This window comes from Gossypium arboreum, chromosome 6 (genome assembly GCF_025698485.1).
Source record: "Gossypium arboreum isolate Shixiya-1 chromosome 6, ASM2569848v2, whole genome shotgun sequence".
In the NCBI taxonomy this organism is placed as follows: domain Eukaryota; kingdom Viridiplantae; phylum Streptophyta; class Magnoliopsida; order Malvales; family Malvaceae; genus Gossypium; species Gossypium arboreum.
Genome location: NC_069075.1, coordinates 67,305,851 through 67,377,939, shown reverse-complemented (window position 1 = coordinate 67,377,939; position 72,089 = coordinate 67,305,851). Strand labels below are relative to the sequence as shown.

At 34.0% G+C, this 72,089-nt stretch overlaps 1 protein-coding gene across 4 annotated transcripts; it reads left to right on the top strand.

The window, feature by feature from the left end:
• Window positions 1–12,190: 12,190 nt before the first annotated feature.
• LOC108483919 (pre-mRNA-splicing factor SPF27 homolog) lies at window positions 12,191–19,785 on the top strand. 4 transcript variants are annotated; one of them, XM_053029994.1, is made up of 7 exons: window positions 12,191–12,598; window positions 12,686–12,864; window positions 13,218–13,301; window positions 16,764–16,833; window positions 16,927–17,060; window positions 17,143–17,201; window positions 17,344–17,628. In XM_053029994.1, exons 1-6 carry the CDS (start codon window positions 12,359–12,361, stop codon window positions 17,195–17,197), a joined length of 762 nt encoding a protein of 253 aa, XP_052885954.1. In that variant the 5' UTR covers window positions 12,191–12,358; the 3' UTR covers window positions 17,198–17,201; window positions 17,344–17,628. The 4 variants fall into 4 exon arrangements, with proteins under 4 accessions (XP_052885954.1, XP_017642950.1, XP_017642951.1 ...); XM_017787461.2 differs by having other exon boundaries at window positions 16,761–16,833; XM_017787462.2 differs by lacking the exon at window positions 17,344–17,628 and adding an exon at window positions 19,375–19,785 and having other exon boundaries at window positions 12,192–12,598.
• Window positions 19,786–72,089: the final 52,304 nt, after the last annotated feature.

Here is a 72,089-nt window from a genome sequence, read left to right as displayed (position 1 = left end):
ATATAAAGGGAACATTGTAAGCAAAGGAATTTCATATTATGAGATATTTGAATTTTTGTGAGACAAAGTCAGAATGAGTTTGGAATCCCCTATTCTGACTTGGGAAAATCACTAGAAATTGTAAAAAAATAATTATGAGTTAGAATTCATATGTCTAAGTCCTTAGTGAGTCCATTTTCAAGATAATTAGACAGAAACATTATCCGAATCCCGTACATGGAGATAAATAAATTTTAGTGAGGAAAGGTCGAAGCTGTCAAATAGCAGAACAGGGGTAAATTTCGAAGAATAAACTGTACTTATTAGCTGGACCAAAAATTCTGAAAATTTTATGGTAAGAATATATGTGAGTCTATTTTTAGGGAAAACTTATGGATCTTAATTTAGAGTTCCGTATCTCTAGTTATAAATAATTTAGTGTCTATGACTCAAGTAGATAGCTTGACTAGAATATGAGCAAATAGAGGAATTATGATTGTATTTCTTTGAAAACATGTTGATGATTTGATAGAAACATGTTGATAAATTGCTTATTATTTTCATATGGACTTACTAAGCTTTAAGCTTACTCCTTCTTCATTTCTTTAGTGTTGTTAGGTCGGCTCGAGGTTGGAAATCATCGGAGGTAGCATCACACTATCAAGTCATCATTTTGGAAGTGTCGACTTATATATATATATATATATATATATATATATATATATATTAAGCTTTTACAAGTGAGTGGCATGTATAAAGACTTAGTTTTTTTTTTTTATGTTAGATGTTATCATGAGTGGCCAAATGTATTGGCTTATGTTGATTCATTGTATATAGCCATGGGATGTGGCTTATAATGTTTTGGCTTATAAGCCTAATTATCCTTAGTATTTTTTAATGCCCTACGATGTGATTATAATTGTTTACTATGAATGAATAGTATAGCATATGTGCATGAGAATGCCTTAGGACCATCGGGGTGGTCATAGATATGGAATAAATGCGTAAATTGGCATTAAGTTGATAATGATTGAACATAGACATTTGTTGAATAAGTAAAGATTAATTATTAAGTAATATGTTATGGTTGATTGTTAAAAACGTACCTTAGTGAGGCATGCTAAATCATTAAAATGATGTTACGATATGTGTCTTTAAAGTGGTTAAGTTTGTGAAAGATTAAGGCAACAAAAAGGCTTGAAAAATAGCCTAAGTGCTAGCCACACGGGTAGAGACACGACCATGTGTCTCATGCATGTGGAGGACACGCCCTAGCACAGGGGCGTGTGGCCTAATCACGCGGTAAATATGTATAAATGATCTTTTGGTATGTGGTGTATAGTTTCTTGGTGAATGCCTTAATTGTGTATTGGTATTTTGAGTACCAAATGATTGAATTTGAGATGTGGTATGCATGTTGAATTAGGCACTAAGTCTAATAAGTGAGTTTGACCATTTAGGTATACTTTGGAGGCATATTTGGTATGTGGTAAAGTGATCTTTGGTATGTGCTTATGTATATCATGTTGAATGAATGGATAGTACGTGATATAGGCTTGATGTTGGTTGGTTTTAAGTGTTCATTTAGGCTATAGTTGTATGTGCATTGTTGAGCCTAGGTTGGCATCACTTTGGGTGGGAGAAATGGCTTGGAAAATAGCCTATTTTTGTCCATACGGGCCGAGACACGGGCATGTGTCTTAGCCGTGTGTGACATATGGCCAGGTAACACTGCCGTGTGTCCCTTGATACTTATTTGGGAACCAAATCAGTAGCTTCACATGGCCTAGCATGTAACATCCCGATTTTGGGCTTAGTCAGAATAGTGGTTTTGGGATCACAAATCCAATGAGGAAAATTACATTTTTATTATATTTTTATGGTCTACGATTTCACGAAATGATTTCGTTAAAATTTTGTTCGAAAATTTCGACGTTTGGGTACTCAATTTAGTAAAAAGGACTAAATTGTAAAAAGTGTAAAAGTTGAGTTTTATATGTTAGAGGTGTCTAATTGTCATGAAATTTTAAATAGGAGGTCCTTAAATGATAATTAAACCATTGTATAACTTGTTGGACAAAAATGACCTTGTTTGGATAAAATTTGAAAGAATAGTAAAAAGGGCATTTTGGTCATTTAGGGGTAAAATGAATTAAAAGACAAATTTTAAACCCCAAATGTGTCCCTTTCTTCTTGCTATAGCAGAATGTACCAAGAGCAGCCATGGTTAGGGTTTGTCCAAGCTTCGAAGCTTAATAATCAAGGAAATCGAGATTTGGGCTTAAATCGGGAAAATAAAAGGTTATGGACTAGAATGGTAAATTGTCATTTCTGGATTTGAGGTAAGTTTGTACGTAAATAATTTATCGATTCTTTTTATTTTATTATATTTTGTTATCATATGAAATGTGGCTGCCTATAAAATGATTATTTGTTGTAAATTGCAAATTGAAAAATGACTATGAATAAATTGTAACATGTTGGAAAGTGAGGAATTTCCCGGTTGAGCCTTCGGAATAGAAACGATACGAATGATCTATTGTGAGGTCACGTGTGTAGTACTAAGTGCAGGCTACTACGTGTACCGGATTATTGGTCGCATGTGTAGTGCGTACCCGATAACTTCGATTACGTGTGTAGTACTAAGTGTAGGCTACTACGTGTACCGAATTATTGGTCGCATGTGTAGTGCGTACCCGATAACTTCGATTACGTGTGTAGTACTAAGTGCAGGCTACTACGTGTATCAGATGGTTAGGTCACGTGTGTAGTACTAAGTGTAGGCTACTACGTGTACTGTGTAACACCCCTATCCCGTAACCGTCACCGAAATAGGACGAGGCGTTACCAGAAATTAGGAATCGGATCAGAACAGTAAAATTTTGAACCTTTTCTTAAATATAAGATCATTTATTTATATAACTAATAGACACAAGCAAAGATCGAATTTAAAACTTATAAAAGTAAACTTCCATAAGATGCCATATTCGCATGGCTTATATACAATAGTCAAAATATCATTCTACTTATAGTCTATCCTATACATGCCATAAGCTAAGTCCAAATCCCATGATTACTACAATAGTAGATAGTGTGACGAAGTGCTGATGATCCCTGAGCTAATAGTAAGAGTCAACGATCTACAAAAATAAACAGAGAAACATAACATTCAAAGTAAGCTTTCATAAGCTTAGTAAGTCTTAAGCAATTTAAATAGTTGAACTTAAAAACAAACCAAATGTTCGAAATCACATAACACTTTCTGAGTACAATACTATTTGGCCGATTATGCACAACACATATCATTTTACTCCGTTTATACTCAAAATCATATAACATAGTATTTACAAGCTTCCGGATTAACTTTAATTCTTTCAAATTTCACTAGTGTATCATTTCTTACCCACACTTACTTTCAACATTCATAGTTAAATAGCATATCGAAAACTATCTTGTAACTTTGCATAATAACCTGAATGCACACATAGACAAATATACATATGAATTTACAACATCTTTTCATATGCTTCTCAATACACATTCTTAATTCCGTCGGATCAATCTCACATATAATATATATCACATACGAATCACTTAATGTGTAATCTGAGTTCAATTTATCATCTTAGCATAGGATCTCGTAGTCATATACTTTATCAAATTCAATAACACTTGGCTGCAAGTATAAAACCGAACATAACACCAAAGACGAAGCCTACGGGACTTTAAACTCGGATATAATACCAGCACTAGGCTGCGGGATTTAACCGGATATAATACCAAAGACGAAGCTGCGAGATTTAACCGGATATAATTCTAGCATAAAGCTGCGGGTCTTTAAGCCCGGATACACATCAAATATCATGCATATTTGATCATATATTAACACATCTCATTCAACATATCACATTAGTAGTCATTTGCTACATTCGGATATAAGCTCCATATGAACACCATCATTTACATTTCGGTTCAAAAGTCATACATAAATATCACATATCCATTTCACCATTCAAACTTAACCCACAGCGACCTTTCGACTATAAATCATATACATAAATTATTTATCACACAACTTAATTCAAGTAGAACCAAAAGGTCACAATTCACCTAATATATACATATTACTCACCGATTCGCACACAACCTTTCAAATTAGCAATTATAAGTTGGTTCCGCACATAGCCTATTCTTATCGATAATTTACGATGGTTTTACCCTTACTCACATATATGACATAGGCATTTTTTACCTATTCTTCTCAATTCACATTCATGATTCAATTCCAATCGATTTAACATGTATAAGTACATATCGCATACCTAACCAACTTAATGTATTGAACGAAATCGATTGTCGATTTAACACAAGGTCTCATAGTTGAACATAAACATGAAACCATTTCTTATATTTTCGATTCACATCAATCATCAAATTCATTTAATTCACATGTACTTAATTAGATTATTCGTATCTGAATAATTTACTTTACGGAATGAATCCACATATCGTATTAGCCCATAGTCTTAAAGCACCACACTTTTAATAGTTTACCTCATCGAAGTTCACATTTAATCACTTTAGTGCCAAGCCATATTTGGCTACCACAAAGGACTAATAATAATAATTTTATGCACATCATGGTTTCCTTTAGATATTTAATAATCACAAATCGTGATATCTCTACCAACACATATACGGCATAGTTTACTCATTGTAACACTCATTTAGTGCATCAAATTTCCAAATCCAATTCAACTTAAGCATAATAGCCATAATCGGGTTATAGCCTTAAATCACTACATATTCGGCACATTAACTAAATAAAATTTACATTCTCTTTGCCATATTAATTTAACTCTTAGGCATATAAAAAGGAATCAAGCTTAAACACTTAAGAACTTACCTCGAATGTTGCCGAACGATTACAACGGCTATTCGATTACTTTCTCTTTTCCTTTATCCGAATTTGTCCCTCTATGCTCTTGAACTTAAATTCAAAGATTTTAAACTAGTCATTATTCGACTATTCAAGCATCACTTTATAAATATAATATATATATTTATATATATATTCGACTTTCACACTTACTGATCATAATAAGCTTATAAGAAATCAATAAGCAACTCATTAACAAATTTTTGTCAATGTTTACCACATAATCATAATTTCACGCAAGCTGTCTTCCTGAGCAACAGTCACTAAATCATTTATAACTGGAGCTACGAAACTCCAAATCAAGTGTCATTAATTTTGCATGAAAATAGACTCATATATATTTTATCCATAAAATTTTCAGAATTTTTGGTTTGGCAAATCAATACCAGATTTTTCTTAAAGTTTTCCCTTGTTTCACTGTTTAACTAATCTGACCACTCTTCACTACGAATCAAAATTATCATTGTACAGAATTCAAAATATGTTCTCGTTTATTTCATTTGAAACTAGACTCATTAAGGAGTCTAATCATATAAACTTCATCTTATAACCATTTTTGTACAATTTATAATGATTTTATAAAAACAGAACAGGGGATCTAGAAGTCATTTTGACCCTGACCCACATCACTTCAAATATCTTATTATCGGCAATTCTTTTGCTTACATGGTTTCTTTTATAAGAAACTAGACTCATTAATCTTTAATTACATAATTTATTTAGTTTCTAACTCATCTTCCACAATTTATGGTGATTTTCCAAATTCACGTTACTGCTGCTGTCCCAAGCAGATTTATTACCAATTCACTCTTTCACACATAACTTGCATTCATATTATTTAAACATGTATATCACCAATCAATTTCATCACAATTTCACTTAAGCATAATCTCAATACAATACATCATGCTCAAATCATTATTCAAGTTCAAATTCAGCTAGCACACATATACATACTAGCAACTAAGTATTAACATTGCATTTCATACTATAACCGAATGTATAGCTCATCGAAATATATTTATTCATGTTCCCTTAACACATATTGGTCAACTAGATCATGCATTATTCTTTGGCACATTTGGTCATTAAAGCAATCACCTATTTAACTTTCAAGCATTTTTATACTAACATTTCTCCCAAGGCCGAATTCATATACAACCTTTAGTACTCATTTAAAGTTTATATTTTATGTAATTTATATACACAACATTAACCAAATATCCATTTGCTAAGCATTTTAACAAATTTTTCTTCAACTATCCACACATTCGGCAATCACATAATCAAACACTAAACCTTAACTTCCAAGCCAAAACAACTAGCAAACTCAACACATCCAACATAAATTTCCATGCTAATGACATCAAAACAACTACTAAGAATTTCAAGCTCCTTGGCCGAATTTCAATCTTCCATAATAACAAAAATTTGAACCATGAAATAGGTAGAATTCAAACTAACCATTCAATTTATGCATGAATTTCCAAGAGTACCATTGTACATAGCTTAATCTAGCAATCTCCTTAGCCGAAAATTTTAACAACAAAAGGAAATTTCTTCTCCACCCTTTCCTAGCTACGGCAATGGAGGAATAAACCAACTTTGGTTTCTCCTCCCACTAACACATTATTTTTATTATCCATACTCTTTTATTCATCTTTAATTCATTTAATACATTTTTTTATTACATATTTCTCACCACTAATAAATATAATAATATTAAACCATGCATATAATGCCCATACTTATGAGCTTGGCCGGCCACTAGCATTAAAAGTGGCAAATTGGCATGCAAACCCACTTATTTGCATCATTCAATAATTAATCACTTAAAATAAGCCACACATATATTCAAAGCTTCTCACATAAGTCCTTTTTATTTAGAAACACATTCAAATTGACAAAAATAAAAGCATTCAAATTTCACACATGCATGATCACATATTTTAGACATAAAATATTATATTCAGTTATTTCTGCGACTCGGTTTAGCGGTCCCGAAACCACTTCCCGACTAGGGTCAGAATAGGGCTGTCACATACTGGATAATTGGTCGCATGTGTAGTACTAAGTGCAGGCTACTATGCGTACCAGATAGCTTTGGCTACAAGTATTAAAATATGTGCAGGCAACTGAGTATCAGTTATTATTCTAAAGAGTTCAACGGGAAAATCGATTAAGTAAAAATACATGTGAACATGATTATATGATGAATAAGTGCAGGTATATGTTTAAGAAAATTTTGATCACTATGCTCGATATTTGAGTGAACTTCGATAAGACAAAATGGATTAAAGTGAAATTATGTAAGAGTAAATTTTAGTAGTAAAACAATGTTGGATAGCAGCAGTTGTGTGACTTTCAAAATTCACCAAAAATTGTGTAAGTTGAATTAAATTTCAAATAAATTATGTAATTAAATCTTAATTAGTATATTTTTATATAAAATAAACAGGGGGAGCAAAAGAGTTATATATTATATGATATTCTAATTTATGTGAGATAGTGTCAGAATGAATTCGAGATCCCCTGTTTTGACTTGGAAAAATTGTTAAAAATTGTATAAAAATAATTATGGGTTATAATTTATATGCTTAGAATAATTAATGAGTCTACTTTCAGGAGAAAGGGACAGGAACATTATCCGAGTCTCGTACTATGAGATAAATGAATTTTAGTGAAGCAAGGTTGAAGTTGTCTAATAACGAAACATGGGAGACTTTGAATAATAAACTGTACTTATTGGCTAGACAAAAAATTCTAAAAATTTTATGGTGGAAATATATATGAGTCTAGTTTCTGGTAAAATTTACGGATATTAATTTGGAGTTTTGTAACTCCATATATAAATGATTTAGTGACTGTAACTCAAGAAAGCAGCTTAACCAGAACATGTGTAAATGTACAATTGAGTTAGTTTTACTATGGAAAGCATGTTAGTAAATTGCTAATTATTTTCATGTGAGCTTACTAAGCGTAAAGGTTACCCCCTCTTTTCCATTTCTTTTAGTGTTGTCAGGTTAGCTCAGGGTTGGAGAGCGTTGGAGGCAGCATCACACTATCAAGCCAACACCTTGAGAGTATAAACACATATGTTAGAATTATCAAGTGAGTGGCATGTATAGGGACCTAGTTTTATAACATGTGTGTTATAGGCTTCAAAGGCCTATATAAGGGATGATATGAATGTGTTTAAGATGTTTTAATTTTGGACAAAAATATTGTGTCCCGATTTTGCATGTTGTAAATGTTTAAGTCTGGTAACGCCTCGAACCCTGTCCCGGCGTTGGATACGGGTGACGGGTGTTACATAACACACCGACGTGTGGCTTGGCCGTGTGGCACAAGTCATTATACCCTCTAATTTTCACACGGCCTAGCACACGGCTTGACACACGGGCGTGTGGTCTAGCCATGTGACCCAAGTTAGTAAGTTACACGAGGTCGGACACGGGCTGGGACATGGCCATGTAATCCTATTTTGAATGCTCACACTGCCTAAGACACAAGCGTGTCCCTTGGCCATGTGAGACACATGGCCTGGACAGACGGGCATGTGTCCCCTGCACTTTGAAAATTTTCCATGTTTTCCTAGAAATTTCTTAAGTACTTGGTTTAGTCCCAAAACACTTTTAATGTCTATTTTGGGCCTCGAAAGCTCATATTAGGGACCATATGAATGATTATGAATGGTTTTTGTTTTGAATGATAATTGTTTATAAAATGTTTGATTTTATAAGTTATAAATCAGGCACGGCTCTGTAACCCTGTTTCGATGTCGGATACGGGTTAGGGGTGTTACAAATTTATATCTCTATGTTAAAATTGTTCCCTGGTAAGCTTCGATCTAGATAGTTAGGACCCTTTATTGTAACTAAATTATTCATATTTGGTGTAGATGAAATAGAAAGTGAAGAGCTGGGAAAACTGTTCACAGTCAATGGTCAAAGGTTGAAGCCATTTTTATGAGAATTTTCAAGCCCATACAATTGAAAAAATTCAGTTGGAACAACCATAATACTAGTTAGGACGTCAAGCTAACAACGTTAAATAAACGCTTGTTAGGAGGCAACCTAATTTTATTTTCTTTTTTACTTTTTTTTTTATTTTCTTGCATGTTAATAAATTTTATTCTCTTTTCTTATATCTAGGAAAATCGAGGAAAAAAATAAATTTGGAAACGGGCGAAAACAATAACGAAAATGACATAGGGAGTGTTCTAAACCCTTTCTTTTTCATCATATTTGTTAATATTATTTTGCACATTGAGGGCAATATTTTTTAAGTAGGGGGAGACATTCCTTATTATTTCTGTTGTTTTATCTATCGTTTTTACTGTTGTGTTTATTGTTGCTCCTGCCTTGTACTTGTTTTTGCCCACATTTAGTTTTTTTTAGTATATATTATCCCTGTTCATACCCAAGATTTTGACCAGGAATTAGCCACTGTTTGGCCCACAAGCATGTTTCTTGTCTCCTAAGTTAGTTATGATTTTGCTATGTTGATTTCATCTACACTATTTTATTTCTATTAGGCTAAAATAATTATGATTAATGAAGTTAACCTCATCTTGCTTATAGTAAAATCGGTTAAGTCTAAATGCAAAGAGGACACTTAATGCTAATGTATGCTAAATTTATTTTCATGACTGTTAGGTAGTTGCCAAAACTTATTTTTGACACTTGATTGTTTTTTCTAGTCCTCCAAAATTAAATTTTTATTTCATTAGAAAGAAAAAAAAAGAAAAAAGGGGGATTATGTGGTTATGAGCAAAACTTACAACGTGGCTGACTGAATAACCGAAGTAGGGTGCTTGGGTTGTAATCCTACTTCGCGTAAAAAGGTTGTGTGATGTGTTAGGTAAAACTTTGCTAACTGGAATTAAAAAAAATTAAGAGTGCGTTGGGCTGAGCAACCGGGGTGGCGTGCTTCGGTTGTTATTCCATTTCGCGTTAAAAGGGCCAACACATTCTTAAACAAATAATAAATTACGAGTGTGTTGGGCTGAGTATCCGGGGTGGGGTGCTTGGGTTGTCATTCCACTTCGTGTCAAAAGGGCCAATACATAAAAAAAAAATCAACGAAAGAAAAAAGAGAATTAAATTTGGGGACTATGGGTGGAACAAATAGGATGTTTTGTTAAGTTTAGTAAATTACCTACCTTTCATGAAATAATCCAAGTCGATTTAATTTTTGTGTATTTAAGTTGGAGTACTTTTCAGTTTTACTTAAAGCAAGCTAAATGTTCTCTTTATTTTTATATGCATTATGCCTAATTTTTATAAAACTTTGGATTCATGGTAAAATCTAAATTACACAATGGAATAAGAACCATACTTGAGGACAAGCATGGGCTAAGTAGAGGGGAATATGATAATACTTTAAAATGACATACTTTTATGTGTTAATTACATATATATTTTGAGTACAATTCTATTAATTTGGACTGTTTATGGGTTTTTTTTATCTTGTAGGGACTAAATTGAAAGTAAAAGGAAATTTGGGGGAAAAAGCGTGAATTTAAAGATAAAACGGTTCAGCATACGAAATAGGGAAGAAGTTGTGCCGAAAATATAAACTGTAGAAGACTTAGGGCAAAATTTCAAAGAAGAGATTTATGAACATAAGACTTTGTTTAATTTTGAATTTTATTTTTAGGATTATTATATTGTTTAGATTTAATTTCAAATTATATCTCTTAAACATTATCATCTAGAGTTTAAATAGGAACAAACTAGGTTCTTTCATGTACTATAAGTAGGGGATAGAGTGGCATGAATATTCACTCATCACTTCTGTAAAAAACTCATTCCCCCTAAGGCTCTTAGCCTTTTTGTTTCCTTTTCAATAAAATTCCATTTCATTAAAACTTGTGTTTTTTTCCCAAAAAGCATAAGTAACTAAACTCATTTAGCCAAAGGTTATCAAGACTCCTCCAAAAGAGTTCATGAGGCTTAAAACCCGCACTTAGCCCTTCTCAACCAGTATTCATCATTTCTCCACATTACGGGACTGGCGTTTCCATCCATGTCCTTCTAAAAGTAATATTTTCATCTTGTGCAAAGACGACAGCTTTGTATGTTTTGGGAAGGTTGCACAATAAGTTCACTAACTTACTGTGTCAGAGGTTGTCGAGCCCAAGAGACAAAATGGCGTGAAATTCGCCATTGAGAAACGATGATCTAGTGTAAGATGGTCCCACAAAAGTGATGGTTGGCTAGAGTCAGGTTTCTCTAGATCGTAAGGCTATAACCTAAGTGGAGTTGGTGGTCGTAGGCGTCCTCTTCAACTATAATTGGCTTATTCAGTTATGAGAAGGATCACTTAAAAGCTTAGGATTGAACCGAAGGAGGATCAAGATAACCAGAAGCCAGAATCCCTCAATCAAAAACCCCTTTTTCTCAATTCTGTTTATTATCACAATTACGATTTCAATCTATTTAATTTCAACTCAATCATATTTTTAATTCTGTTTTATTTTATTTTTTCTAGGTCAGTTGTTTTTCTTGGGCACGACTGTGCCCGAGATTTTAAGAAACAAGGAGCTGTGGCGATCCATTCCTTGAGGATTTGACCCTACTCCCTTATTATTATTTCTTTTCGTTATTTAGAGATATGATATATTTGGTGCTTTTAACGACACACCGGTTTGATAAATACTTACGTGGAATATAATACTATCAATTCATACTCAGTCATATCCTAATTTAATACCACACATATCCATACTGATATATTATCACATAGACTACTTTGACGAATTTCATGACGTGATATATCAAAATATCATAATTCAAGATAATATTAACTCTAGTTCAAAATTTTTAAAAAATACAATATCCCACTTTTAATATTTACAAGTCATTATAACAGATACTCTTATTGACATACAAATACACATCATTTTTATGGAAAACTGTTAAAACTTAATCCTCGTAACCCAGATTATATAACCATATATTTATTACAAATATATTATATTTCAAATTATATTTGCCTTGTCCATCTATCCAATTTTTATTTATATATTTATCACTTTATTTACCGTACTTTTATGGTAAATAAAAATAATAATATTTTATAATCTTATATTTTAAAATATTTTAAAAAGATAATTTAGTGAGAAAAGTAAATAATTTTAAAATTAAATAAATAATAAAAATTAAATTAAATATTTAAAATTATAAAAATAAAAATACGACACTTTTCGCAAATCGCAATATAGAGTTATGCACCTTGTTGTATTGTATTTTAATATATATGATTAGAGGTAAACCCGTTTTTAATTAACTTTTATTGATTTTTCTCAATTTTTTCTTAGCGTTTTTAAGCCCTACCTTTTAAAATTTTAAGTGGCTTGGTCTGTAAAAGCCACTACTAACCCTTAAGCGGAAACAGTATCAGAGAGTTGAAGGGGAAAAGCTAGAGATATACACAATGGGCGGCAACGGCGAAGAGATCCTTATGTTGGAGGCACCGCCTGAAACTGCTCGGCCATGGGCCTCTGCTTCCACTGCCGAGACTTTGGACGCATTACCCTACATTGACGACGACTACGGGAACCCAATGGTCAAGGAAGAGGTTGATCGATTGGTCGAAGAAGAGATGCGAAAGAGTATCAAGAAGCCAGCTGACTTCCTCAAGGATTTACCCCCTCTTCCCTCCTTCAATTTTCAGGTTATTGTCCCCCCAATTTGGGCTTTTCTTTGGAATACTTGAGGTTTTTCTTTATTGAAGTTTTAAAAATCCATGTTTGGATCTCAGCATCACCCAATGATTGGCAAAGAATATGAGCGCGTCAGAGCGGGTAGGCCACCCGTGACCCTTGATTTTTCTTCACGGTATCAAGTTGAACCACCGCCCATGAATAAGAGAAACGATGAAACTGCTTGGAAACAGGCAGTTCAAAGATCTCAGCGCTCATTGCAACATCAAGTAATTAGGTCAGTTTCTTCTCTTAGTTATTTGAATAAGCAAGAAAGAATAGATTAGGATATTTTATGAAATTACCTTTTTTTGCTTTCATGATATTTTTGTTCCATGCTTCTGTGAATCATTAAGAAATTAATTACGTGCTTCTCTTCTATTTTACTGTGTTATTTCGTTAAGGATTCTAGTTTCATGGCAGTAGTTGCTTTTTATTCAAGTTGTGATGAATGAAAATCCCTCGTCAGTTAAATTTGGGGAAGTTTGGGGGCCATTCCACCTAAAATTTTACACTGTATACATATAACTTCTGATGCTGTTTGCATGCAATGTTAAGATTTTTGTCTTGTATATCTTTGCTTGGTTTCAGGTTGGAAAATTTGGAGTTGATGTTAAAATATGGCCCTGATGTTTGGAGACAGAACAACCAACGACTGGGAGGATTTTTGGCCAGGTTTTTCCCTAATAACTGCAACATTGATGTTATTTTCATGGCAAATTGAAAGTGGTTTTGCTTCTTGTTTGAATTGGTAGATTTAAGCTAAGAGACTTTTGGGAATATGTGACTTATGGCAGAAATGCACTCTTTCTGATATGATGGATATGGTGCTACCAGTTGTCATATATTGAAGTTCTCAATCTACAGGAAACAAATTTTAGTTGTTTTCCTTGGCTAAAGTGACAGCCTTAGGCTAGATTTGGCAAGCATGTCTAGCATAAAAGCCAACCTTGTTTGATTCCATAGGGCCTCAACAGGTTGGCGGTTTAGCATTTTTGTTGATTTCTACCTTTGCAGTCCAAAGTTTTGGACTTGTGGAGTAAGATAAAAAGTGTCTAAAAATATGATATGGATATGTAGGATAACTAAAAAGTATATTAGTACAATTTCTAATACGTCAAATTTATTATCTTTAGATACTTAAATTATTTTTAATAGTTAAACTCTTACACGTTAAACTCACAACCTGAAGTTGGACTTCATACGTCAAGAAAGATATAAAGAAGGTCCAGGTACAATTCTTTTGTCCTTTTTGGGTTAGGTTAAGATTAATTATTTACTTAAGGTAATGATTGTAGGCCTAAAAGTTTGAAGCCCAATTGCAATAGAAGAAAATCTTACTCTATCATACATTCCACCTAATTTTCTTCATTTTGATAGCGGGTGTAACTCTGTCTTGAAGATAGTGTACCCATTTTCTGTTTGTTTTCCTAAACTACCATGTTACCAGAGTAGAGAAGCACATCTTACATCGACAATTTGCACAACTACACTAGCAAGCAATCTTTTCATCTGATGTCTCTTCCTTAGCTTTGTTATATTCTGTGAGAAGAAGAGTCAATTTTTTCAGAGGAGTGTCTGATGCATATCTTGTGTCAGTACCTGTGTCATATCATATTGACATGAGTATGGTGCTTTTATGCGCCTTGGTGTAGGATCTAGTCACGGGTCTAGACGAGGAAGAATTCTTGCTTCGACCTATGGTTACTCAAAGAGGCAGATTCGTCCTTGATTTAAACCCCTCCAAAAATAACATTTCTTTTTTTATAGAATAATTGCTTACCACTTTATTTCATATTGGCAGCCTTTCATAGACTGTTAATAACAAAGGAAAGAGTCCTAATTGACATAAAATAGAATTCCTAACTTAGAGTTTATGAAGGAAATAAAAACCTAATATAATAGAGAAAATAAGTAAAACTAAAACTCTTAATAAAGCCTAATATAGTAAAGAAATTAAATAAAACTAAAACTGTTATTGCAATAAAAGCATCCACATCAGTACTCCCCCTCTCGGAGTTGAGTTTGTCCTCAAGCTCAAATTCAAAATAAGCTTCAAAACTTATCCAAATCTACCTTATCATCATCTTGCTTGCCTTCAACATCTCGTTCTTATATCCAAAATGACCTTTTACATTTGTGTCCCATGGAATAAGACTTGTCACATATATAACACAACCTTTTTGCCCTTTTTTCCGCTATTTTTTCCGTGTCAATTTCTTAATAAATGGTGCAGAAGAACCTATTTTGTTGTTGTTCCCTGTTGGTTCCATTGTTTGTCTCCCTCCTTTTGCAATGCTCTTAGTTGTTAAAATGTTTGAATTGCTGCTAATGTTTTGGGAAGTTGGCCAGTTTAGGATGGCTCGAGACGACAGTTTGGAAGAGACCTTTTGTTTACGTTCCAATGTGTGAGTCATATTCATTGCAACTCCAAGGTTTTCCGCTTGTTGCATCTCAATATCAATTCTAAGTTCCTCTACCAACCCGGCAGTAAAGAGATTTACTTGTTGTTAAGGTTTAAGATCAGTAGTCCTGGCCAATAGTGATTGAAATTGGTGTTGATATTCCTCTACAGTCCTAGTTTGTCTCAGGTTGGCCAATTTCTCCAAGGGATTATTACTCATAGGTGGCCCAAACCTCACATGACAACACCCTTTGAAGCGCCCCCAATCAAGATTTGCCTTCTCTTCTTCCATTTGATCAAACCACAATTGTGCCTCTCCTAAGAGATGGAATGAAGCTAAGCCTACTTTGTCTTCTTCGTTAGTCCGTTGATTGCCAAAAAAAATTCATATCTTTTCAGCCACCATAAAGGATCTCCAACACCATCATAAGTGGGAAATTCCTTCTTAGAGTATTGTGGCACCATGCACCCACCTTGTTGCGAGTCTAAATTCCTTTTTCTGGCTTTGCTGCTGCCCTGTTCCTCACTATGTGAATACCCTTTCGTTGTCTTTTGGACCAAAAGAGATAACACTGCCATTTGCTCCTCTAATGCTTGTTGCCTTGTAGCCATTAGTGCCATGAAAGCCTCCAGTTTGGCTGCCAAAGTCTTTTTGTCACCCATGATAGAAGGCTCCAATACCAAGTTGTTATGCAACTTGGCGTAGGATCTAGTCACGGGTCTAGACAAGGAAGAATTCTTGCTTCGACCTATGGTTACTCAAAGAGGCAGATTCATCCTTGACTAAACCCCCTCTGAAAATAACTCTTCTTTTTGATAGAATAATTGCTTACCTCTTTATTTCATATTGGTAGACTTTTATAGACTTTAATAACAAAGGAAAGAGTCCTAATTGACATAAAATAGAATTCCTAACTTAGAGTTTATGAAGCAAATAAAAACCTAATATAATAGAGAAATAGGTAAAACTTAAATTCTTAATAAAACCTGATATAATAAAGAAAATAAATAAAACTAAAACTCTTATTCCAATAAAAGCATCCACGTCAGGTGCCCAAAGTGGTTTAGTTGATGTTATGTGGACTGTACAGAAAAGAAAGTAAATTCAACTTTAAAAAGAGGATGATATTTGGTGTCACGTTTGGTACCCATTGTTTTAGTGAAGAGGTCTAGTTTGTATGCAGAAACAGCTTTTCCGTATATGGTAAACTGTTGCCTTTGGTTTTGTAACATGGAAATGGACTTGAGGATGTTGATGCACTGCTTATTTATTCAATTTTCCCCTTTTCTCTTTTCCATTTTTTTTTTTGTTGGGGGTGTGGGGGAGGTTCTGTGCTTGTTAATATGTGTTACTTTCCTTTCCATGATTCAATGTCAGTTTGTGTTAGGTAAGATTATCAACTTAGGAAGAAGAATGATCCCAGAAAATATGCTGATCATGGTAACTTATTTTGGCCATAGTATAAAGTCAAAAGTTCTTAGAGAACCATGGCTTATGTAGATAATGTATTAACTAAAGCATATATGGAGATAATAGAAAAAGGATAAAATGTTTTCCATGGGAAATATGTTTATGTTATGGTAACTGAAGTTGTACTTAGAGCTGAACTTTGGTGAGGTTGAAACTCTATAGTGCTAGCCTCTGAGTCTCTGATCATGCTATCTGCATATTTTGTTGTTTAAGTTCACATACTCACTATATTCTTTCTTTTTCTTCCCTTGTTACTCAGCAGGATGCAAAAACTAGCTCAACAGCAAAATGAGAAAATTGAAACTGTAAACCGTGAAAGAAAATTTCATCAGGTAATTTTAATTTCAAACACGCCCCATCGTACCTTGATTTGGTGCAATCTTGTAATAAAGCTGATAAGCATATTAATTCATCTGACTGATCAGCAAAACACTGCATATGAGCTCAATGCTTTGTCCACGCAATGGAAGGAGCTTTGTCTGAAAAACATTGAAATTCATGCTGCCTGTTCTCATACTGAAAAGCATATAGCAGAACTCAGGAGAGAAGCTGCTGAGAGGTATCTACCTTTTCGAGTTGGTGTGCATTTTGCATACCAGGCTTTTTCTAGCATCGAGCCTAATTAATCTTTACCATTGCAGAGGCTGGAACTTGGAAGCTAATTTGGAGAATGGTGCTTTGTCACCTTCAACATAGCAAGGTATGCTTCCTGTCATAGTAGTATTTAATTCAATTTTGATGCTCTGCTCAGTATTGGTTCAACGACTTAAGTTTTAAGCCAGAAATTTTTTATTCCTTGCTACTTTTTCTTAAGTTTATAAAACTTTTTTCTTTTAAATTAGGACATGACCTGGAGGAAAAGACAGGGGAAAGGTTGAACCTTACATCTTGACCTATTAGTGGTACGAGCCATAACAAGTTCTAGGTCAAACCTAAGATGCTGTAATATTTTATATTTCTGCGAGGGTGTTTCAGTGTGGGTTCACCCAGATCTACCTATTATTAGTCCATTTATTATGGGTATTATTATTTATGTTGCCTGGGTTTGGGGTTGCCTGTCAAGTGTATGTGCCTGACAGATTTATGCCTATTTTTTTTTCTCATATTATATGAGGATCATAACTCAAGATCCATGTTCCATATGTGTCAAACATGGCTCGACAGGTGCTTAAGAAAAATAGAGTCCGGGTAACTTATGGTTGTTTTAGAAAAGTAAAATTGTATCATCTTCTTAATCATCTCAAGATACTAATATGGTATGTTGAAAAATATGATATTTTGTTCATGATTAGACCTGTCCGTGGGTTTGGCCAGGTTGCAGCCGGTTTACTATTCATAAATTAATAAATATTTATATTTATATATTTTAATAATTAAATTTTAAATAAAATATTTTCGTTTTATTTAAGTTCAATCTAGGCAAGTCCGAAGTTAAAGAACTCATGTCCAAGCTTAGGTTGGGTCGGGGCTATTGAGCTAGATGGCCACCTGACCCATGGACAGATCTTTTTACAAGGTAGGAGAGTTCTATTGTCGAGAAATAAGATTCGGTTTTCACTAAAAAATGTGAAAAATTAAAAGATTTGAGTAAATTAAAAGAAGAATTTAGTGAGAACTGCATTATTCACAATTTTAGCTAATGTGAATAAGTTGATCATGTTGTGACTTAGATATTTACCTGTTGATTTGTTGGATGCACCGAGTATTGGAACCATGAACTTTTTATCAAAATGCTTGAATAAAGCTACAAATTGTCTACTTTCGATGATGCTGTTTTAGCAATAATCTCCCTACAGTAGTAACACTAATGTACTTGAGTGAGAGAACTGGGAGTGGAGGCAAGGGCTCTTGTGTTGATATGGACATTTGAAATACCACATCCCAAAACTTAGCTGTCAAGGTTGTAGAGCCTAGGATCTTATAAACCCCACCAAGGAAATCCCATACTTGTCTAGGTGGGATTCAAGTACTATACCTAGCAGTTGGGAACATATTAGTCCACTATTCTCTGCAATCTTGGCGTCCATGTGAGTTAGCAAACACTGCCGCATCAACGTCACCATCTGAGCTGTGGGTTGACTTTGCCTTAATGTTTTCCAAGCCTTGGGTGAGCACGGCAATATCAATGTCACCACTTGTGCCGCATGATTGCAACTAAGAGACATTATGGCTGCCTTTAATACCAATCAATATGGACTTTGGGAGAACCAAACTCCAAAAGCTAGTTATTGAGGTTGGAGAGTCTAGGTTCAACAGCCTACAAGAAAATTGCATACATAAGTTCCCATGCTTTCCTATGTGGGATTCAAGTCTGGGCACATATCATGTGGCTTAATAATAGTTGTAGGATTGACATCATTCAAGCAGGTACAAAAGGATTTACGACATTTACCACCCCCACCATATTAGGATCTAGTTGGGAGTTGTTTGTGTGTAATCTCTTGTGACTTGGAACCATTGATTTCTGCCGGGTAGCTTGATTGCTGTACTGTACTATCACTGCTACAAACATTATGATTCCTTGTAGCTATATTAAGCTTTGCCTTTTATGAGCCACTTTTCCCACTGTAAGCATATGCAACAGGGTTTTCTCCCTCCCCTCCCCTTCCCCTCTTTTTTCTCTTCTCAAATTCATAAATTTTGGTGTCCAAATAATGGAGAAACATGAATGAACTGCCGAAAGTCAATATCTCCACAACAGAAGCAGAATTATGACTCCTCGAGTCAAACATTTTAAGATTACCATTGGAATATAATTATGACATTATATCGAAAATCTGTAGTAAGATTAGTATAAAGGATATTTATATATGGGTTAACATGAGCATATATGGAAATCATGCCATTATTGTTTAATGCTTTTTACGTGACAGGTTTCAAAAGATTTGAGATATATATGGCGTAGTGAAGCTCAGAACTGCTGTAGCGTCCTCGAAGCCACCTTCCCAGATGCACATGGATGGAATGTTGTAGCAGTTTTTAGGGGCCAGGATTACATCCTGCATCTACTTGTGAACTCGTTTACCTGCTATAAATGCATTCAACTGAATTGAAGTTTTGTTTGTACCATGACTCATTAATGTGTTAGACTGGATAGATGTTCCTTGGTCCCCATGGGAACTATGATTTTCATTTGGAAAACTTTTATTATGCTCTTGATATGCGCCCAATCATTTTGGTTGTAGATGGTCATAATTCTTAATATATAAACTATTTATTAAATATTTTACTGAGTTGGTGTTACTCCCAATCGAGTCATCAACTCGGTTAAAAAATTACAGAAATGTCTATTTGTAATTAAAATAAGTTATACTATTTGAGGGTATTTGTCTTATTATTTACAAATTAATTAAAATATGCATATAATGAGATTTGAATCTACACAATTGGATTACTAAAATCTTAAATTTATCACTTATCTAATGTTTCATTTTAAATATTTTATATAATTTATTTTAATATACACAAGTTATTATCTCTATTATTTGTATATGTTAATAATATTGTTAATTGAGTTCGTGTCACAAATAAACTTGACATTAACAATTGTTGATAAAATCATGATAAATAATTTTGTTTTACTTACAATACAATCTTTTTAATTTTATTATCGTACATATTTATATGTATGTTTTATTATTTATTGCATGCTATTTTTAAACATAAATATGTGTTCTAAACCCATGGTTTTCACACTTGTATGTGAAAGGATTTCTAGTATTAATAATGTTGTTAATTGAGTTGGTGTCACAAGTTAACTTGATCGATGACAAAATCATGATAAATAATTGTAGTGTATTTTGTATTATTTATTTGATGTATATATGTTTAAATTTCGTTCTACTCATAGTTTAATTTATTTTTATTTTAATATCGTACACATTTCATGTTTTATTATGAGTAATTAGTTTTAAATTATACGTTTTATTCTTTATTATATATTATTTTAAATACATATTTATATTTCAAATCTGTAATTTTCACACATATCTGCGTGTACTAAGATTTTTAGTAATATAATATGATGATTTACCTTATTGAATGCCACGTTTAGTTGTGAAGGCACGTTATGAGAATTATGTAGAATCATAATTCACCTTTAATCATATTTCAAGTAAGCTTTCCCAAGTTGAATAAATAAAGAATGGAATCCCACTCTTAACAATTTGTAAAAGGTGAGTGAGTGGCATGAAGGGCTTGACACATATTCTACTTATGCATTGTGAGAAACGTGGAGAAGAAGAAGAGTGAATCAAACAATTTGGATGCTTATCCATTTTCATACGATTTGTCAAAAGAATGAACAAATTTCTTTTTATAAGCTCTTCATTTTTGTAACACCCCTAACCCGTATTTGTCGCCGAAATAAGGTTACGGAGCATTACCGTAAATACCTAACTCAAATCATTCATTTCCAACATTTCATAATCATTGCAAAATCCAATCAAACACATGCATAACATCCCTAATTTGAGACCTCGAGGCCTTAGAAACACTTTAGAAATGTGTAACAGCTCGTTTTTGGGTCAAATCGAAACAGTGGTTTCGGGACCACAAATCTGAAGTAGAAATATTTATTTTGTTATTATTTTAAGGTCTACAGCATGATAGAATAATTGTGTGAAAACTTTGTTAAGAAATTTTATCGATTGAGTGTCCAATTTGATTAGAAGGACTAAATTGTAATAGGTGCAAAACTTGAGTTCTCTATGTTAAAAGTGTCTAATTTTTATGAAATTCTAAATTAGAGGTCCTTAAAATGATAATTAGACCATTATATTTTAATATGGACAAAAATGGACATGGTTAGGTAAAATTTTGAAGTTTTTCATTAAGGGCATTTTAGTCATTTGGTAAATAAAGACAAAATTAACAAATAGAAGTTTCCATATTCTTTAATTTAGTCCCCCTAGCCGAAATTTACAAGGAGAAGCCATAGCTAGGGTTTGGCCAACTTCCAAGCTCGATTGTAAGTTCGTTCTTATCCCGTTTTTAACGATTTTTATATTTTTGAGATCGTTGTAACTTGATTTAGCTATTTCAAGGACAAATTTGAAAGTAATATGAAGTTTAAAATTTTACCCATGTCGAACATGTATGTAGTTTGATGTTTGATGGTAGAAAATGCATGTTTTTTGTTTGCTAAACGACTTTTGTAAAGTGATTTTCGGTAAAAACGACAAGTAGGGACTTATTTGTAAAAGTCTATAAAATGAGTAGAAAAATGTGAATAAATGAAAAATGTCGACTGTCAGGAGCATGAAAAAGGTTTTGCTAGGCTTAGGTTGTGAGGAAATTGAATGAAACTCATTTTACGAGCCTAGGGACTAAATTGTAAAAATGTCAAAAGGTTAGGGGCAAAAAAGTAATTTTTGCCATAGTATATTTTTGGGCCAAATTGAATAATGTGATGATTAAGTAAGTCAAAATTGATATTATAGATCAAGAAAAATGAAGTTCGAGTTTAGACCAGGGAAAGAATGAGGTTATGGACTAAATCGAACTAATAGCTATTTTTATAACCGAGGTAAGTTCGTATATTAAATAAGCTTTAATATAATTATATTTAAATGCTTTAATATTGCATGAACTGTATGATTGATTGTGTGGACGAGTTTAACTCTACGGATGAGTTCGACGACGGTTCGATAAGTAAGAAATCCCGTTTGAACTTTAGGAATAGATTAGGATACAAGTGACATGTCACTAGGGTTACCATGTGTTATGTGATTATGTGATCTGGGTGCTGGTCTCGTACGTCCTATCGGAGGTTGAATATACCGGCATCTGTTGCGGTTACTTGACAGCTTGTGTGAGCAGCACCGAGTGGCTACGTCTTGACTAACAGCTTGTGTGAGCAGGCCCATTGATTAGCTCGAGAGCGAGAAATTATGCGATATGAGATTGAGGTAGCATTGGCTACATATGTGGCAGTTAGTGTGCAAGATTCCCAAGTATTCGGCATTATTGTTCCGAGTGGTTCACGGGTATGTCAAAGATGAAAATAAGTGTAAATTCGTTACGAGATGGTACAGGTATGTACTCAAAGCTTATGATTATATATATCATGAAATGACGATTTCAAGGTAAGTTGTGATGGAAGTGAATTATGAACATGAGATTATGGTAAATTATGTTATCTTATGTTATATTACTTGCATGATTAATGTATGGTAAGGTTGCTTATTTCTTCATACGAGCTTACTAAGCTATTTAGCTTACTCCGTTTTATTTCAATGTTTTACAGTGTCAGCAAGCTAGTTCAGGAATGGAGATTGTCGGAAGTCGCATCACACTATCAAACTGTTATTTTGGGTATCGATGATTTTAAACATTTTGAGAATATGGCATGTATAGGGACTTGATCATTTTGTTATATGTGTCATTTGATTTGGCCAAATGTAATGGCTTATATTTTTTTAAGGTGTTTTGGTGTTTGGCCATGTAATTGGCTTATTTTGGCTAAAATAGTTGTAAGCCTATTTATATAAGTTTATGTGCTAACGGCTTTTGTTTATGTGTTTTGTAATGGGTTGCTATAAGTTTATTATGGTTAAATGACTTGTTGTGAAATGGATGAGATTGGTCTTTTGGTGTGCTAGGAAATTTAAGTAGAATTATGCATGATGGAAGTATTCATGTTGATACTAGTGAATGTGAGTTTGGTATGAATTGATTTGCTAAAATATGCTACAGTAAATATGTTAAGTGTTGGTAATGAATGATATGATTTAGCCTTGATTGTGGATGTTTTGGTTGATTAAACCTGCCATGGATTATGCTTTTGAACTTGTGTGAGTGTAGGTGTAAATGAGGGTGACAAATGGCTTGGTAAATAGCCTTTATTTTGTCAATACGGGTAGACACATGGGCGTGTGTCTAGGTCGTATGTGACACACGGTTTGCCCCACGGGCATGTGTTCTGGCCGTGTGTCCCTTGCACATTAATTTTGAGAAGCAAAATGCTCAGAATTGAGCACATTGACAGAGACACGGGCGTGTCTCAGCCGTGTGAGGGACACGACCTCAGGCACAGGTGTGTGTCCCGACGTGTGAAGTCTGCAACTATTTTATGAACATATAATTTACTACACGGCCTGGCACACGGGCGTGTGACTTGGCCGTGTGATATCAATTTGTTCATGCATTGCAAAATAGAGAGTTACACGGGTTAGTGACATGGGCGTGTGACTTGGTCATGTGACATCAATTTGTTTATGCATTGCAAAACAGAGAGTTACACGGTTTAGGGATATAAGAGTGTCCCAAGCCACACAGGCATGTGACCCCTGTTCATAGTAAAAAAAATTCTAAGTTTTGTAAAATTTTTCTAAGTGCTTGGTTTAATCCTGAACCACTTCCAAATCATGTTTTGGGCCTCGTAGGCTCATAATTAGGGACTTGATGATTGAATGCAAATGATTTTAATTTGGATGCAAATTTATGACTTGGAATTATATGTTTACTTGTGATATGAGTCCGGTAATGTCTCGTATCTTGTTACGGCGTTGAATACGGATAAGGGGGTGTTACAAAACAATTCGGGACTAAATCAAAAATAGTTAGAACTTCATGGAAAAAGATAGAAAAATTCACACTACAGAGGTCACATGATCGTGTGGCCAAGTCGTGTGACTCACACGGCTGAGACACATGCCTATGGCTTAGGCTGTGTAACATTCAAAATAAGGACACACAACAGTGTCTCAGCCTGTGTTTGTACCCGTGTAACTCTCTGACTTGGATCACACAGCCAAGCCACACGCCTGTGTGCTAGGTTGTGTAACTGCCTGATTTACAAACCTTTGAAACCTACAGGGACACACGACCGTGTTGTATGACTGTATGTCACACACGGCTGAGACACACACCCATGTTGTAAGAGTCCGTTTTCAGTGAATTCGGAATAGTTGTAACACCCCGTACCCGAGTCCGTTACCGGAGTCGAACACAAGGTGCACACAAACTTGACTTAATCATTTTCACAGTCCATTTAAAATTTTCCAGACAAGCTGGTTACTGCGTCACTGTCGCCTTAAAAATCATATCTTGAGTTTCAAAGCTTGAAAATCAGTTTCGTAATTTTTCCCTGAAATTAGACTCATATATCCATCCAAAAATTTTTTTCTAGAATTTTTTGTCGGGCCAATTAGTACAGTTTATTAGTTAAAGTCTCCCCTGTTACAGGGATCAACTAAACTGACCTTTGCGCATTACGACTTGGATATCTCCCTGTACAGGGCTTCAATACTGATTCCGTTTGTTTCTATAGAAACTAGACTCAAATAGGAATCTATAAATATATGGTATGACTCCTAATTATCTCTGGTTAATTTACAATGAATTTCCAAAGTCAGAACAGGGGATCCAGAAACCGTTCCTGCCCTGTTTCACGAGAACTTTAATATCTATTAACATATAACTCATATGACGGTTTCGTTTCTTCCATATGAAAGTAGATTCATCAAGGTTCATTTAAATAATTTATTCACTATTTAATTCCATTCCTAATAGTTTTAGTGATTTTTCACATCCACGTCACTGCTGCTGTCAGCATCTGTTTTCAAGGTAACCTTTACCTACTTCATAATTTCTTTGATTCAACTAGCCCTTTTAGCATACATGGCACAAGGAATGATCATGATTAACCATTCCAATGGCTAATCATTTCCAAACATTTCCATACCTCTTAATGAACAACATACAAAATGATTATGATACCATGCCAAAGTGTATATAAGCCATTTTAGCATGGCTATCAAATTTATACAAAATCAAGGGGTCTATGACCAACAAGCGAAAGAGTAGTCCTATACATGCCATTTCAAAGTTCAACCAAAATTTGTACCAAAAAGGCGGCTTTGATAGTGTGGATGACTTGACTTCGATGATCCCGAATCCGATAGCTAACGAGCAAAATCTATAAAACAGAGAGCCAAAGCAACGGGTAAGCATTTTAATGCTTAGTAAGTCTCAAGTAATGAAATCAGCTTTGACTAAAGTATTACATTCACATAGCTAAATGGATCACTTTAGTAATACACATTCTCATAATCATACTTACTTCACACTTCATCAACATATACACACACAAGGTATCAACCTATCTAAGAGCCGAAAGTTCGTTAGTCGATCGAGCGAACACTATTTCAAACGAATCGACTTTTCCGATGCACATGTAAACATACCTTATCGTATGGGTTTTTCGGCGTATTAATTGAATTTATTACAGCACCAAAACACTCACCTTCAACCGAGCTTCTTGAATTTAGCGGATATAACCACAAGCACAATTGCCTTGGTCTTAACTCGGATTTGGTAACTTGCACAAATGCCTTGGTCTTAGCCGGATATAACAACTTCATACGAATGCCTTGGTCTTAGCCGGATATAATCACTAGCATAAATGCCTTGGGACTTAGCCGGATATAATCACTAGCATAAATGCCTTCGGGACTTAGCCCGGGTATCATTCAAATGCTCATGTACACATATATCAATAATCATGACACATCCATATTTCATTCTCGTTACTAAGGCTCAAACACAAAACATTTATCAAATCTTTCCAATTTCGGCTCAATAGCCACACACAAAGAGCATGATTTTGATTTACTTAAGACATAATCCAATCGAATCATAATTTAAGTTCCATTACTCGAAGACTTACCTCGGACGTGGTCGAACGATTTCGACGGCTATTCGACTACTTTTTCCTTCCCTTTATCGGATTTAGCTCCCCTTTGCTCTTGAGCTTAACTTAGATGCAAATATGGCCGAATATCTTCAACTTTTCTCCTTTCAAACCGGCCAAGAAGAACCAAAGGATGAAGCTTTTCTTTTCTCTTTGTATTTTCTTCCTAGTTTTGGCTCAAAGAAAGGATGAACAATTTTTTTTCTTTCTTTTCCTTCAACTCACGGCAATGGGGGGGGGATCACACACCTTCTCTCTTTTTTTTTTTTTTCATTTCTTTATTCCTCACCTTAGTTAAATTTTTTTCTCCCATATTGCACCAACAAAACATGTCTATGACATGTTTTGCCCATCCTCCTTGTCATGGCCGCCACCACTTATAAAAAGAGGGTATTTGACATGCAAGACCATTGTTTTGCATGCATGCTTTAATTAGTCATCACACATTTCCTATCCTACTTTCAAAGTTTACTACTAGGTCCTTTTAGTGAAATTCACATTTATAACCCTAAATCAAATCATCAAAAATGTCACACAAATTAACACATATCATAGGCATCAAAATGAATATTAAATTATTTTTGTGCCTCGATTTTGTGGTCCCGAAACCACATTCCGACTAGGGTCGTTTTAAGGCTGTCACAATAGTGGTTTCTGGACCATAAATTCAAAGTCAGAAAAAATTATTTTATTATTATTTTATGGTTTACTACATGATAGAAATACCATATAAAAAATTCGTTAAGAAATTTTACTGTTTACATGCTCAATTTGATAAAAAGGACTAATTCGCGTAAAGTGCAAGAGTTGTGTTCTAATAGCTAAAGGTATTAAATAACTATAATGCTTTAAACTGGAGGTCCTTATATGGTAATTAGACCATTAATATGTTAGCGGATGATAATGGCTTCGTAATTTTGTAATTTTTAAAGATTATAAAGGTTAATTAAGTAAATTAGGTAATTAAATGATATATTAATAAAACAAAACAAATTTTTGTTGTGTTCATCTTTTCCAAAACACCATAACTGATTCTAACTTGAATAAAATAGAGTTAGGGTTCGGCCAAGCTTGAAAATTCAATTGGTAAGTGATTTTTGTCCCGTTTTTAGTGATTTCCATGTTTCCAGGATCATTATAGCTTAATCTAGCTAGCCCGGGACCAATTTGTGAAACTGTTAAAGTATTTGAGTTTTGCCATTGATGAGCATGTTAGGGTTTTGAAGTTTAATGGTAGAAAATGAATGGTTGTTGTTAGATAAACAACTTTTGTAATGGAATTTTTGATGAAATTATCAATTAGAGGTTAACTAAAAAATACGGTAAATTGTGTGGTAAATTTGTGAATTTTTGGAATATATGGGCTTCTATAAACATGTTTATAATTTGAATAGGCTTGGATAGGGATAAAATTGAATGAATTTCATTTTCCGAGCCTAAGGACTAAATTGCAAAGAATTAAAAGTATAGAGGCAAAATAGTAATTTTTTCCAAGAATGTGTGTTGGACTAAATTGAATATGAATTATATTGAATTGAATTAAATTCATTCGTATAGATTCGGTTAGACCTCGTATGGAGTTAGATCGAGGCAAAGAGAAAATTTTAGATTAGTCGCCTCCGTATCTACAAACACTCATCGAGGTAAACTCGTGTAATTAAATTGCGTATTTATATGCTTTAATTGAAATATATATATATATATATATATATGTGGATTGTATAATTGCTATGTATAATTATCGATCGCATTTCCGGTGACATACAACGACTATCGAGCCTCGTTTGAACCTTAGAAATTCGTAGGATACAAATGAAATGTCATTAGGGTTATAGATTTCAGCTCATATGAGCTTATTGTTATTCAGTTCAGAAGAGCTTATTGTTATTTAGCTCGGAGGAGCTTATTGTTTACAGCTCATAAGAGCATACTGATTCAGAGCTCATATGAGCATGCATGTACATGAATCGATGGATTACAGTTCAGTACACCTCGTGTGTACTACCTAAATATCCAATGATATTCTAAATGGTTCAAAGAGCACAGTTCTATTTCGAGTTTATATGAGTTCAATACGAACTAGTACATGTATTTACATGAATTACATGGAAATGGTTTGTATATGATATAGAGATACATGATATTGATGTTAAATGTATATGGAGTTTGAATAGTTGTTGAACTCATACATGATTCTCGGTTTTTATATGAATTACATGGCTAACATGGTTGATGAATATGTGTTAGGCTTTTGGCCAAATTGAGTTGAGATAGGCTTTGGGTTTGCTTACCTTAAATGTGATTAAAATGGTAAGTGAAATTCTCTGTTATACGAACTTACTAAGCTTAAATGCTTACTCTATATTATTTTCTGTGTTTTATAGTGATTTGGGAGCTCATTTAGGTTGGAAGCTTGTCAGAGCTATGTCACACTATCTGTAACAGCCCGATTTTGGGCCTAGTCAAAATAGTGGTTTCGGGACCACAAATCCGAGAGGAAAAAATTATTTTTATTTTATTTTTAAGGTCTACGGTGTCACGAAATGATTTTTTGAAAATTTCATCCAAAAATTTTGACGTTTAGGCACTCAATTTAGTCAAAAGGACAAAATCGTAAAAAGTGCAAAACTTGAGTTCTAGAAGCTAGAGGCGTCTAATTGCTATGAAAATTTAAATTGGAGGTCTTTAAATGGTAGTTAGACCATTGGTTAATTTTTTGGACAAAGATGGACATGAAAGAGGTGAAATAGAATATTTTTAAGTTAGGGGCATTTTGGTCATTTAGTAATTAAAATGAATTAAAAACAAAATTAAAAGCCAGTTTTTGTCCATCTTCAACCCCATGGCCGAATTTCACAACGGGAAACCATGGCTAGGGTTTTTCAAGCTTCCAAGCTCGATTGTAAGTCTGTTTTAGCCCCGTTTTTAATGATTTTCATGTTTATGAAATCCTCGTAACAAGATCTATCTATTTCTACCACTAATTTGAGATATGGTTAAAGTATAGGGTTTTGAACCATGATGAATAGGTGTATATTTTTGTGTTTAATAGTAGAAAATACATGTTTATGGTTAGAGAAACGACTTTTACTAAGTGATTTTCGGTAAAAATGCCTAAAAGGACTAATTTATAAAAGTTATAAAATATGTCATAAAAGTGTGATTTAATGAATAATGTGGGCTGCTATAAGTATAAAAGAGATTCAGCTAGGCTTTGGAATCGAAGAAATTGAATAAATTTCTTTTTTTTTTGAGCTTAGGGGAAAAAAATGCAAATATGTCAAACTTTAAAGGCAGAAATGTAATTTTTCCACAATATGATTTTTGGGTCACATTGAATAATGTGACTAATAAGTGAGCTAATTTTGGTACTATAGATCAAGAAAAATGAGATTCAGGCCTAAAACGAGGGAAAAACAAGTATTTGACGATTAGGTCCTTTTCACCATTTTAGTATCGAGGTAAGTTTGTATGTGAATAATGCAATGCTATAATTATGTTTTAAATTACTTTAATATTATATGATTTATATGATGGATATTATGAGCAAATTCAATAATGCCAAGATAACGAAGAAGTCCCGGTTGAACCTTAGGAATAGATAGGATACAAATGTCATGATATTAGGGTTAATGAGATTACGTATAAGACCATATCTGGGATATGGCATCATTATGGATTTCGTATAAGACCATATCTGAGATATGGCATCGATTTGAGATTTCGTGTAAGACCATGTCTGGGACATGGCATCGATACGAGACATTGTGTAAGACCATAGCTGGGCTATCGGCATCGATATTTGTGATCCCATGTAAGACCATGTCTAGGATATGGCATTGGCATCTCACTATGTGTATGAGATTTCCCGGGTATCCTTTAGCATTCCAAGTGGTTCAACGGATAATTCAAAGATTATGTCAAAGATGTGAAAAGATATGACTGTGTTACGAGTTCGTACAAGTATGTACGTAAAGTCTATAAGCATTGGCTTCATGATATTATAAGTTCATGATCAATATGAAAATGACCTTAAGTTAATCTTGTGAATAAGTATTTATGTTGATGATGTGTAAATTCATGGTAAATTCTGTTGAGAATCATGTGTTAGGCTTTTGAGCCATATCAAATTGAGAGATAAGATGTTTAGTTCACTTGATTTGTGATTCATTTGATATGTGTGAAAAATGAAAGATTTGCATTATTGCCTATTAAAATGATTATGAAAGTATGTGAAGTTAAGAGTTTAAGTCATTGAAAGATGTTAAGCTTTGGGCTTGAAAATATGAATACGCATAATTAATGTGCATGTTACTATAAGGCTTGAAATGATTTGTTAATGATTATTATGGTATGTTATATTGGAGAGATTATGATCATTTGGAAAATGTTAAGATGTATTAAATTATGCTTATAAATTAAAGGGGGTAAGCATTATGATTGAGTAAGTTATGCCTATGAAGATTTAATGGCGTTTATGTTGTGTTATGTTATATGTTTGTTGTATGACAAATGTATGACTATTGTTGCTTATTATTTGCATACGAACTTACTAAGATTTGTAGCTTACTCCCCTTCCTTTCCCATATCTTATAAGGTTGTATGCTAGTTCAAGTTGGAGATTGTTGGAGATGCTATCACGCTATCAAGCTATCATGTTGGGTAAATGAACACAAACCTTTGAGTCTATGGCATGTATAGGGACTAAGTCATTTTGTGTATGTATCATTATGATATGGCCAATGAAGGGCATGTAAATATTCAATAATGACTAGCTATTGGAATGGCTAGTTATGGATATGCTTTGGTGTTATGTATGTCTAAATGAAAGTTAATACAAAGAAATCATGAAATAGTAAAATTAGCATTAAAACAATTTTGGATAGCATCAGTAGTATAACTTTGAAAAATCACCAAAAATTGTGGAAATAAAATTAAAGGTTTAAAAAAATATGAAATTAAATCCTATTGAGTCTAGTTTTACATAGAATAAACGGTGTAAGTAACAGAATTTCACTTTATGATATATTTTAATTTTGTGAGACAAGGTCAGAATGATTTTGGGTTCCCCTGTTTTAAATTTGGAAAATCATTAAAAATTGTATAAAAATACTTGGGGGTTCAAATTTATATTTTTAAATTACTAATGAGCCTATTTTGAATAGAAACAAACGGGAACATCATCCGAATCCCGTATTAAGAGATAATTAATTTTTAGTGAAGAAAGGTCGAAACTGTCAAACAGCAGAACATGGATGAATTTGAAGAATTAACTATACTTATTGGCTAAACCATAAATTCTGAAAATTTTATACAGGAAGATATTTGAGTCTAGTTTCGGAAAAATCAAGTAGATCTTAATTTAGAATTCTGTAGCTCAAGATATAAATAATTTAGTGACTATGACTCAAGTGGACCGTTTTATTACGAACTATAAATATTTGTTTTGATATGTTTAAGCCTTGATTATGGTTGTGTTGGTAGCTTAATTGTTCCATGTTAAGTGCCATTGAAAGTGTGTATGTGAGTTTGCAAATGAGGGTGGCAAATGTCTTGGTAAATAGCCATTTTCTTGGCCACACGGGCAGAGACACGGCCGTGTGTCTCAGCCGTGTGAAGGACACGGGCGTGTGACTTGGCCGTATGACCCCAAATTGTGCATGACGTCATAAACAGAGAGTTACATGGGCTGAAGACACGGGCACGTGTGACCACACGGCCTACCCACACGGGCATGTCCCAAGCCACAAGGGCGTGTGACCCCTGTTTTGATGAAAAATTTTCTGAGTTTTCCAAAGTTTCTGGCTTAGTCCCGAACCACTTCCAATGCATGTTTTGGGCCTTGTGGGCCTGTATAAGGGATGATATGTATGTGTATGAATGGTTTTAAATTGAATGAAATTTTATGGACCGATTTTATATGATTGGTTATGTTTAAGTTCGGTAATGACTCATACCCTGTCCCGGCATCGGACACGAGTAAGGGGTGTTAAACCATCCGTTGGCTCTTTTGGTACTTTCGGTTATTTAATTTCGGTTATAATGACATGTATAGGTTAATTTGGACAATGTTGGCATATAAGTGTTTTGTTGAGATTAGCCACTTATATGGCTTATGTTTGGTATATTTTGATGTGTACATATATGTGGCCTTATCATATTTTATGTGTGTTTGATATGGTAGAATGTTGGAAAGTACAATGTGGTTTGAATATGCATATAAGATACGCTATATACCTTGGTGTGATTTAGTTCTTTGTTATGGAAAACTTATAGGTATATTGACGTTGGTTAGAATGGTATATTTAGTACCATTTGGAATTATTGGTATGTTTTGGTAAGAGAGTTAAGTGACATGAAATGGTGCAAAATGATTTACCTTGTGAATTGGTATTTTGGGTACCAAATGGGTGAGCTTGATAAGTGATCTACATGATAGGTTTTGGTACAATTATGCATATATGTATTTATTCACTTAGGTAAATTTGGCTACTTGGTTGACATGTTTGCATATTGTCATTTGAGGTGCCTAAGGGTATATTGGTTGTATGTGATGATTTTACATGTTTAAGGCTTGATTTTGGCTTGTTTTGAATGGCTATTATGACTTGTGTATAAGAAAAATGTTGAGTGTAGGTGGATGTCAAATTGGGTGAGAAATATGGCTTCTAAAATGACCTATTTTCGTCCATACGGGCAGAAACACTGGCATGTGTCTCAGCCGTGTGTGACACACGACCAAGTGACACGGCCGTATGCCCCCTGTATCTTTTAAAAAATGCAAGTCAATATGCTCACTCAGCCTGACACACGGGCGTGTGGCTTGGCCATGTGACCCGAGTCATTGAGTTACACGGGTACGGGCACAGGCTAGGACACGGCCGTGAGTTCCTTTTTTAAATGCCCACACGGCCTAGCCACATGGCCACGTGACCCCTACAGTGTTCAAAATTTTAAGTGTTTTTGAAAATTTTTCTGAGTTTTCGATTTATTCCTGATTTGTTTCTAATATATATTTTGAGCCATGAGGGCTTGTTTAAGGGACAATTTGTACAAATTTTATTGGTTTTTGACATGAATGCTATATGATATGAAATGTTTAAAATTTCTATCTGTTTAATTTATAAATTTGGTAATGCTCTGTAACCCTATTTCGGGGACGAATACGGCTTAGGGGTGTTACACATGTCTTAGGCCGTATGGCAAGAAATAGGTCATTTCCAAGCCATTTTTTTCACCCAAATCAAGCTCACACCTATTGATGAATGATGTCGATGAATGCGGAAGCGGATCGTAAAGTTTGTCAAAGTCACAGATTTATCCTAAATCTCTAGACGAACTAAAACTGAAACGGAAAACAACGAAAACAAATTAGCTTTCACAAAGGAGAGTCAAACAAAATTAAAACAAAACAAAGATGAACCGAATGGTAAAGAGTCCTTAAGATAATGAATTAGGGTTTCTTAGATGGAAAGAAACCGTCCTTTGACCACAAGAAAATGGCCCAACCAGATATGGAAAAACAAAACACAACCAAATTTGTTAGAAGTGATTTTAAAGACTAAAGTAAATTGTTTCGTGCAAGAATGTTTGAAATAATATGAAAAGATTAAAACTAATTTTGGTATGTTTCTTGATAGAACAAGATAGTAGAGCGTCTTTCTTAATGCAACTTTAACTTAGAATGAAAATTAATAAAATTAGCAAGCCAAAACAACAAGAACTAACTTAAATAAGAAAGAAACAATAAATTAAGGATAGAAAAGAGAGGATGACGTCCTAAGAAACCTTAGAAATTTTAAGAATCCGCAACTCCTTTCAATGGCTCTAATTCCCCCTCCAAGAAAAAGATCTTGGCAAGAAAAAGCTTGAAGATGATTCCCACAACCTAAAAGATTGTTAAAACAACTTCTAAAAGTAACTCAAGAGAAATTCTTGAAGAAAAATTCAAAGAGAATTATTATTTAACTCAAAAAAACATAAATCAATTGTGTGTTTATAAGCGTGGACGTCCATGCTACTTATAGGCCCCTAAAATAAGTTTTCGTAACCCTAATAGAATAACTAACATGACAACTCATCAAATAAAAAAAACAAAATAATTATAAGTGTGGACTTTTAATGGGAATTCAGCCAATGAATTAAATGGGCTCCTTGGGCTGAATTCTTACCTGAGATCCACCTATTAAAATAAAATTTGACCTATAGTTTAAAAATTTTACAATTTGGGCCACTTTGGTAATTTACACTAATATTCAATTATATTACTTTCCAAACTTCAGGATGGGCTTGTAGACATCTTAATGGGCCATTTTTTTAACAACTTGGTCTTGTGATCCATTTGCTCTTGAACTTGCCTCGTTCAAGCTCGTACATGAAATTCAATATGCCTTGGCTGCAAGATTCAGTTTCTTGGACCAAGATTTCCAAGAATTGAAATCTTGATTTTCTTGATTCTTGAAATTGTCTTAAACAACAAAATTGGACCAAGATTCAATTTCTTCATTTTCTTGAAAACAAGTGAATCTTGACTTTTTTTTTCGATCGTGTGCGCATCTAGGACCTTGGTAACGAAGTCTTAGATGGTCCTGTTCAATCTTGCTTGGATTTGCTTGGCCTTTGACCTCGTTATTGGGCCTTGAGGAAATTTGAGCCCATCACGTTCATGAGCCTGATTTCGGGCCTTAAGACTCGTATCACCTACAAGCCATTTGCACATAAAATCAAGCTTCAAAACATACCTAAAACATGCATAGTAAGACCAAATCGAATACCAAATTCCTTTCAACCAATATGCCATATAGGCACCTTAAAATGCAAACATACAATTTATCTAAATATATACATGTACTTGACACATTTCATTCATCGACACTTAGTTCATTTTCCATTACAAAACTCATCATAATTTGACCACATTTATACCATTACAAATAGTTCATATCTACCTCAAAGCATACCAACACTTGGTATCATTATAAACATACCAAGTGATCATTCCAAACATACCTAACATAATCACATTTAACTTTTCCATATTTGACTCATACCAATACAAAATAACTTTACCATTTGGACTATTTCTTACATACAACAAGACCATCAAAATGAAACAAATCTAGCCTTTTCCAAATGGTACCAACAACCAACATATATTCATACCATATTTCAATCATGCACATTTATGCAAAACTTTTCTAAAGTATACCATAACTTGACCATGTTGAGGTCAATTTATCTCTTATCACTTTGGCCATTTAAACATGCATTAACACATTATCAAAATAACACGCATCAACAAGGCATCAAAAGTTCCAAGTTTACATCAACCAAAATGACATATACATGCCAAACTCAACAACGACCATAAACCACAACTCTACCTATACATGCCATTATAACTTTGATCAAGACATCAAAATCTACCAATATAATCACTAGATAGTGTGATAGATCTCCGACAAGCTTCCAACCCAATCAAGCTTTCGATAATCTGTAAAGTAAGAGAAGATGACTACGTAAGCAATGAATGCTTAGTAAGTTCGTAAAAAAATTGAAACATAACTTATCACTTCAATACTGTCATACATAGATTAAACATGATGCAACTCCAATACTTTAACTTTGTATAAGCCTATTGAACACCATACAACTCACAATTGAGTATATTTAGAAACATCACATACACCTTTCATTCATAACATAATAAGGTCTCATAAATTGATTTACATAATTATCAACCTTTCCTTAAAATGATGAACCATTTCATTTACTTACTTCCCATTTCTTTCACTTAGCAAAAACTTAGATAACATCATCAATTCACTAATTATTATACTTGTTTTTGAATTTGGGTAACTTCATCCATAGCATACGTAAGTTTCTTATATAAGTACATCATTGAACTCATCAATCCCTTTTTAATTATATTACAATTCAACTATGAACTTACCATTTCATTACTTTTCCTCACCCGTTTCATATGCATAACATACAAGACATAAATGTAACATTAACCATAGCCACAAGCTAGTGCATTTAAGCATAACTCTTTTAGAATCAACTACACAATAAACCATTTCATGAGAAATTACGTAATTTGATTCTTACCACTCTTTCACGTACATAAGCATCTTTCTATTTGGCCACTTACCATTTCAATGCATATCTTTAAAACTAACATAATACAATCCAACCAATAGCTTGGCACAAGCCTAAGCATCATCAACAACACATGTTAGTGCATCAATTCATAATTCACTTGAATTAACATAAGATAAGTCATTAAACATGAATAACATCACTTGAATCATCAATTTCATGAACATAGACATACTTTCATTTACCATTTCCTTTTCATTCCTTTTCATAGTTTTCATGATATAAGTCATTTGAATACTTATCATTCTTTCCCTTTTCATGCCCATTGAACCTCTTAAAACAATATCGAATATGTGGGAAAGCTCATACAAAGTGTGCTTAGCATATGATGGAAACCATTCTTTTTCCTTTTCCTTTTTAATAGATTCTTATACGAACCATAAATGGGTCTGCTCACACATGTTGTCAATTGAAACGTAGCTACACGGTGTTGCTCACATAAGCTGTCGAGTATCCGTAACAAATGTCGAAACTCAGCCACCGGTAGGACATTCACGACCAGCATCCAAAATATGGTAACCCTAATGACATGTCATTTGTATCCTATATATTCCTGATCGCGTGATTCGTAACAAGTAATAAATATTTATAATGAAGATCAAACCTAGACTATCTATTATCACGACGAAAAGGCAAGCGCACCTATCGAACAATAGTATAGTAATGGCAAAACCGGGATATCGTACCTAAGGGAACCAAAAGTGCTAGTAATAACTATCTTTTTATTATCTAGCCTAAGAATAAAAAGGTTTGTTTTAATTAACTAATTATTTAAACTAATTAACTGATTTAATTAAAGCAAAGAGAAAATTTGGAAAAAAGACTTGAAGAAAAGCAATTCATAAAGACGACACCGAAGGAGGAATCCATCTAGATTTCACTTGTTATTTGACTCTGAATCGGACGATTTATTCACTTGACTTGATCCGTGAGACTCCCTAACCTATTTTATTATCCCTTTCGAGACTAGTAACGTCTAACCCTAAGTTGAATTAATCAAAATTTCTTTCTTAATTAAAACCCGTAGGGAAGCAGTAAATCACTCTAAGGACTCCCATATTAGGTTTCACCCTAATCTGACAAAATCTCGTAACCCTATTTCTAGGCGTTCGATCAACTCCGCTTAATTATGCCAAATCTACTTTTAGGCAGGGTCTATTCCTCCTCTATATAAGCAAATCAAATCATGAATTAATACCCGGAATATTAACTCAAGCATTAAGAACACATAATTAAGAACAAATCAAGTATTTATCATACAGTTCAGATAATAATAAGATCCATTATAGGTTTTATCCCCCTTAGGTATCTAAGGGGTTTAGTTCATAATAAAATAAGATTACATCTCAAAAGTATGAAAATAACAAAACATAAAGAAAACTCTAAAACCCCTGAAGGAATTCTGAGAGAGATCTTCAGTCTTGGAGTAGCTCCGACTTTTGAGATGGATCGTCTGGCTTTCTTCAAGTAATTCCTAGCGTGTGGTTCTGTATTCCAAAAAAGTTCTGGAAAAAGCGGTCTCCTTCTAGGTCACACTTAGGGTGTTTATATAGGCTTTGGATTGACTTTCTTCCTCCCTAAGTACCTTTTTCCGTGTAAAATACAACTCTTTGAAAAAGGGACACGCCCATGTGCCACAGCCGTGTGACGTGATTACTAGGCCGTGTTCGATCCGTTGAATTGCACACGGCCGTGTGGGCTCAATGGCCAGGCTGTGTGAATCGTGAAAACCTTGGTCGACACTCTCGAAGGACATGGGTGTGTGAGATGCCCTTGTGGCAAGGCTTAGGCTGTGTCATCTTCTCGATTTGGTCTGTTTTGTCCCTTTTTAGCTCGTTTTTGGCTCCTTTCGACTCTTAGTGCTCTCCTGAGTACAAAACATGAAATAACCGGATTAGGAGCACCAAAATCCACAAATCTAGTAATAATCATCCATAAATATGCTAAGTATTTGGGGTATAGATATGTATAATTTGGCGTTTATCAATTCCTAAGCTTCAAACGGGGCTCGATATTCGTCGAAAAGTCATTGGATTTCCATCACTTCATTATAAGATAATTTGCATAATAACATATATATATATATATATATATATATATGATTCAATCACAATAGAATCACATATTAACATTCAATTTAATCAACATTATATAGAATACAATTCATATGAACTTACCTAGCTCAATTGCAGAGATAACAAAGTATAGGGGCTTTTTGGTAATTTTGCATTCTCCTCGATTTTCCACTCGATCTTGATCTAAATTAATTATTTCATTCAATTTATTAATTTAGATAGTAAAAAAATTATTTATACAATTCAGTCATTTTGACATATTTACAAAATTGCCCCTAATATTTTACTTTTATTCAATTTAGTCCCTAAGCCTAAAACATGTAAATTAACCATTTTTATTGCAATTCCCACTATCCAGATATTCATAGCCACCATTTTAGCCGATGTTTGCACAATTTCACATCAAGTCCTTGAACTATTACTATTTCAACTATTTAGTCCCTAATCGACAAATTCATCAAAAATCACTTAAGAAAATACTTTTAAATTCCAACTAACACTTCAAATTCATCATTTAACTTCTAAAATCACAATGTTCATCAATGGAAAAATTCAAAGTCTTTAACAGTTTCAAAATCGAAGGTAAGGGCTAGCTGGACCTAGTTGCAACAATCTCAAAAATATAAAAATTATTAGAAACAGATGAAAAATGGCTTACCATGCATCATCCAAAGTAGAACCGAAGGTTGAAGCTTGCCTATGGTGTATTTCGGTGATGAACAAGCCAAAACAAAGAAGAAACCTTATGTTTTATTATTATTATTATTATTATTATTATTATTATTATTATTATTTTAACCTTTATTCATTATTTTAATAATAAAATAACTTATAAAACTTCTAAAATTAAAATAAATTTAAGCATCCATCGCCCCACTATTTTAAGGATGGTTTATTTATCCATTAAGGCCATCCAATTATAATTCTTTAATCAATTAACACCTTTAAACTAATAGCGATTGGCTTTATCAACTTTTACGATTTAGTCCTTTTTGCTTAATTAACTATCAAAACATTAAAATTTCTTAACATAACTTTAATAAACCTTAATAATACTCAATAAATATTTGTAGAAATATTTACAGCTCAGTTTATAGAAACGAGGTCCTAATACCTGATTTTGTAAAACCACTTGACGTTAGGGTCTTACCACTTAACTTAATTAATCATTCGAATAGCATAAATTACCATATCAAAAACCTTTTAAAAACCATAATTGACTCGTAAATATTTGTAAATAATATTTATAAACTCACTCATCAGATTTGTGGCCTTGAAACCACTGTTTTCGACCTCACTGAAAAATGGGCTGTTACAACTTCACTTTCGGCAAAACAAGAAAATGAGCCAAGAAAAATATCCTTAGCCCATCTTTCTCTAGTCGAGTGGAGTGTAGAAGAGATCTTGCCAATTTGACCTTCAATTCCTTGATCTCTCTTTAAGTTTCACTCATGTTGGCTAAAAGTAAATGCGAGGAGGAAATGATAAAAGAGAGTTAAGTTTTTAGCTTTAATAAGTGCAGTGATAAAAGGTTTGAATTCGTATGTTTATGTAAGATATGTGTTGAGAATTTACAATATGTGTTAATGAATTGTTTTGAGGATTAATATTGTGTATATGTACATGTTGTGAAGAGAGTGGTGAAAAAGGGAAGTGATAACAAAGGAAAAGAAGCTTGAATAAGGAAGGAGTGGATTTAAGGACATTTTGGTAGCTTAGAATATCTGTAAGTGCTTATTGAATTTCAAATATGGTAACATCCCTTATATTTTCAACAATCTCATGAAAGTAATGTTATATATGGTATCTGAAGGCATCATCGACCGCTCAAATCTCAATTTACGAATCATATGTTTTAGTCTATTATCAAACGATTTATAACATTAGAGAGTATCATTAATTTATTCATTTTAAGCTCCAATCATCTAATAATGCAAGCAGTTAGTAGGTATTGGTACCTTACTACTATGTATAGGTATCTAAACTTTAAGGTATTGATACTCGGAAGATAGGTATTGATACCCTTTGTTTTAGATACCGTCACTTGAGATGTAGTAATATTATTACTATTCATACTTAATTACAAGGATAACATAATTATTCATAGAGCATGCTTTCAATTGTTTTCTTTATTACAATATGATCACCCATTCTTTATCCAATATAAGTTCACCATAACCTAACCAACATATCACATGCATATGTACAATACTCAAATGTTTATTTTCTCCAATTCATGACAAGATTAACTTATATTTACCAATTCTGATGCAATTCTGAAGGCCCAATTTCAGGCCCATGGATGTGATGGGCTTACACTACCTCAAAGCCCAATAACAAGGTCAAAGGCCAAGTAAATCAAGCCAAGATTAAATAAAAAAATATGTGAGGATGAATCTTTTTGAGGAAAAGCGGAATGATACATGCATGAAATAGCTAAAATTTTGCTACAAGAAAGTACCTCGATCTAAGAAATCTGTACTGTTAAAAGTGTCTATAATGTCATTATATGATTTGATATTGTTTCGTATATATTGTGATGCTAAAGCATGTCATTGATTTGATATTGAAATTGAAAGAATGTTAAATCATGTTCATTGAGATTGATAAACATGACTACAGGTTTAATACATGCCACTGATTCTGTTAAAACTCGATCACATGATAAAATCATGATCAGTGATACTGAAATATTGACCGCATGACAATTCCTACTGCTTCTACTACTGATTGCATGTTTTAATCATGCCTACTATACTGTTATGTTATTATTAAAAACATGTCATACTACATTGGGGTTGGGGCTATTATGTAAGGAGGAAGTACTGGTAGTTTATCTGCATTTCTGGTGGCTAGGCAGATTGTTTGCAGTACTGGCAGTTTATCTGTATTATTGGTAGCTTGTCCACATTTCTATCAGTTTATCTGCATTGCTGGTGGCTTGTCTATAAACTGGTGTGTTATTGATTGGATGAGTTGGGTAGGACCTTTTTCTGAAAATACTACATTGACATGTTCATGCATATTGAAGTTGTGATTCTGAACTATTTAAAATTTTTTGTCATTGAATGGCTTGACTGTTATTTACACTGTTTATTACTGTATCTTTGGATTAAGAGTCAGACTGAGCTTATTAGCTCTGTAACGCCCCCACGCCCGAGACCATCACCGGAGTCGAGCTTGAGGTGTTACCGAACATAGGTTATCAAATTAAGAACTTCGAATCATTTATTTCTACATTCACAACTTTCTAGCTACCTGTATCACAGTTACAATAAAAATCATATCTCGAGTTATGAAACTCAAAATCAATATCCATAAATTTTCCCTAAATCTAGACTCATATATCTATTTACTAATTTTTTTTCTAGAATTTTTGGTTGGGCCAATTAGTACAGTTTATTAGTTAAGTTGCCCCTGTTTTAGGACTTGACTAGACTGACCTCTGTTTACTATGAACCATATTTCTCTCTGTGCAAAATTTATATGACTATGCCATAGTTTATCCTGAAACTAAACTCAATAAGCAGTCCAAGAATATAAAATACAACACCTAATTATTTTTGTACAATTTATGGTGAATTCCTAAAGTTGGAACAGGGGATCCAGAAATCACTCTGGCCCTATTTGACAAAAATTCAAATATCTTCTAACATATAATTCCTTTATCTGTTTCGTTTGTTTTATGTGAAAATAGACATATTGGCTTCAATTCCATATTTAATCCATCACCAAATTCGATTTCTATGATTTTTAGTAAATTTTCAAACTCACATCAGTGTTGCTGCAATGTTCTGTTTATGGCAAATTTCATCTTTTCATGAGTTTTTATGGACTAGATAACCTATTAACTTTTCATGACATCAAACATGGTCTAAATTAGTCATTTCCATGACCTATCATTATCAAGCATTTTCTCAACCAAATCACCGCCATATCACAAAATTATTTACACGAAATAGGTATATTGCTATACATGCCATACTTAAGTTTTACAAGCCATTTACCAAAAATGCCCTTCGGATAGTGTGATCGAACCTTCGACTGTCCCGATTCCCGAGCAGGCTTGTTCAAAACTACATGAATAAAAGGAGGAGTAAGCATAAATGCTTAGTAAGTTCATATGCAAATAACAAGTAACATAACAATACAATTATACCAAACAACCTTAGCATAGTATCACCAAAACATATATCACATTTCTAAACAACATTCATCATCTTACCACCTTATCGTTGTTGTATCTATTTTCAACCCGAGGGTTAAGTACATACCTGTCCAAAGTGTCCATTTCACAGCAATTACCAAAACGTCAATTGCATCTTAAGTGTTCTTCCATTTCACTAGAAATTTTACCCGTTGAACACATCGGAATATAACTCAGAAACATGGATAATTTGCACATAAGTGCCACATATGTAATCAAGAAATCATGTAACCCACCCCTAAGTGAACTCGAACTCAATTCAACGAGTTCGGATGCCTAGTTACATCTCATGAACTCGAACTTAACTAAACGAGTTCGAACATTCGCATCCGTAAGTGAACTCGGACTCAACTCAACGAGTTCAGATGCTCAACCATCCTAGTGACATGTCACTTGTATCCCAATCTATTCCTAAGGTTCAAACGGGATTTTCATCGAACACATATCCTTGCCATCTTCCGTAAAATACCGAAACCAATACTCGGTAGCACTTTATATTTAACAAATAATACACATAATTTGCATTTTATTCGAACATAACCACACAACATATATTTCATGATAAAAATCAGCATATCATATAATTAACATCAATAATTTATAAATAACAATTATGCTACATTATTCACACATGAACTTACCTTGGTACCAAAATATAATGATTTTGCAATTTAGTCCACAATCTTTTCTTTTCCTCGATTGGGGTCGATTCCACGTCTTTCTTGATTATGAAGCTTGAAAGTTGAAGAAACCCTAGCTATGGAGAGAGGGAGCATTCGGCAGCAACTAAGGAAGATGATAACCAATTTTGTGTTATTTTTCCCTTTTTATTTCATTTAATATCCAAATGACTAAAATACCCCACCTTACTAAACTTTCAAAAAATTCCTTCCATATCCTAATTTTGTCCATGAACTTAAAATTGGTCAAAGTACCATTTAAGACCTCCTAATTAATATTTCAAAGCAATTTCATACAAAAAACTTCTAGAATGCAAGTTTTGCAACTTATTCGATTTAGTCCCTAACTTTAAATTAAACTCGTTATGCCAAAAATTTCTTCACGAAATTTTCACACAATTATGCAATCATATCATAAACCTCAAAATAATTATAAAATAATTATTTCTATCTCGGATTTGTGGTCACGAAACCACTATTCCGATTAGGCCCTAATTCGGGATATTACAACTCTCCCCCCTTTAAAGATTTTCGTCCTCGAAAATCTTACCGGTAAATAGATGTGGGTATTGATTCCTCATAGTTTCTTCGGGTTCCCATGTAGCTTCTTCTACTCCATGCTTTTGCCACAACACTTTCACAAGTGCAATACTTTTGTTCTTTAGTTGTTTGACCTCTCGAGCTAATATCTTAATCGGTTCTTCTTCATAGGTCATGTCTGGTTGTAGTTCAATTTCTGTCAGTGAAACCACATGTGAAGGATCCGAACGATACCAACGTAACATAGACACATGGAATACATTATGAATGTTCTTCAATTGAGATGGCAATGCTAACCGATAGGCTACCGGTCCAACTCTTTCAATTACATCATACGGCCCGATAAAACGTCGACTTAATTTGCCCTTCCGTCCAAATCTGAGAACTTTCTTCCATGGAGACACTTTTAAAAATACTTTATCACCAACTTGAAATTCAATGTCTTTTCGTTTTAAATCTGCATAAGATTTCTGTCTATCTGAAGTAGCTTTCAAACAATCTCGAATTACCTTCACTTTTTCTTCGGTTTCTTTTATTAGATCAACTCCATAGATCAAATTTTCCTTGAGTTCAATTCAATACAAAGGCGTTCGACACTTACGACCATACAATGCTTCATAAGGTGCCATCTTCAAGCTCGTCTGATAACTATTATTATAAGCAAATTCTACCAACGGTAAATATCTTTCCTAACTTCCTTGAAATTCCAATACACAACATCTAAGCATAACTTCAAGAATCTGAATTACTCTCTCTGATTGCCCATCAGTTTGTGGATGAAAAGCAGTACTGAAATTTAACTTCGTACCTAACGTGTCTTGCAACTTTTGCCAAAACCGCAAGGTAAACCTCGGATCTCTATCCGAAATGATCGACAATGGTATTCCGTGTAGTCTAACAATTTCTCTAACATACAGTTCAGCCAACTTGTTAAGAGAATAATCTATACGTACCGGGATAAAATGAGCCGACTTAGTTAATCATCAACTATTACCCAGATTGCATCTTTCTTTCACAGAGTCAATGGCAACCCTGAAACAAAATCCATAGTAATCCGATCCCATTTCCATTCAGGAACCATAATAGGCTGAAGTAATCCCGGAGGCACTTGGTGTTCAGCTTTCACCTATTGACAAATTAAGCATTTTGATACAAACTCGAAAATATCTCTTTTCATTCCACTCCACCAGTACATTTTCTTCAAGTCATTATACATTTTCGTACTGCCCGGATGAACCGCCAAACAGCCATTATGTGCTTCATGCAAAATCTTTTAAATCAACTCATCATTTTTTGATACACAAATCTGATTTTTAAACATCAAGCAACCATCAGAACCGATTCTGAAATCTGATCCCGTATTAGCTTCACACAGCTTTCTCTTGGCTTGCAAATCTTAATCATTTTTCTGAGCTTCAGAAATCTCTTGTAAAAAACATCGGTCTTGCTCTTAACCCTGCTAGAATCGAACCATCATCTGACATTTTCAACTGAGTGTTCATAACTCTCAAAGCAAACAACAACTTTCTGCTTAAAGCATCGGCAACCACATTTGCTTTTCTCGGATGATAATCAATAATAAGCTCGTAATCTTTCAATAACTCCAACCATCTTCGCTGTCTCAAATTCAAGTCTTTTTATGACATCAAGTACTTAAGAATTTTGTGGTCGGTATATATCTGGCACTTTTCACCATACAAATAATGTCGCCAAATCTTCAAAGCAAACACCACCGCAGCCAATTCCAAATCGTGAGTAGGATAATTCCTCTCATGAGGTTTTAACTGCCTCGAAGCATAAGCCACTACTTTTCCTTCTTGCATGAGCACACACTCCAAACCATTTAGAGAAGCATCACTATACACCACAAATTCTTTACGATTAAAATTTGTACTAACACCGGTGCCTCTGCTAATAACTTTTTCAATTCTTCAAAACTCTGTTGACATTCTTCCATCCATTCAAATTTAACATTCTTTTGGAGTAGTCTAGTCATAGGAGCAGCAATTATAGAAAATCCATTTATAAACCGCCGATAATACCCAGCTAGCCCCAAGAAACTTCTAACTTTGGTTACATCTTTCAGTGGTTTCCAATCAACAATGGCTGGAATTTTACTAGGATCAACCCATATACCATCACCTGAAACAATATGGCCCAAAAATCCAACTTCCCGGAGCCAAAAGTCACTTTTACTAAATTTATCATACAGCTGCTTATTTCTCAAAGTTTGCAAAACTATCCTCAAATGCTCAGCATGCTCTGTCTTATCTTTTGAATAAATTAAAATATCATCTATAAACACCACAACAAATTTGTCCAAGTATGGCCGAAATATACGATTCATTAAATCCATAAACACAGCAGGAGCATTTGTCAACCCGAATGGCATAACTAAAAATTCATAATGACCGTACCTTGTTCTAAAAGCAGTTTTAGGCACATCCGACTCTTTTACTCGCAGCTGGTAATACCCAGATCTCAAATCAATCTTTGAAAACCATGTCCCTCCTTTTAGCTGATCAAAAAAATCATCAATTCTTGGCAATGGATACTTGTTTTTGATTGTCACCTTGTTTAACTGCCAATAATCAACACACAACGTCATAGAGCCATCCTTTTTTTTCACAAATAACACGGGAGCACCCCAAGGTGAAAAACTCGGTCTCACAAAGCCTTTATCAGTCAACTCTTGCAACTGTGACTTTAACTCTTTTAACTCTGTTGGTGCCATTCTATATGGAGCAATCGAGATCGGAGTTGTTCCCGATATCAAATCAATACCAAATTCTACTTCCCTGACTAGAGGCAAACTCGACAATTCTTCTGAAAATACATCCGCAAATTCACACACAACCGGCACTAATTCAACTTTCTTTTCAACTTCTTTTGTTTTAATTACATACGCCAAATAAGCTTCATAACCCTTTCTCAAATATCTTTGAGCCGACATTGAAGAAATCACATTAGATAATGCCTCTGATTTATCTGATTCAACCCGCAGAGTTTTACCATTTTCGCATTTTAATTCTATAACCTTTTTTTTGCAATTTATTATAGCATCATGCAACGTCAACCAATCCATACCCAAAATAACATCAAACTCATCAAATGACAACAACATCAAGTCGGCCGGAAAGTAATGACCCCGAATCATTAAAGGACATTTCTTGCATACTTTATCAACTATCACACATTTGCCTAACGGATTCGACACTCTAATCATAAATTCTGTGTTCTCAACAGGTATATTCATGCTAGACACCAGTTTCATGCATACATATGAATGAGTAGAATCTGGATCAATCAAAGCAATAACAGTAACATCATAAAGAGAAAATATACCGGTAATCACATCGGGTGAGGAAGCATCTTCACGCGCTTTAATAGCATAAGTTCTAGCCAGAGCCCTTCCTTCAGGTCTAACTGCTGCATCTCTGGCAACATTCTTATTGCTTGCTTCACTCTCAGCTTTTATTGGATACCTTCCCCTTGAATCCGCACCACTTGCTTTTGTATACTGAAAATTTTCTTTCTCAGCTCTCTCTGGGCAGTCTCTAATAAAATGATCCAGAGAACCACATCGAAAACATTCATTTGCTCTGCACGGACCAAAATGATTTCTACCACACTGCTGGCACTCGGGTTTAACAAATCTCGAGTTCCCTACACTGGCTGCCGAAGTAGTCTGGGACTTAGGACCCACAATTTTCTTTTTAAAATTCCCATATTATTTCCCAGCTGAAACTTGAGAACGAGGATTCATATTTCTTGACTTTCCGGGTTGCTGTGAGGGTGCATTACTCATTGGTCTTTTCTTCCAATTTCGTGTCTCAGATTCTACCTTTTTCTTTTCCTTAAGTAGTTCTTCAGCCTTGCAAGCTCGATTGACAAGTACCACCATTTCTTTTAGTTCAAGGATCCCAACAAATACCTTGATGTCTTCGTTGAGCCCGTCTTCAAATCGTCGGCACATCTTGGCCTTTATAGGAACATATTCTTTGGCACTTACTCAATCGAACAAACTCTCTTTCATATTCTGTGACTGTCATATTTCCTTGCTTCAGCTCAAGAACCTCTTTACGTTTCTGATCAATAAATCTTTCACTAATATATTTCTTCCGAAACTCTTCTTGAAAGAATTCTCAGGTTACCCTCTCTTTCGGTACCATCGAAATCAAAGTCTTCCACCAATTATAGGCTGAATCCCTCAACAAAGATATAGCACATTTCAAACATTCTTCAAGTGTACAAGATAATTCATCAAATACCCGGATAGAATTTTCAAGCCAGAACTCTGCTTTCTCGGCATCATCATCAATATTTGCCCTAAATTCTTCGGCCCCTTGTTTACGAATTCTGTCAACTAGAGTTCTGTGAAATTTTATCATATCCACACCCTGAGGCATCGGGGGTATAGGTTGAGGAATTGGGGGAGGTGGGGAGGTCGTACATTTGGGTTCGTCTGAGCGAACTCGATATACCATGCACTCATCATTTGGAGAAAGGCTTCCGATCCTTTCTATTCCTCCCGACCAACGATGGGAGGTGAATTTTCGGTCGGCGCGCCCTTCAAATTGGAGTGGCGTATTACTCTCTACTTCATCTGCCACAGCTGGATCGGGATCCATTTACTATATAAAAAAATCATTTAAAAAGGTCAGAAGTCGTCAGGCTATCACAATTTATACATATGGCATGTATAGAAAAATTCGTAGATACAACACGTAGTTTGAGAACCGACTAAACCTGCTCTGATACCACTAAATATAATGCCCCCAAGCCCGAGACCATCAGTGGAGTCGAGCTTGAGGAGTTACCGAACATAAGTTATCAAATTAAGAACTTCGAATCATTTATTTCTACATTCACAGCTTTCTAGCTACCTGCGTCATAGTTACAAGAAAATTCATATCTCGAGTTACGAAACTTGAAATCAAGATCCGTAAATTTTCCCTAAATCTAGACTCATATATCTATTTACTAATTTTTTTTATAGAATTTTTGGTTGGGTCAATTAGTACAGTTTATTAGTTAAAGCTACCCCTATTTCAGGACTTGACTGGACTGACCTCTGTTTACTATGAACCATATTTATCTCTGTGAAAAGTTTATATGACTATGCTATTAGTTTATCCTGAAACTAGACTCAATAAGGATTCCAGGAATATAAAATACAACACCTAATTATTTTTTTACAATTTATGGTGAATTCCTAAAGTTGGAACAGGGGATCCAGAAATCACTCTGGCCCTGTTTCACAAAAATTCAAATATCTTCTAACATATAATTCCTTTATCTATTTCGTTTGTTTTATGTGAAAATAGACATATTGGGCTTCAATTCCATATTTAATCCATCACTAAATTCGATCTATGATTTTTATTAAATTTTCAAACTCACGTCGATGTTTCTTTGCAATGTTACATTTATGGCAAATTTCATCTTTTCATGAGTTTTATGGACTAGATAACCTATTAACTTTTCATGACATCAAACATGGTCTAAATTAGTCATTTCCATGACCTATCATTATCAAGAATTTTCTCAACCAAATCACCGCCATATCAAAAAATTATTTACACGAAATAGGTATATTGCTATACATGCCATACTTAAGTTTTACAAGCCATTTACAAAAAATTCCCTTCGGATAGTGTGATCGAACCTTCGACCTGTCCCGATTCCCAAGCCGGCTTGTTCAAAACTACAGTGAATAAAAGGGAGGGAGTAAGCATAAATGCTTAGTAAGTTCATATGCAAATAACAAGTAACATAACAATACAATTATACCAAACAACCTTAGCATAGTATCACCAGAACATATATCACATTTCTAAACATCATTCATCATCTTACCACCTTATCGTTGTTGTATCTATTTTCAACCCGAGGGTTAAGTACATACCTGTCCAAAGTGTCCATTTCACAGCAATTACCAAAATGTCAATTGCATCTTAAGTGTTCTTCCATTTCATTAGAAATTTTACCCGTTGAACACATCGGAATATAACTCGGATACATGGATAATTTGCACATAAGTGCCACATATGTAATCAAGAAATCATGTAACTCACCCCTAAGTGAACTCAGACTCAACTCAATGAGCTCAGGCGTTCGCATCCATAAATGAACTCGGACTGAACTCAACGAGTTCGGATGCCTAGTTACATCTCACGAACTCAGACTTAACTCAACGAGTTCGAACATTCGCATCCGTAAGTGAACTCGGACTCAACGAGTTTGGATGCTCAACCATCCTAGTGACATGTCACTTGTATTCTAATCTATTCCTAAGGTTCAAATGGGATTTTCATCGAACACATATCCTTGCCATCTTCCATAAAATACCGAAATCAATACTCGGTAGCACTTTATATTTAACAAATAATACACATAATTTGCATTTTATTTGAAAAATAACCACACAGCATATATTTCATGATAAAAATCAGCATATCATATAATTAACATCAATAATTTATAAATAAAAATTATGCTACATTATTCACACATGAACTTACCTTGGTTCCAAAATATAATGATTTTGCAATTTAGTCCACAATCTTTTCTTTTCCTCGATTGGGGTCGATTCCACGTCTTTCTTGATTATGAAGCTTGAAAGTTGAAGAAACCCTAGCTATGGAGAGAGGGAGCATTCGGCAGCAACTAAGGAAGATGATAACCAATTTTGTGTTATTTTTCCCTTTTTATTTGATTTAATATCCAAATGACTAAAATGCCCCTCCTTACTAAACTTTCAAAAAATTCCTTCCATGTCCTAATTTTGTCCATGAACTTAAAATTGGTCAAAGTACCATTTAAGACCTCCTAATTAATATTTCAAAGCAATTTCATACTAAAAACTTCTAGAGTGCAAGTTTTGCAACTTATTCGATTTAGTCCCTAACTTTAAATTAAACTCGTTATGCCAAAAATTTCTTCACGAAATTTTCACACAATTATGCAATCATATCATAAACCTCAAAATAATTATAAAATAATTATATCTATCTCAGATTTGTGGTCACAAAACCACTATTTTGATTAGGCCTTAATTCGAGATATTACAAGCTCACTCCTTAATTTATTGATTTTACAGATAACCTCCAAGGTTAGGTCTTTGACACGACTATTGGAGGAGTTTCTTGGATGTTTTTGTTTTTAAGTACTTTAAACTTAATTTTTATAATTGTTTTTGGACTGCAATGATTTTTATATGGACTGCAGCATGAGACATTATTTTGAGTATTTTATTGTTATTTGCATGACTTTAAGTTTTAAACTACTTATTGATATTTAAATGATTTTGAATGAAAAATTTATTTTTAACAAAAATATGAAGTTATGACTAATTTTCGCTGCAATATTGAAAACAAGTTTTTAATAAAATACAACTTAGTTTTCGTAATAATTAAACTTTACAAACGAAAATCTAAAGACACCTGATTATTCAAACTAACATGTTTTCTCGAAACAAAGATAAATAACCAAGTTCACTAGTTTTGAATAAAAAGGAAAATGATTTTAAAATATTTTTGAAAATTATGGAAGTTTTTTTGTGCCATTCCAGTGGCTAATGTAACATTTAGAATTTTTCCATAACGTCTTGGCCAGATTTGGGATGTTACATTTAGTGGTATCAGAATTCAAGTGTAACACCCCTAACCCGTAACCGTCACCGGAATAGGTTAAGAGGCATTACCAGACTTTTAACTCAGTTCAGAACAATCATTTATCAAATATCATCTCATTTCAGTAAATATCATTCATTCACATTCAATATGTACTTAAATCGAGCATACAAAGTTTAAATTATGTATTCGGGACTAAATCAGTAACATATTAAAGTTTTGGAAACTTATAAAAATTTCAACATTTCAAGTATCACATGCCCGTGTGAATAGGCCGTGTGCCTCACACGGCTAGTAGACACCCCCGTGTCTTAGACTGTGTGAAAATAGGATATACATACTGACTTGTGTCACACGGCTGAGGACACACCCTGTGCCAGGCCATGTGAAAACTGGAGAGGATATTGACTTAGGTCACACGGCCAACAATACACCCATGTGTCTAGCCCGTGTGCCCTTTAGGGGGTATACTAACTTGTACCGTACGGCTGATCACACGCCCGTGTGTGAGGCCATGTGGGGCATACTGACTTTCATTTCATTTCAACACGAGGGGACACACGATCGTGTACTTAACCCTCTATCACACATGGCTGAGACACACACCCGTGTCCCTTCCCGTGTGGACAAAAATAAGCTATTTACAAAGCCATTTTGCCACCCAATTTTCACAAGCATACACAAGCATAAATGACCACATTCCATAACCCAAATGGCAATCATTCCATAACATTTTATATACATAATATATCAATTCAACTTGGTACTCATTTACCTAATTAATATCATGCATAATCCATTCATATGCCAAATAGAAATCAATACATCATTTACGCATTTTCATTCCATTTATTTCTTACGAAAACATACCATATTATAACATTTTTACACAATCAAAACATGGTACCAAAATAAGCCAAATATCATTGCTTAACTCATACACAAAATGTACCAAAACCTTGATATCAAGTAACTTAATTAACATCTTTTAAACTAGCCTATACATGCCATAGTTACAATTATCCACAAGTTCAAAAGTTCCAATCGGAAATTGGATAGTGTGATGTGTAACTCTAACTTGCCCAAAACGAGCGAGCTATTGAACCTCTATAAAACATAGAAAAAGAAACATAGTAAGCTTTATAGCTTAGTAAGCCCGTATAATTCAGAATTACTTACCATTTATACATAATCAAAGCAATAATCAAAGTGTAATCAATTCACTTACAAAATACCTATACACAAGTATTCATTACATGTCAGTCATTTAAAATATATGAAACCATCCATTAATACAATACCTTGCATCATGCAAAATTCATATATCATATAAACAATAATTCATTTGTAAACCATAACTCATCCGTATAAATAGTATTTGTGCCCGTTGAACCTATTAGAACTTCAAAGGATACTCGAGTGATAAACATCAGTAATTCATCAATTCATTAACATTTATGCTCTTTTGAGCCATGATCGGTAAGCTCCTCTTGAGCTGATGAACACTAAGCTTTATTGAGCTGAAACAGTAAGCTCTATTGAGTTGAACAGTAAACTCATATGAGCTGAAACGGTAAGCTCCAATGAGCTAAAAATAGTCAGCTCATACGAGCTAAAATATCGGTAAGCTCATACGAGCTGTAGTGAGTCCGCAACAAATGCAAGAGCTCGACCAAAACGGTAAACCTAGTGACATGTCACTTGTATCCTATGAATTCATACAGTTCAAATGGGGCTCGGTAACCATTAAACTATATTAATAAGGTAATTGTATCTAAATATATATCCATTACTCAATAAAAAACATTCATTTCAAATAATTACAAGTATTTAAAGTTCTATTCTAATTATATGAACTTACCTCAAGTTGCTCGGATGGAAATTATCGTTTATTCTCCAACCTTTCTTTTTCTTTGATCTAGCTTCGGTATTTGCTTATCTTGGTCTATAATATATCAAATTTAACCCATTCAGTATTTATTCAATTCAATTAAGCCCAAATTTCCTAATTTTATAAAATTACACGTTTGCCCCCAATGTTTTACATTTCTCACAATTTAGCCCCTAAGCTTGTAAAAATGAAATTCATTCAATTTTCATGGAACCCAAGCCTAGCCGAATTTATTAAGGACTTCTAGCAGCCCATATCTTTCATTATTTCACACTTTTAACCACCACATTTTACATTTTTACAAATTAATCCCTTTTTGACATTTTTGTCAAAAATCACTTTACAAAACTAGTTTAACTATTAACAAATATTCAAAATTCATCATCAAACATCAAATAAATAAAATATTCAACAATGGAACTTCACAAAATCATGAACAAATTAAAAAATTAAGGCATGGGCTAGCTAGAATACAAAGCAACAATCTCAAAAATGTAAAAATCATAAAAATCGAGCTAAAATCGTACCTTAATCTATGTAAGAATGTGGCAAAACCATGGAAGCTTCAAACCCTTATTTTCTTTCTCAATTTTCAGCAATGAAGATGAAGGATCGGCTAAATTTTATTTTATTTAATTATAATTAACCTTATTAACTAAATTACCATTATAACCTTAATATAAAACATTAATATATCATATAATTCATGGACATAAATGTCCAATAACCTTAATCATCGTCAAATTTCAACATAAGGACTTCTAATTTATTAAACCGTAGCTATTAGGCACATTAAACTAATAGCACATAAGTTTTACGCTTTACACGATTAAGTCCTTTTTATCAAATTAAGCATTTAAACAGTAAAATTTCTTTACGAAACTATAACATCCAGAAATAGGGCCTAAACGGAATAGTGGTGCGAAACCATGAATTTGAGGTCAAAAAATTTTTTTTGATTAAGTTTTAAGGTTTATTCATTGATTGAATAATTGTGTGAAAATTTTATGAAGAAATTTTATGTATAAGTGCCTACTTTGATAATTGGGACTAAATTGTAAAATTAGCAAAATATGTGTTCTAGATAATAAAGGGGATTTAATTGAAATAGGTTTTTAAATTGGAGGCCCTTATTTATTAATTAGACCATTATATTTAAATTTGGACAAAAATGGGCAAGAATAGGACAAGTTTGAAAGAAAAGCCTTTAAGGGCATTTTGGTCATTTAGTAATTAAAAGAATTAAAAAGGGAAAATAAAGCCAAAAGTGGTCCATCTTCTTCATGGAGGCCGAATATAGCATGGGGGAAGCCATGGTTAGGGTTTCCAAGCTTTCCAAGCTCAATAGTAAGTCTGTTCTAGCCTCATTTTTAATGTTCTTTACTTTTTTGGAGTCCCGGTAACTTGATTTAGCTTATTCTAGCAATAATTCATGCTAGGGTTCATATTTGGAAAAATAACCATAGGTTAAGTGTTTATTTTGATGTTTTATGGTAGAATATGAAGCTTGAAATTATGTTAAACAACTTTTGCTAAGCGATTTTAAGTGAAAACGAGTAAAACGACATAATCGGTAAAAATACCTAATGTTCATAAGTATATGATAGAGTGGGAATTTGATGTTACCATATAAGGGAAAAATGTTCCGCGTGTCATAAAACATAAGAAAAATGGCTAAATTTTAATTTTCGAGACTAGGGGCAAAATCGTAATTCTACAAAGGTTTAGGGGCAAATTGTAATTTTTCCAAAGTTTGAGTTAGGGAATTTTTTGAATAGTAAATTAATTAAATAAGTAAAATATAATGTTTTAGATCCTGAAATGTGAGATTTGGACCTAGAACAGGAGAAAAATCGAAAATCAGGAAAGTTGGTAAAATGGTCGTTTTGGTATCGAGGTAAGTTCATATGTTTAATAAGCATTTAATTATGCATATTTGAATGAAAAATTGACATTTTGGCCATAAATACTTTAGTATTGAGTTTCAGATATAATGATTAATGTTCGATAATAATTCGATATTGGAAAGAGAACTTGTATAATTTATATGTAAGACCATATTTTGTATTATGGCTTTGTATGATAACAAGAAAGTGTTGACTAGCATATTTTGATGAGAATAAGTTAAGTTGATGATATGATGAGATTGGGAATGTAAGTATGTAAGTTGAGTAGCATTTTATTATTATGCAATTATTGTTATTAGTATTGTTATTATTGAGTTATGCGACTAACCTTGAGAATTTGAGCAAGTATGTTTTAGCTATGACTTGACAAGGCATTGATATCTTAAAGTCCATGGTTGTACCATGGCAATTAAGGAAGAATTGACAAAAAAGTCCATGTTCATAACATGACATTTAAGGAGGAATTAACGGTTAAGGATACCATGTAAGACCATGTCAAGACATGGCATCGATAAGGCAAGGATCCCGTGTAAGACCATGTCAAGACATGGCATCGACATTGATTAAGGAATCTATGTAAGACCACATCAAGATGTGGCATTGGCACTAAGACAAGGATACCATGTAAGACCATGTTTGGAACATGGCATTTGGTAAGACAAGGATACCATGTAAGACCATGTTTGGAACATGGCATTTGGTAAGATAAGGATATCATGTAAAACCATGCCAAGGCATGGCATTGATAAGTTCTATAAGGAAAGGAAATCATGTAAGACCATGTCAAGACATGGCATTGATGAGTTACTATAAGGCAAAGGTCCCATGTAAGACCATGCCAAGGCATGGCATTGGTGAGTTCATAAGGCAAGGATACCACGTAAGACCATGTCAAGACATGGCAATGGTAAGTTCAAAAAGGAAAAGGTTCCTGAGTAATCCAAAGAGTAAGTCAAAGAAATGACAAGGTGAGAACATGAAGAAAGAGTACAGGTATGCATTTAAGGCTTATTGAATATTGAGATTGTAAGTAATTGAGATTATCAAGTATTAAGTAAGTGATGAGATTTCAGTTATGCTTGTAACACTTTATGACATGATTGGCAATATGCCTATATTATGAAAGAGTACTCATGTGTTAAGTGAGATGTTGCAGGTATGTAAGCAAGCTATTAAGTAAGGTGCCTTTTGTATTCTGAGCCTTTGGTAAGGTTACTGATGAGTAAGATGGGAAAGTAAGAACTAAACATTATTTAAGCAAATTATGACAGCATAGTAGTAAGCTAAATTGATTGCTAATGCTTATTATTTTACATGTGAACTTACTAAGCTTTATAAGCTTACTTCTTTCACTTTCCCATGTTTTAGAGAACTTAAAAGCAAACTCAGGTTGGAGGTTGTCGGAGATCACTTCACACTATCGACTACCAAGTTACCAAATGGGTATCTTCGTTTACAAACGTTCTAGTTCATGGCATGTATAGGGACTTAGCCATTTTGTGTGTATGTCCTTATGATATGGATAAAGAATGGTATGTAAATATTTGATAATGATTAGCTATTTAAATGGCTAATGAAGAACATGTTTTGGTGTTATGTATGCCTAAATGGTAGTTAATGCAAAGAAATCATGAAAAAGTGAAATTAGCATTAAAACAGTATTGAACAGCAGCAGTGACGTTGTAACACCCCTTACCCGTATCCCTCGCCGGAACAGGGTACGAGGTATTAACAAATTATAGTATATACTATTAAACAAAACCCAACAAAAATATGGTGTGCAATTTGATCATTATAACATATGCCATTAACAATACAAACCAACTTCAAAGGCTTCGTACAAAATGGTTAGTTTGATACTATAAGTAGTAATTTGAGCCTAGACAATTATGACACGTAACAAAATAACTAAGTCTGCTATACATGCCATATTTCAAAATGTTGAGTTCAGATACCAAGAGTATTGATAGTGCGGGCGGATCTTCTACGATCTCTGACTCCTGTGCTAGCTGGATGACACTATAAGACAAAGGAGAGAAAAGAAAGTAAGCTTATAGCTTAGTAAGTAAGTATATAAATAACAAATAAGAAGTCTAATATGTTTACAACATAACTCAATTATATCATATTTTTAATTTTATTGTTTACTCCAATTTGATCAAGCTGTCCCATCTGCGTCATGATCACTAAATAAATCATAACTCGAGTTACAAAACTCAAAATTCAAATCCGTAAAATTTCCCTGAATCTAGACTCATAAAAATTCTTACTAATTTTTTCTAGAATTTTTGGTTCAGCCAATTAGTACAGTTTATTAGTTAAAGTTTCCCCCGTTACACAGTTCAATTGATCTGACCTCTATTCATTACAAATTCAATTTCTCTCAGTACACAATTCAAATAACCATGAAACCTATTTCATTTAAAACTAGACTCAATAAGGAATTTAGGCATGTAAACTATATTTCTTAATTAGTTTTTGTAAAATTTTTAATGATTTTTCAAAGTTGAAACAGGGGATTACATAGTCATCCTGAGCAAGTCTCACACAATTGTAAATATCTAAAAATATAGAATTCCTTTGCTTTCTCTGTTTCTTTTATATGAAAATAGACTCATTAAGCTTTAATTTCACATCTTATTCAACCTATAATTAAATTCCTTCTATTTTTGGTGAATTTTCAAAATCACGTCACTGCTACTGTCCAAAACAGTTTTAATGCAAATTTCATTCTTTCACACATTCTTTATACTAACCTCATTTTACCTTACATATATATATACCACATTTCATACATCACAAGTGTAGGTCCATGACTACAATGTCACCACAAAACCATCCCGTTGAACAATTGGATTAATCCTCGATACTTGATGGTTTCAAACACATTACCATCATATTTCATTTAATTCGGCTCTCTTGTACACACGGTGAACACTTAGAACCACTCATGCGACCTAGTCGATTTGTCTCGTAGCTCTCTTGTCGACATGGTGTCCTTCACTTGGAATCACGCATGCGACCTAGCTACATTTATCTCTCACGTAGCTCTCTTGTCTACATGGGATACATCCCGTATCACACATGTGACCTAGCTACTATATAGTATCTCGTAGCCTTCTTGTACACATGATGTGCACTCGGCACCATATATGTGACCTAGCTACGCTCCCTCTATTTTATTCGATTTTTCCGAATGTTCAATCGGGATCTCTCTCTCTATTACTTATTTCTATTCTTTCAATAGTCGATTTATACTTCAACATCAGCTAATATATATATATATATATATATATATATATATATAGGCTGAAATATAAAAATGTAAATGAAATTAATGTATTATTTACATACAAACTTACCTCGATGCAAAATATGGAATTTTGCAATTTAGTCCAAAACTTTCTCCTTTCCCGTTCGAGGTCGATTCCACGCCTTTCTTGATCTATAACAACATATTTAGCTCATTTAACACTCAAAATATTTATTTTAATCCAAAAATCACATTATACAAAAATTACATTTTTGCCCTCTAACTTTTACAAAATTACGATTTTTCCCCAAGGCTCGAAAATTTAATTTCAGCCCTTTTTCTTATGTTTAATGACCTACTGATCATTTTTCTCTTCTATGGAAACATCAAATTCTAACTCTAACACATAGTTATGAACAATAGGTATTTTTATCGATCTTGCCGTTTTGCTCGTTTCCGTTAAAAATCGCTTAGAAAAGATCGTTCCCCTAACTTCAAACATTCATATTCTACCATCAAACAACAAAATACATACCTATCATTCATGGGTAAATTTTTAAACATAAACCTTAACTCGAACTAATGGTAGAAATAAGTAAACCGAGCTACGAGGATTTCAAAAATGTGAAGAACATTAAAAACGGGGTTGAATTCACTTACTATGAAGCTTGAAAGTTGAAGAAACCCTAGCTATGGAGGAGAGAAATTTTTGCCAGCAACTAATGAAGATGATAACCAATTTTGTGTTATTTTTCCCATTTTATTTCATTTAATATTCAAATGACCAAAATGCCCTTACTAGTAAACTTTCAAAAAAATTCCCTCTATGTCCAACTTTTGTCCATAACTTAAGAATGGGTCAAATTGCTATTTAAGACCTCCTAGTTAATATCCCAAAGCAATTTCATACTAAAAACTTCTAAAACACGAGTTTTACAATTTATTCGATTTAGTCCCTAATCTCATCTTAAGCGCGAAATGCACAGAATTTCATCACGAAATTTTCATGAAATCATGAAATCTTATCATAAACCCCAAAATAATTATAAAACGATTATTTCTATCTAGAATTTGTGGTCACGAAACCACTATTCCGATTAGGCCCTAATTCGGGTTGTCATAATTCTCCCCCCTTTAGAGATTTTCGTCCCCGAAAATCTTACCTGTAAAGAGGTTCGGGTACTGTTTCCTCATAGCTTCCTCGAGTTCCCATGTAGCCTCTTCTATCCCATGTCTGTGCCATAATACTTTCACTAAGGCTATACTTTTATTTCTTAACTGTTTAATTTCTCGAGCCAAAATCTTTATTGGTTCCTCCTCATAGGTCATATCCGGTCGAATCTCAATTTCTGTTGGGGAAATCACATGTGAAGGATCAGAACGATAGCAACATTGATTCATGAAACATGTTGTGAATTCTTTCTAACTCTGCCGGTAAGGCCAACCGATATGCCACTGGTCCAATCCTCTCAGTAATCTCGGTCCAATAAAACGAGGACTCAACTTGCCTTTTCGGCTAAATCTCAGAATCTTTTTCCATGGTGACACCTTCAAGAACACTTTATCACCCACCTGAAATTCAATCTCTTTTCTTTTTAAATCTGTATATGACTTTTGTCGATCTGAAGCAGCTTTCAAGCAATCCTGAATTACTTTTATTTTCTCTTCGGTTTCTTTAACTAGATCAACTCCGTGAATCTGTTTCTCACTAAGTTCGGTCCAATATAAAGGAGTCTGACACTTACGACCATACAAGGCTTCGTACGGTGCCATTTGTATACTTGACTGATAACTGTTATTGTAGGCAAATTCAATCAAAGATAGATATTTCTCCCAACTACCTCTAAATTCTAAGACACAGCATCTAAGCATATCCTTGAGTACTTGGATTACTCTTTTCGACTGACCATCTGTTTGTGGATGAAACGCGGTACTAAAGTTCAATTTTGTACCCAAAGCTTATTGTAACTTTTTCCAAAATCTCGAGGTAAATCTCGGATCTCTATCGATATTATAGACATAGGTACTCGTGTAACCTCACAATTTCAAAGAATATATAATTCGCTAATTTATTAAGTGAGTAATCGGTGCGTTACGGTATAAAGTGGGTGACTTTGTTAATCTATCAACCACTACCGGACATCATCCTTCTTTTAGGAGTTAAAGGCAAACCGGTTACAAAATCCATGGTAATCTTGTCCCATTTCCACTTAGGCACCATTACGGTTGAAGCAATCTCAAAGGCACTTAATGTTCACTTTTACTTGTTGATGATCAAACACTTGGTTACAAATTCGAAATGTCCTTTTCATACACGCCACCAATACAACTTCTTTAAATCATTATACATTTTGTGCTACCGGGGTGAACGATAAATGACCACTATCGCCTCATGTAATATTTTACGAATCAATTCATCATTTTTTGGTACACATATCCTGTCTCAAAACATCAAACAGTCATCTGTTCCAACTCGAAAATTTGAGTCATAACCTGATTATCATTGAGTTCTCTTAGTTCGCAACTCACTATCGTTCTTTTGAGCATCACAAATCAACTGAAGAAATAACGGTTTAGCCCTCATCTCTGCTAAGATTGACCATCATCAGACAATGCCAACCCCGTATTCATGGCTCTCAAAGTAAAAAGAAATTTCCTGCTCAAGGCGTCAGCAACCACATTTGCTTTTCCCGGATGATAATCAATCACTAAATCATAATCCTTTAATAATTCAAGCCATCTCCTCTGTCGTAGATTCAAATCCTTTTGATTCATCAAATACTTCAAACTTTTGTGATCAGTAAAAATTCGGCATTTTTCACCATACAAATAATGTCGCCAAATCTTCAAGGCAAAGACAATAGCGGCCAATTCCAAATCATGTGTAGGATAGTTCTTCTCATGCGGTTTTAACTGTCTTGAAGCATAAGCTACCACTTTACCCTCTTGCATCAACACACATCCAAGGCCTGTCAATGATGCATCACTATAAATTACGAACTCCTTTCCTAGCTCGGGCTGTACTAAAATTGGTGCTTCAGTCAATCGTGCTTTCAACTTTTCAAAACACTGCTGACATTTATTAGTCCATTCAAACTTAACATTCTTTTGCAACAACTTAGTCATAGGAGAGGCAATCATTGAAAATCCCTCAACAAAACGTCTATAATACCCGGCTAAGCCTAAAAAGCTTCTAACCTCGGATACATTCTTGGGCGGTTTCCAATCAAGGATCGCAGAAATCTTGCTTGGATCTACCCGAATACCATCACCTGAGACTATATGTCCCAAAAATCCGACTTCACGAAGCCAGAACTCACTTTTACTGAACTTAGCAAACAGTTTATTTTCTCTCAAGATCTGCAATATGGTTCTCAAGTGTGCGGCATGTTCAGACTCATCCCGAGAATAAATTAGAATGTCATCTATAAACACTACTACAAACTTATCCAAATATGGCTGAAAGATCCGATTCATTAAGTCCATAAATATAGCTGGAGCATTTGTTAAGGCGAAAGGCATCACAAGAAACTCATAATGTCCATACCTTGTCCTAAAGGCGGTTTTCGGCACATCCGACTCCTTAACTCTCAACTGGTAGTAACCAGACCTCAAATTGATCTTTGAAAACACTGTGGCCCCCTTTAACTGATCGAAAAAATCATCAATCCTCGACAATGGGTACTTGTTCATTATAGTCACCTTATTAAGCTGACGGTAATCAATGCAAAGTCTCATTGAACCATCCTTCTTCTTCTGAACAATACAGAGCACCCAGGGAGAGAAACTCGGTCTCACAAATCCCTTGTCTTTAACTCCTGCAATCGAGCCTTCAATTCTTTTAATTCATGGAGCCATTCTATAGGGAGCAATCGAGATCGGTGCGATGCAAGCAACAAATCAATGGCAAACTCTATCTCTCTGTTCGGAGGCAACCCAGGCAATTCCTCTGGAAATACATCTAGAAACTCACAAACTATCGGTACTGATTCAAACTTCAGTTAAGGCAACTCAGTATTCATTACGTAAGCCAGATAAGCTTCACACCCTTTCCTCATGTATTTCTGTGTAGACATGTGCGAAATCACCATAGGCAATTTATTTGATTCATCTGTTTCAACCCACAAAATTTCTCCATTTTCACATTTCAACTCTAGTGTTTTTTGTTTACAATCTACCTTGGCATCATACAATGTCAACCAGTCCATTCCCAAGATAACGTCAAACTCATCAAATGGTAACAGCATCAAATTAGCCGGAAAACAGTGACCTTGAATCATTAATGGGCAATTCTTGCAAACCTTGTCAACTAGCACATATTGGCCTAAGGGGTTCGACACTTTAATCGTAAACTCAGTAAACTCAACAAACAACTTTTTATTAGATACTAAATTCATGCAAATATAGGAATGAGTGGACACGGGATCAATCAATGCAATAACAATAGTATCATAAAGAGAAAATGTACTAGTAATGACATCGGGAGATGATGTATCTTCTCGGGCACGTATAGCATAAGCTCTAGCAGGTGCTCTAGCTTCTGATCTTGCCGTTGAATCTTTCATCGTAGTTTCTTGCCATCCCACCTCCAGTATTTCTCGGTGGTCTACCTCTACTAGCGGTGGTATTCTGTCTAGCACTCTGAAATCTTTCTTCTTTAACTTTCTCCGAACAGTCTCTAATAAAATGCTTGTGAGAACCGCACCTGAAACAAGCTCGCTCAGTTCCCCAACACTCACCATAATGTTGCCTGCCACATTGCTGACACTCGGGCTTTCTAGGTCACACATTACCCACACTTGCCACCAAAGTAGCTTGAGCTTTAGACCCCGAATATGCTCTACCACGATCTCTGTGTGAATCCCCAGTTGAAACTGTCATTCGAGGGTTTATCTCTTTGGACCTCTTTGATTGAGATTGAAATGGCTTGCTTATCGGCCTTTTTCTGGCATCTCGAGCCTCAATAGTAGCTTTTCTTCTTTCTTTGTTCAATTCTTCGGCTTTAAGAGCTCGATCAACCAATACTACAAATTCTTTCAACTCCAAAATTCTACAAGCACTTTAATATCCTCATTTAGCCCATCTTCAAACCTTTTGCACATAATGGCCTCGGTGGACACACATTCCTGGGCATACTTGCTGAGTCTCACAAATTCGCCTTCATACTCTGCCACAGACATCTTCCTCTGCTTCAATTCAAAGAACTCCTTCCGTTTTTGATCAATAAATCGCTGGCTTATGTATTTCTTTCTAAATTCTTCCTGGAAGAAATCCTAAGTAACTCTTTCTTTTGGCACCACTGCTACCAAAGTCTTCCACCAGTGGTAGGCTGAATCTCTTAAAAGTGATACAGCACACTTTAAGCACTCCTCAGGTGTACATGAGAGCTCATCAAATACACGGGTAGAATTTTCAAGCCAGAATTCTGCTTTCTCACGATGATCATCGACCTTTGCTCTAAACTCTTCGACCCCTTGTTTTGAATCTTGTCAACCGGAGGCTTGTTCATTCTTACCAAATCTATGCCTTGAGTAGCTACGAGAATCGCCCGAGGTATAGGAGGGGTGGAGGAGGTTGAGCATTTGGATTTGCTCGAATAAATTCAAGATACCAATTGTTCATCATTTGGAGAAAGGCATCCCGAGCCTCATCTCCCCGCCTCAATGTCTCGAGTTTACTTTCCACAGTAGCGGTCCCTTGTGCGGAGCCGGCGCATTACTAAGCACATCATCGACCACAGTTCCTTCAGATCCATTACTATATTAAAACAAAACACGCTTTAGAATAATCGAGTCACCACACTATCACAATATTTTTATGGCATGTATAACTAGACTTTTACACACACTTTATTAGTTCGAGAACCGACTAAACCATAGCTTTGATACCACTAAATGTAACACCCTTACCGTATCCGTAAATCGAACAGTGCGAGGTATTAACAAATTATAGTATATACTATTAAACAAAACCCAACAAAAATATGGCGTGCAATTTGATCATTATAACATATGCCATTAACAATACAAACCAACTTCAAAGGCTTCGTACAAAATGGTTAGTTTGATACTATAAGTAGTAATTTGAACCTAGACAATTATGACACGTAACAAAATATCTAAGTCTGCTATACATGCCATATTTAAAAATGTTGAGTTCAGATACCAAGAGTATTGATAGTGCGGGCGGATCTTCTACGATCTCTAACTCCTGTGCTAGCTGGATGACACTATAAGACAAAGGAGAGAAAAGAAAGTAAGCTTATAGCTAGTAAGTAAGTATATAAATAACAAATAAGAAGTCTAATATGTTTACAACATAACTCAATTATATCATATTTTTAATTTTATTGTTTACTTCAATTTGATCAAGCTGTCCCATCTGCGTCATGATCACTAAATAAATCATAAATCGAGTTAAGAAACTCAAAATTAAAATCCGTAAAATTTCCCTGAATCTAGACTCATAAAACTTCTTACTAATTTGTTTCTAGAATTTTTGGTTCCTCCAATTAGTACAGTTTATTAGTTAAAATTTCCCCTGTTACACAGTTCAACTGATCTGACCTCTGTTCATTACGAATTTAATTTCTCTCAGTACACAATTCAAATAACCATGAAACCTATTTCATTTAAAACTAAACTAAGTAAGGAATTTAGGCATATAAACTATATTTCTTAATTAGTTTTGTACAATTTTTAATGATTTTTCAAAGTTGAAACAGGGGATTACATAGTCATCCCGAGCAAGTCTCACACAATTGTAAATATCTCAAAATATAGAATTCCTTTGCTTTCTATGTTTCTTTTATATGAAAATAGACTCATTAAGCTTTAATTTCACATCTTATTCAACCTATAATTAAATTCCTTCTATTTTTGGTGAATTTTCAAAATCACGTCACTGCTACTTCCAAAACAGTTTTAATGCAAATTTCATTCTTTCACACATTCTTTATACTAACCTCATTTTAACTTACATATATATATACCACATTTCATACATCACAAGTGTAGGTCCATGGCTACAATGTCCCCACAAAACCATCCCGTTGAACAATTCAGATTAATCCTCGATACTTGATGGTTTCAGCACACAGCCTCACCATCATATTTCATTTAATTCGGCTCTCTTGTACCCATGGTGAACACTTAGTACCACTCATGCTTCCTAGCCGATTTGTCTCGTAGCTCTCTTGTCTACATGGTGTCCTTCACTTGGAATCACGCATGCGACCTAGCTACATTTATCTCTCACGTAGCTCTCTTGTCTACATGGGATACATCCCGTATCACACATGTGACCTAGCTACTATATAGTATCTCGTAGCCTTCTTGTAAACATGATGTGCACTCGGCACCATACATGTGACCTAGCTACGCTCCCTCTATTTTATTCGATTTTTCCAAATGTTCAACCGGGATCTCTCTCTCTATTACTTATTTCTATTCTTTCAATAGTCGATTTATACTTCAACATCAGCTAATATATATATATATATATATATATATATATATATATATAATAGGCTGAAATATAAAATGTAAATGAAATTAATGTATTATTTACATACAAACTTACCTCGGTGCAAAATATGGGAATTTTGCAATTTAGTCCAAAACTTCTCTTTTCCCCGTTCGAGGTCGATTCCACGCCTTTCTTGATCTATAACAACATATTTAGCTCATTTAACACTCAAACTATTTATTTTAATCCAAAATCACATTATACAAAAATTACATTTTGCCCCTAACTTTACAAAATTATGATTTTTCCCCAAGGCTCGGAAATTTAATTTCAGCCCTTTTTCTTATGTTTAATGACCTACTGATCATTTTTCTCTTCTATGGAAACATCAAATTCTGACTCTAACACATAGTTATGAACAATAGGTATTTTTGTCGATCCTGCCGTTTTGCTCGTTTTCGTTAAAAATTGCTTAGAAAAGATCGTTCCCCTAACTTCAAACATTCATATTCTACCATCAAACAACAAAATACATACCTATCATTCATGGGTAAATTTTTAAACATAAACCCTAACTCGAACTAATGGTAGAAATAAATAAACCGAAGCTACGAGGATTTCAAAATGTGAAGAACATTAAAAGCGGGCTTGAATTCACTTACTATGAAGCTTGAAAGTTGAAGAAACCCTAGCTATGGAGGAGAGCAATTTTCGGCAGCAACTAATGAAGATGATAACCAATTTTGTGTTATTTTTCCCATTTTATTTCATTTAATATACAAATGACCAAAATGCCCTTACTACTAAACTTTCAAAAAAATTCCCTCCATGTCCAACTTTTGTCCATAACTTAAGAATGGGTCAAATTGCTATTTAAGACCTCCTAGTTAATATCCCAAAGCAATTTCATACTAAAAACTTCTAAAACACGAGTTTTACAATTTATTCGATTTAGTCCCTAATCTCAACTTAAGCGCGAAATGCACAGAATTTCATCACGAAATTTTCATGAAATCATGAAATCATATCATAAACCCCAAAATAATTATAATACGATTATTTCTATCTCGGATTTGTGGTCACGAAACCACTATTCCGATTAGGCCCTAATTCGGGTTGTCATAGACGTGATCTTGAAAAATCACAAAGAATAGTAGAAATGGAATTAGGTGATGAATGAGATATAAAATTAAATCTTATTGAGTCTATTTTCATATGAAAGAAACATAGCAAGCAAAATAAGTGTATATTAAGAGATATTTGAATTTTAGTGAGATAGGGTCAGAGCAATTTCTGAATCCCCTGTTCTGATTTCATAAATTCAATAAAAATTGTAAAAAAATAATTAGGAGTTATAGTTTATATTTATAGATTCTTTAGTGAATCTAATTTCAAGAGAAACAAACAGAATGGTTATTTGAATTCTATAAAGGGAGAAAATTGATTCATAGTGAGGAGAGGTCAGAGTAGTCGAACAGTGCAATAGGGGAAACTTTAACTAATAAACTGTACTAATTGGCTAGACCAAAAATTCTAGAAAACAATTAGTAAGAATATATATGAGTCTAGTTTCAGGGAAAATTCACAAATTTAAATTTTGAGTTTTTTGACTCGAGTTATGATTTATTTAGTGACTCTGACGCAGGTGGGCAGTTTTATAAGGAATAATGAAATAAATTGTTTTGGTTTGTCTAAGTGTTCGGAAAATTTTTAATGTTCCCGGTTTGGTCCCGAATCGTTTCAATTGCATGTTTTATGGTCTCGAGGGCACTTTTTAGGGACATATTGAATGAATGTAAATAAATTAATTTTAAAAGCAAATTTTATGTCTCGGATTAGTAAGTTAGTTAGGTAACGCCTCGTGCTCGACTCCGGCGACTGTCTCGGGTAAGGGGTGTTACAGAAACTTCCACAAAAAAAATTCTATCATGCTGTAAACTTTAATTAAATAATAAAATAAATATTTTAACTTCGAATTTGTGGTCCTGAAACCACTGTTCTAATTTGACTAAAAAAGGGGCTGTTACACCAAGTTCAAAACTTGGATTGTCGTTTTTACTTAAATATGCATGCATATTTTTAAAGGGTTATTTTGGTAACCATGCCACAAATAAATTTTATAAATTTTGTTTTACAAAAAAAAAAAAAAAAAAATACAAGACTCCAAAGTTGATCCTAGATAAGTACCTTTACTACTGAAACCATCGAAAAACTATAGATTGTAAATTGTCGTTGAACTTTAGGCTGAAAATATTCAGGATAATAATGAGAACTTTACTTCTGAACTATATATTATTATATAAAAATTTAGACCACGAGAAACTTAACTAAGGCCCTGCCTTAGTTAAAATCTAATATGGTACTTCACATTTAAGTAGCTATTGGCCTAATGAACTTAAGTCAGGTAGGCTTTTATTTTATTAAAGAAAGCCCTATTGATTCACTGGGGTTCAATGTGTATCATATTGAGGATAAAGAGTGGGAATAATTTCAATCAAACTAAAAACAAACAACTGGTTTCTTCACCCCTAATATGCCCGAAGTAGAGGATGAAGAAAATTCAAAAGGGTCAATTGACTTAGAACAAGCTCTAGAGAATGTGGAACAAACAGAAGAAATCCCTACAGTAGAAGAGGTTCCCACCAAACCCACTGATCAACACACTGAGGAGGAGAACTAAATTCTATTTTTACTTTATCTTTCATGTTGTTTTTTTGAAACAATGTAGTATCTTTTTATCTTTACTAATGAATCGATTTCACTTATTATTATATTACAACAATAACTATCTTTCACACAAATATAGTTTCTACATAACAGAGGGACTAAGCCAGGCTCGGTGTATTATGTATACATGGCTTCTTTTCCACACTAACTTTCTAGGAACCGACTATATAACACCCCAAACTTGGCCTAGATGTAACAGCTCAGTTTTAGCTAAATCAAAAAATTACTTTAATATTATTTTTTTTGTTTATAACATGTGATTTTTTATGTGTGAAAGTTTCATGAAATAATTTTAGCGTTTGAATGCTTAATTTGATAAAAGGACTAAATCGCGTAAAATGCAAAAGCGGCATTCTATATGTTAGATGTGTTTAATTGCTTTGGTTTATTAAACCAAAGGTCCTTATGTTGATATTAGACCATTTATAGTGGAATTAGACATAAATAGTCATTAAATGAATGTTTTTAAATGGTTTTAATTAAGGTTAAAATGGTAATTTGGTTATTAAGGTTAATTAAATAAAATAAAATAAAAAATTAGCTTCATTATCATCACCCATAACCGAAAATGAAGAGAAAAAGAAGAAGAAAATGTTATTTTAGGGTTCGGCCCTTGTTGTTCTTGATTGAGATATGTTTCAAGCTCGGTTTTTGATAATTTCTATGTTTTTATGATCATTGCTTCGTGTTCTAGCTAGCCCATGCTTTAATTTTTGAAATTGTTAATGATTTTGTGAAATGCCATTGATGAATTCTTGAGCTTTTGAATGTTTGATGATGAAAAATGAATATTTGTTGATAGATTTTCATGTTTTGTAAAGTGATTTTTGATGAAAAAGCCTAAATAGGATTAAATTGTGAAAATTGTAAATTGAGGGGCTAAAATGTGAAATAAATGAAAAATATGGGCTATTAGGGGCACTATGGTAATTCGGCCAAGCATGGGTCTTGTTGAATTGTGTGAATTTTGTGCATTTGTTAAATAGGGACTAAATTGTAAAAATGCCAAAATATGAGTTTGTGGACTAAATCGAATGATTTGATGAATAAATGAGTTAATTTTGAATGTGTATAGATCAAGAAAGAAAGAAATCGGATTTAGATCGGGGAAAATCAAAGGTTATCGAATAGTCAATCCAGTCCGTTTATCTTGAATACAAGGTAATTTCATATGCAAATAAATACCTTTAAATTGATTTATAAATGTTTATTTGTTATTGAATTGCTATGAATGTTGAACGAGCAAATATGAGCAAGAATCAACGAAGTTATGATAACCGAAAGTCCCATACGAACCTTAGGAATAGTATAGGATACGGATGTATGACATTAGGATTAACAAGACGTGGTTATGTATAAGACCATGTCTGAGACATTGGCATCATATTGCGATTATCTGTAAGACCATGTTTGAGACATTGGCATCGTTATATGATTTCATGTAAGACCATGTCTGGGACATTGGCAACGATATGTGATAACATGTAAGACCATATTTGGGATATGGCATTGTACGAGCTATATGTGATTTTTGAGTATCCTTAATAATTTCGATAGGTTCAACGGGCAAGGTCAAGTCGAGAAAGAATATGTGAATGAGTTAAGTGATTCAGGTACGTACGAGATTCATACGAGTATTGAAAAGGTAAGTGTTTGATGAATTCACACGTGACATTGAATATGTATACATTGGGAAAGGTTTGTGAACTTATATTGCTTATTCATAGTTTGCCTATTTGATGGAAATGATGTTGATTCATGTGGTAATTTTATTTGTATATGGCTTACTAAGCTTTTAAAGCTTACTTTGTGCGTTCTTTCCCTGTTTTATAGATTGTTGAAGCTAGCTTGGACATCGGGGATCATCAGGAACAGTTATCACACTATCGACCACTTGTTGGTATTTTTGGATGCTTTGTAAATATGGTCTATGGCATGTAGAGGCTCGTAAGTTGATGATAAGTTTTGAGTTATGATATTAGCCATGTGTATTGTCTTGTGAAATGATGTAATGTTGGTGTGTATTTAGCCATTTAAGTTGGCTTGATTTATGAGTTTGATAAGTGATATATGTGGTAATAGTTGCCTTGTGTTTTGGCATATTTGATATGGTTCTTGTGATGTTTATGAGATGCTCAACTAGCTAGATGTTAATTACTATATTATTGCTTGGAAGATGGCATTTTGTGGATTGATTTTGAGATGATGAAATGGTATGTTTTGTGGCATGAATTAGTTGATAATATGATGAGAATATGCATAAGAAAGTTAGGTGAAAAATGTTGGTTATGACATATTAATGTGGTATGTTTTTGGTTATGATTTTAGGGGTTGAATGAATGGTTTATAAATGGCATGAAATGTGTATGAAATAGCATGCTTTGGTTGCCTTTGAATGTATTGAAATGGTATGAAATGATGTGGCATAGGTATGTTTGAGAAGGATGAGAAATGTGGCTTAAACCAAGCCTAATTTTGCCCCACACGGTTGAGCATACGGGTGTGTGTCTCAACCGTGTGCCTGCTGTAACTTAGTTAAACAAGTCAGCGAGTTACAAGGCTTAGACACATGTGCGTGTCTATTGGCCGTTTGTGGCACACAAGCTGGCATATGGGCGTGTGGTCGGCCATGTGAACCTAGTCAGTATACCCTCTAGTTTTCACACAGCCATGGCACACGAGCATGTCTTTGACCGTGTGATACAAGTCAGTATGTATGCCCTATTTCCACACGGCTTGTGACACAGGCGTGCGTGTGAGCCCTGTATGCATGAAAATTTTATAAGTTTTTCAAAGTTTTTAAATGTTATCGCTTTAGCCCCAAAACTCTTTTAAGCATGTTTTAAGGTCTCGTAGGGCCTTATAAGGGACAATGTGAATGTGTTGATTTGATTTTGATTATGAATGCATAAAATATGTGTTATGTATGTGAATGATGTGTATTGTTTAGTAATGCCTCGTAACCCTATTGATCGCAGTGATTTGTAACAAGTAATAAACATTTATAATGAAGATCAAACCTAGACTAACTATTATCACGACGAAAAGGCAAACGTACATATCGGACAATAGTATGGTAATGGCAAGACCGGGATATCGTACCCAAGGGAACCAAAAGTATTAGTAATAACTATCTTTTTATTATCTAGCCTAAGAATAAAAGGGTTTGTTTTAATTAACTAATTAATTTAAACTAAGAACGCATAGAGAAAAGAATTGGGTAATTGCTTTTGGGAAAATCGATTGACTTGAGACAATACCTAAGGAAAAATCCACCTAGACTTTACTTGTTATTCTGGCTCCGAATCGGACGATTTATTCATTCAACTTGTTCCATAGAGATCCCTAAGTT

Excerpts from the sequence above, each read along its gene's own strand:
- LOC108483919 (XM_017787460.2), top strand. The coding sequence starts at position 12,359 with ATGGGCGGCAACGGCGAAGAGATCCTTATGTTGGAGGCACCGCCTGAA. Across the intron at positions 12,865-13,217 it reads TTGCAACATCAAGTAATTAG|GTTGGAAAATTTGGAGTTGA; the intron begins GTCAGTTTCTTC and ends GCTTGGTTTCAG. Across the intron at positions 13,302-16,760 it reads CTGGGAGGATTTTTGGCCAG|CAGGATGCAAAAACTAGCTC; the intron begins GTTTTTCCCTAA and ends CTTGTTACTCAG.